Source organism: Podarcis pityusensis, assembly GCF_964106645.2.
Source record: "Podarcis pityusensis genome assembly, chromosome: 12".
NCBI lineage: Eukaryota > Metazoa > Chordata > Lepidosauria > Squamata > Lacertidae > Podarcis > Podarcis pityusensis.
The window spans coordinates 42,213,616-42,285,704 of record NC_138037.1 but is presented as its reverse complement, the minus strand read 5'-3'; the positions used below and the strand labels follow the sequence as shown (position 1 = coordinate 42,285,704).

General features: G+C 44.5%; 2 protein-coding genes across 2 annotated transcripts; one reads left to right on the top strand and one right to left on the bottom strand.

Moving 5' to 3' along the window:
• Nucleotides 1-32,899: 32,899 nt before the first annotated feature.
• On the bottom strand, nt 32,900-42,462 carry OXSM (3-oxoacyl-ACP synthase, mitochondrial). Its single transcript, XM_080974955.1, has 3 exons — nt 42,335-42,462; nt 37,970-38,980; nt 32,900-34,943 (listed from the first exon to the last, which is right to left on the bottom strand). Exons 2-3 carry the CDS (start codon nt 38,953-38,955, stop codon nt 34,541-34,543), a joined length of 1,389 nt encoding a protein of 462 aa, XP_080831081.1. The 5' UTR covers nt 38,956-38,980; nt 42,335-42,462; the 3' UTR covers nt 32,900-34,540.
• Nucleotides 42,056-70,471, top strand: NGLY1 (N-glycanase 1). The gene is given in 14 exon segments (XM_080974781.1): nt 42,056-42,344; nt 42,346-42,356; nt 49,622-49,733; nt 49,735-49,736; nt 51,044-51,266; nt 53,392-53,554; nt 54,894-55,113; nt 56,842-56,963; nt 57,310-57,455; nt 58,296-58,406; nt 62,602-62,766; nt 65,267-65,452; nt 66,408-66,585; nt 69,546-70,471. Coding segments are annotated over 14 exon segments (1,911 nt in total). The 5' UTR covers nt 42,056-42,245; the 3' UTR covers nt 69,719-70,471.
• Nucleotides 70,472-72,089: the final 1,618 nt, after the last annotated feature.

Genomic DNA, 72,089 nt, shown 5'->3' with positions numbered 1-72,089 from the left:
CACTAGATTTGAAAAAGCTGATAGGGCCATTCAGGGAATCCACACATTGCTTGGAAATCTCCTGACAGTTTCCACAGTGTGTGTCATAAACCACCTTGTGTTACCTGTCTTCAGATCCTTCCCATCTAAAAGGGAAATTACTGAAACTGAAATATAAAAAATCATTTGGCTTGCCTTTAGTTTGGTATGTTGGACTAATGAGATGTACTTTTTATGTATTTTTTAAAAAACAAAAAATCTTCCCTGCCTTTGCAGTGTATAGTATTCAAGGCAGCTAACATAAGATTTTTAAAAATTCAAGTCAAGAATATAAAACAGATCCAGCAAAGCTAAAATAAATACACAGATAAACAAGTAAACAGATTTTTCCCCTGGGGGTGAAATCCCAGTGCTATTTCCCATAAAAAATGTGTTGGATCTGAACAGATATAATTTGGTATAAAAAAAAGGAACAAGTGAAGCTGGCAAGCAAATAAATTGGAGGACAGGGTTCTAGACCTCGGGTGTCACTACAGAAAAGCCCCTGTTCCAGGTTGCTGCCTACTCAAACTCTAGAAGCAGAGGCACCCAGATGGTGACCTCATCAAGCAAGCAGTTTCCTGTGCAGAAAGCAGTCTTCCAGATTTCCTGATCCCAGGCCATTTCGGGATTTATAGTTCAACGCCAGGACTTGGAACCACGATCAGAAATAAATGTATTTATTATGGTTTAATAATTTTAAAACTTATACCCTGCCTTTTGATCAAAATAATCCCCAGGGAAGTTTAGAATGAATTTTGCAATTTAATACAAAGCCATTAACTCAGTGTTTCTCAACCTTGGGTCCCCAGCTGTTGCTGGACTACAATTCCCATCATCCCTAGCTAGCAATACCAGTAGTCAAGAGTGATGGGAGATGTAGGTCCAACAACAGCTGGGGACCCAAGGTTGAGAAACACTGCATTAACTCATCTCGTTGGTGGGATGCTAAAAGATGCCCGGGCGGGAGAGAGAGAGAATTTGAGTGGTATTTTAGTATTAGCAGCATTTTTGATGAATTGTTTCCCCAAAGCAATTCACAACAGCAATCTCTTTCAAAGTCAGTCTCATGCAGAGTCGTCTGGAAGTTACCAGGACATGAATCATTGTGGCATCTTTTTCCAGAAAGGGGTGGAGCCAGTACTGGTGAAAGTCAATAATTCTGGCATCCATATGCTGGGCTGGATCTCATAGCACCCCGCACTGCAGTCATGATCCTTAAGGATGTGTACAACCTCATTAAGAACAAACTGAAACCCTCTCTACCATGTGAGACTTAGGTGGAATCTACACACATATGAAAACCATTCTGAAAATGCTTTTTATTTTAAAACGACTTTTTTAAAAAATTGAATTTTCCATAAGGCTCACCAGTGCCATCTAGTGTCATATTGTATATTGCACTTAAAACAAGCTTAAAATGTTTTCTTTGTAGCTGTATAGCTGAGTCCTTAAAACATGGGAGCACAGCCTTTCTAAACAGCCAAAGTCCCCTATGAAAGTTCAAGAGTGGCCATTTCCAAGTGGTTTGCTCAAGAAGCCTCGACTCCAGTCTATTCCAAAATGGGAATAAAACTAATCCAACATCATGGGGGTTTTGTGAGGACATTGTTTGATATGACCTATATACCACAGGTAAACAGTTCACCTCATTTTGTGGAGGGAGAGGTTGGAATAATAGGAGAGTTAATTATGTTTAAAATAGGGGGTCATCTTATACATGGGTAGTGCCTAGGGAGGACGTGGGATTGGTTGATGCTGCGAGCCAGAGATGGTCTGCAGCGTGTTATTGGTGTTTACGGCAAGGGGTGGTGTTGATTGGGTGTTGCTGTGGCAATTGGGCGGGCAATAGGCTGCTTCTGCCGGCGATGGGACAGCCGTTACTGAGGAGATTTCACCCCTCCCATACCCAAGAATCTCCTGATCATCTCCTGATGGTCTCTGCTGACTCTCCAGAGAGCAGGAGGCGTGTCCTGCCTATATACTTATTCTGCCCAGCAACATATCAGTGTGTGTGTGAGAGAGAGTCAGTCAGTCAGTGTATCGGAGAGAGTGAGAGTGTTAGAGATCCTAGAGATAAGATTGCTGCTAAGAGCAGCTGCAGACTCTCAGTGTAGCATTGATTTATGCTTAGAATATTCAGCTCTGTATATAGCTTTGTATCATAGTTGTAGTTATAGAATAAAAGGAAAATATTCTACAGAGCTGCTCTCCGAGTGGTTTATACTCTGCAAGACTCTGCAAAACTCTGCTGCGCAACGACTGTATTATTGAGACAGTGAATCCGGTGCTCTCAGCTCTAAGCTGTGAGTCCACAGCACTGTGACCTGTTCCTGTGAGAAAGGAGGTCTCTGGCGGTGCTACCCAGCTCGCCTAGCCCAGTCGGGGTTGAGGTGCATGAGTCCAGTTGGTACACTGGCTCTAGGGCGATGCTGACATCGGTTATGGGCCCAGTCGTTGTTCCAGTCGTCTGACCTGACGTTGTTCCAGTCATCCCAGTCGTCCCAGTCGCCAGAGGTTTCTGTTGCTGGTTGCCGGACGGTGGAACGGATGCTGCATGCTGGACTGATTTGCGGTGCCCAGAAGCAGAGCTGTTTTGGAGCAGAGTGTTCAAGCTGCCGCTGTTGCTGCTGCTTGATTTATGGAGGTATGTTGCTGACTGCCAAAGAAAGAAGATAGCATCCCTGTTTGCCTGTTAATTGCGCTCTGAGTGGGAGAGAGAGTGGCTGAAGGAGTCAAGGCTTTATCTGTGTTGCACGAGGGAAGTGTCTTGCTCTAAGTAATAGCAGACATGGCCTGTGCACATTCTGGCCAGATGGCTCTGTCCTTTCCTCTCCTCACGCCTGAAACCTATGCAGTTTGGCAAGTAAAGATGAAAGCGCTTTTACAGAGGGAGAAGCTATTTCACACGATAGAAGATGACCCTCCAGATAAGGATGATGATGATTGGGCTGAGTGGCATGCTGCAGACATGAAAGCCCGAGGGACAATTGTTTCGAGTGTTTCAGACCACTTGCTGGTGAACTTAGAGGGTCAAGAGACTGCACAAGCTGTTTGGCATAAGTTGAGAGATATGCATCTGAGGCAGAATGCTGGTTCCAGTGTGATTTTCTTTAAGAAGCTGTGCAGGCTGCAGTTGGAGAAAGGTGGTGATTTGCCTAGCCATCTATCTCAATTAAAGCGTCTCAGACAGGACCTTGTTCAGCGAGACCTGGCTATTTCAGAGGCTGTATTTGCAATGCTAATGATCAATAGCCTAGATGAGTCTTATGATGGAGTAGCTGCCCAGATTTCCACAATGCCTTCTGACCGGCTAACAGAAGATTATGTGTCTAGCGTGCTTCTGAATGAGTGGGATCGCAGACAGGCTGTTAGAGAAAGCCGGGAAAACTGTGCTGTTAAAAATGTGCTTGAAAATGTGCCTGAGTCTTCAGCAGGGGAAAGTGAAAGTGAAACTGCTGCTGTTAAAGCTTTGAAATTGAAGCGGTGCTTTTCGTGTGGAGCACAAGGCCATTTGAGTTTCCAGTGTAAGAAGTCTTCAAAGAAGAAGGGAAACTTCAGAAGCGGAGGGGGAGGAGGACGAAATCCCCAAGCACCTGCTACTTCAAAGGCCTTGATCTCTCGCTGTTCCAGTCAACGTGGGCGGAGTTTCTTCGTGGTTGACTCTGGCTGTTCAAACCACATGGCCAAAGATAAGAATCTCTTTGTTCAGCTTGAGAAGCAAGAGAAAGAAATTCATCAAGCAGATGGGACAGTTCTCACGAGTGTGGCTCAGGGAACTGTGTTCTTAAAGAGCCTGAATGCAACTATTAAGAATGTCCTGTATGCGCCTGATATTCAGGACAATTTGTTGAGTGTTTCCCAGCTTGATCGTCAAGGGTTTAAGGTGGTGTTTGCTAAATCTCGCTGTGAAATTCTTAGAGATGGCAAGCTTATTCTGTATGCAAAATGTGTAAATGGATTGTACCAATTGCCTTTTGTTTCAGGTACAGGCACTGCAGAAGCAACTGAGAAAGAGTGTTGCAATTTGTCTGTGGATAAGAATGAAAAGTTGCATGACCAATGTATTCATTATTACCACCGTATTTATGGTCATCTGAATTTCCAGGCTGTGGCAAAAATGCCTGATATGGTTCAGGGTATGAAGTTGAAAGAATGTCCCTACCACATGAAATGTGTTTCTTGTGCTGAGAGTAAGGCAAGGCAAGCTCCCAAAGGTACAGAGTCTGGGAGAGAGGCCAAGAAGCCATATGAAGTCATTCATGCAGACTTAGTGGGGCCTCTAGCGCTCTCTAGAGGCAATTCAAGGTTTTTCATGGTTCTGATAGACTCCTATTCAAAATATGTTTGGATCTATATGCTGCAGAAAAAGTCTGAAGCCTTTACCAAGTTTCGCCAGTTTTGTAAATGGCTCAGAAATGTACATAATGAGAATGTACGTTTTCTTTTCACAGACAAGGGTGGAGAATTTTGTTCAGAAGAGTTTGAGAGTTTTCTTTCTGAACAGGGCATTGAGCATAGGACGGCCACGCCCAGATCACCCTGGCAGAATGGTTTATGTGAGAGAGTAAACCAGACCCTGCAGCAAGGAATCAGAACGCTGTTACATGATTCGGGGCTGCCCAATCCCTTTTGGGCTGAAGCTCTTTCGTTTTTCTGTCATGTGTATAACAGGAGGTACCAGTCTAGTGTAAATTGCACCCCATATGAGATGCTTCACGGAAGAAAGCCATGTGTAAAGCATTTTAAAATTTTTGGTTCGGAGGTTTGGGTGCACACCTCGCAGGGTGACAAACTGAGCAAGCGTGGAGAACATGGTGTTTTCCTAGGATATGAGAAAGGGTCTTATCGTGTTCTGATCACAGACACGAAAACCATAAGGCTGACCAGGAGTATGGATGACAATCCACAATGGGACAGAGTTGGCGTTTTTCAGTGCCATCCCATTTGTGATGATGGTGCAAAAGGGGCAAAGAAAGTTAAGAGGGAGGCAAGTGTTGTTGGTGGTGATAATCCTGATGCCAATGTAGTTCCAGATGATGGCACAGATTATCAGAGCACAAAAGCCTCAGGTGAGTCTGACGCTGACTCAGACTTAGCAGCTTCATATACTTTAGCTCCCCATTCTCCCAAAGAGGAAGAAGCACCAGAACAAGAGGATCAGAGAGTTTTGTGCAGATCCGAGAGAACAACCAAGGGTGTACCACCGAAAAGGTTTTCTGAAGAGTTTGCAAAGACTGCGGTCACGAGCAACTCTGGTGGGGTTTTCAAACCTAGCATGAAGTGTGCTGAGAGTAGTAGCACAAAACGCTTTATTTATTTCCTTACCTGATATTTGAAGGAAAGCGTGTATTTGAGTTCTAAAAAATGGTTTGTTCAAATCTGCCTAATTAGAGATGTCAATTTGCATTTGAGAGGAAGAAATGTGTGTGAAGATTTTTCCACAAGCTGCTTATTCATTTGTATTGTCACAATGTGTAGTGTGTGTAAGTTGCAGTTATGTTAAAGATTCTTGAATGGTCGGATGAAATGGGGGAGGATGAGGAGATTTCACCCCTCCCATACCCAAGAATCTCCTGATCATCTCCTGATGGTCTCTGCTGACTCTCCAGAGAGCAGGAGGCGTGTCCTGCCTATATACTTATTCTGCCCAGCAACATATCAGTGTGTGTGTGAGAGAGAGTCAGTCAGTCAGTGTATCGGAGAGAGTGAGAGTGTTAGAGATCCTAGAGATAAGATTGCTGCTAAGAGCAGCTGCAGACTCTCAGTGTAGCATTGATTTATGCTTAGAATATTCAGCTCTGTATATAGCTTTGTATCATAGTTGTAGTTATAGAATAAAAGGAAAATATTCTACAGAGCTGCTCTCCGAGTGGTTTATACTCTGCAAGACTCTGCAAAACTCTGCTGCGCAACGACTGTATTATTGAGACAGTGAATCCGGTGCTCTCAGCTCTAAGCTGTGAGTCCACAGCACTGTGACCTTTCCTGTGAGAAAGGAGGTCTCTGGCGGTGCTACCCAGCTCGCCTAGCCCAGTCGGGGTTGAGGTGCATGAGTCCAGTTGGTGCACTGGCTCTAGGGCGATGCTGACAGTTACAAGTATTAGTGTCGGCCAGGCGGATGAGTGATTTTTGGCAAGCCCCCCCCCCAAGAAAGCTCAACAACAATCTCCCCGCCTCCATTTTCTTAATTTTTAGTCCCCCAAAATAGGGGGCATCTTATACACAGGGGCATATTATACACGGCAAGGTACAGTATATGTTTTTACAATCAAATGATTGCCTAAATATAATTAGGGGTGAGTTAACAGTTGAATCTGTTGTGGTGGAAAAATGGGGGGGGTGATATTATTGGTATTACTGGAGCTGAGAGTAAGAAATACTTAATATTATTATTTACATCTTAAAATCAGGTAATAAGCAAGCACTCTGGAAGAAGTTCAAGTAAATACTTTCTTTGCTTTTCCTATAACTATAGAATTCATTTGCATTAAGATATGAATCTGGTCCCAGTTCTCAATGGCAAAAGCTCCTTGCTCAGAGCACCTTGTAGAACGATCTAGGATTCCAAGAGCTGTTTGACAGGCCCTTTCCTCCTCCTTCTACCCGAGAGCCATTTGAATACTCTTGAAAGATCGGATCATATTATTAAATGACCTCAGGGTCAAGACTACAATTGCAAAGAATTCCACATCACGTCAAGTCTAGTGCTATTGAAGGCAATTGTTAGACCTCAAAGAAGACGATAGTTTTTCATCAGTTCGATCTATGTGACGCCCATAAAAAAACAATTTGGAAGGTATAGCACAGCGAGGTCAAGAAAGCGAAGTATGACAGATCATTGCCAACTGCAGTTTTAGAAATGAAAGGGTCCTCCATGCAGCTAGCGATGTCTTTCCATGTTGACAGAAACTGCTCAACCAGTTTGCATCAACAAGTGTCATTTTCTTATTGTTGAAAGCCCATAAGATTGCTGTGGAAGATTTAGAAGACAGGAAGCTGGTCAGTAGGCAACATAGGAACCACCTGATTCCATCTGTAAATCCAATGTTGCCTAATGACTATATCAAGACTGAATTACTGCAACAAGCTGTATGTGGGACTGCCCTTGGGTCTGGTCCAGCTAGTGTCAGCTAGTACATAATGCTGCAGAGTCAGACGAATGATGGGAACAGACTACTGGGAACAGTTCCTATGTTGCCCAAACACGACACCTGTGTTAAGAGAACTGCACTAGTTCCCCATCTGCTACCACCAGAGAGCCAGTGTGGTGTAGTGGTTAAGAGCGGTGGACTCGTAATCTGGTGAACTGGGTTCGCGTCTCCGCTCCTCCACATGCAGCTGCTGGGTGACCTTGGGCTAGTTACACTTCTCTGAGGTCTCTCAGCCTCACTCACTTCACAGAGTGTTTGTTGTAGGGGAGGAAGGGAAAAGGAGATTGTTAGCCGCTTTGAGACTCCTTAGGGTAGTAATGAAGCGGGATATCAAATCCAAACTCCTCCTCCTCCAGGCCAAGTTCAACATCCTTGTACTAGTGTACGAAGCCCTGAACAACTTAGGCTCAGGATGTCCCAGGGCAATCCTATATGTCCCAGGTTTCTCACTGGGATCACCTGAGGGAGCACTATTAGCATCCCCACATGGACCAGAAACATGGCTCACGTCATCAAGCAATAGTGCCTTCAATGTTGTGGACCCTGGTGGGTATAATTTTTAAAACAAATAATTAAATAGACAATAGCTATCATGTTAGAATCTTGGCTTTCTTTCTGTGACTCTCCAGGTGTCGTTTATTGTGCATTCCTGATTGCACTCAGGATGGTATTGGGGCACAATCCCACTTTCAGTACTGTTTGTGTCTGGATGGATATACTACTTTCATATAGTTGGAAGGGACACAAAGTCATCTAGTCCCAACCCCCAGCAATGCATGAATCTCAACAAGATGGCAGATGGCCATCCAACCTCTGCTTTACAACCTCCAAGGAGGGAGAATCTAACACTACCTGAGGGTTTCTGTTCCACTGTAGAATAGCTCTTACTGCCAGAAAGTTATTCCTGATGTTGACTTGGATCTCCTTTCTTTTAACTCGAAGCCATTGGTCCTGCCCTCCAGAGCAGGAGAAAACAAGCTTGCTCCATCTTCCATGTGACAACCTTTTAGATATTTGAAGATGGCCATCATATCTCCTCTCAGTCTCCTCTTTCCAGACTGAACAAACTCAGCTCCTTCAACTGTTCCTCATAAGGCTTGCTTTCCAGACCCTTCATCATCTTGGTCACCGTCCTCTGCACACTTTCCAGCTTTTCAATATCCTTCTTAAATTGTGGTGCCCAGAACTGGACCAAGGTGTGGTCTGACCAAAGCAGAATAGAGTGGTACTATTACCTCCCTAAATCTGGACTTTATACTTCTGTTGATGCAGCCTAGAATAGTATTAGCTCTTCTTTTCCCCCTTTTCTTCTTTTTTGCTGTTGCATCACGCTGTTGACTCATGTTCAGCTTGTAGCCTATTAAGACCCCTGGATTCTCTCTCACATATACTACTAGCAAGCCAAGTGTCCCCCACCTTATATTTGTGCAACTGGTTGTTCCTGTAGAACTGTACATTTGTCCCTATTGGAATCCATATTGTTAGTTTGTGCCCAGTTCTCCAGTCTGTTAAGGTCATATCGAATCCCAATTCTGTCTTCTGCAGCATTAGCTACCCTTCCCAGTTTGGTGTCATCTGCAAATTTGATGAGCATCCCCTCAATTCCAACAACAACAACAACAGGCCCAGGACAGACCCCTGCAGCAGCTCACTTGTCACTTTCCCTCCAGAATAATGGGGAACCATTAATGAGCATTCTGTGCTCAGTCAGCCAACCAGTTTCAAATCCACCTAAGACTAACCTCATGCAGCCGACATTTGTTTCCAGTCAGTGCATGTATCATAGCTTCTTGCTGAATATCTGAAAATTTCCATGTCACAAATGTTCAGGCTGCCCCACTTTGGTTGCGCTAGTGTGGGCAATAATGCAATAACACTGAGGAAGCAGTACACCTAATAAAATGGAATAATGTGTGAATGGTCCATTATAAATATACCATTGGTACACTATTAAAAAGGGGGGAAGGTAAAGGACCCCTGGACAGCTAAGTCCAGTCAAAGGTGACTATGGGGTTGCGGCATTCATCTCACTTTCAGGCCGAGGGAGCCAGTGTTTGTCCACAGACAGCTTTCCGGGTCATGTGGCCAGGATAACTAAACCGCTTCTGGCGCAACAGGACACCGTGATGGAAGCCAGAGCACACGGAAACGCTGTTTACCTTCCCGCCACAGTGGTACCTATTTATAAACTTGCACTGGTGTGCTTTCGAACTGCTAGGTTGGCAGGAGCTGGGACACAGCAACAGGAGCTCACCCCATCGCAGGGATTTGAACCACTGACCTTCCAATTGGCAAGCCCAAGGTTTAACATTGGTCAAGAAAGTAAAATACCTGGGGGTTAATATGACTGCTAAGAACTTAAATCTATTTAAAGACAATTATGAGAAATGTTGGTCAGAAGTGAAAAAGGACCTAGAGATATGGTCAAACTTGAAGCTTTCCTTGTTAGGGCGAATTGCTGTTATAAAGATGAATGTATTGCCAAGAATGTTATTTTTGTTTCAATCATTGCAAATCTTGGACAAAGTGGACTGTTTCAAGAAGTGGCAGAGAGGCATTTCTAGATTTGTCTGGCAGGGCAAGAAGCCCAGAATAAAATTTAAAATATTAACTGATGCAAAGGATAGAGGTGGATTTGCCCTGCCAGACCTTAAACTTTATTATGAATCAGCAGCATCCTGCTGGTTGAAAGAATGGCTGCTTCTTGAGAACACAGACATTTTGGATTTAGAAGGTTTCAATAATGTTTTTGGGTGGCATGCATATTTGTGGTATGACAAGGTTAAAGCACATAAAGCATTTAAAAACCATATTGTTAGGAAAGCATTGTTAAATGTCTGGACAAGATATAAGGACTTACTTGAAAATAAAACCCCAAGGTGGTTGTCACCGATGGAAGCAAAGGCTCAGAAAAAGCTCAATATGGAGGCCAAATGGCCGAAATATTGGGAAATTTTGGAACAAGAAGGAGACAAATTGAAATTGCAGAGTTTTGAGAAATTAAAAGACAAAGTGTGAGACTGGCTTCATTATTATCAGATAATGGAGGTGTGATGGGATGATGAGCTGCTTGTGCGTAAAATCGTATCCCCTCAGAGTTTGTTCAAGTCCACAAACCTCTGTCTGTGACGGAGCCCCTCAGACATGGCTCCTCTAGTCACTAGCAGATTCCGACAGTGGTTGCTTTCGGAATCGCTTCCAACATAAAAGCTCCTTAACGGAAACACGTCTTCTGGACTCTCTGCGTGACAGTTTCCGGCGAGGAGTGGGTGTCCCTACAGGAGGTCCTGAAACCTCCCCACTGTTTTCGCTGGAAGTGTCTCTGAGCCATCCCTCCAGCTCACTTTCCCTCAGCTCAGCTCCTCTCCCCCTACTGGTTCCCTCTTCAGCTGCTGAGTCTCTCTCAACCTGTGTGAGCCCTTTCACCTCCCTTCCTTCCGATGGCAGTTCCCTGACATCCACCTCCCCTCCAGGGCCCCCTTCACCCCCTCTCGCCCCCTCCTCTACGGGCGGTGAGGAGGCAAAACCCCGGAATGAACTTCCTTCATCTTCTGATGTCTCGAACACTTCTCTCCACCTGTTGCGGTTCCTGGTCTCGAAGTACTCCTCCTCCTCAGAGTCCATCTCCCCTTCCCCTTCCGAGTCCGGGAATCCTTCCAACTCCTCCTCCTCATCGGTGGTCCCAAAGTATTCCCTCCGGAACCTCTCCACAGGCTGAGGTTTCCTTGGGAACCTTTGATGGAACGTTTCTATCAATACCTCGTCATTGATATCTTCTGCCATTACCCAAGTGTTTTCTGACTCCGGTTCTCCTTCCCACGCTACCAAATACTCCACCTGATCCCCTTTCCATCTGGCGTCGAGGATTTCTGCCACATGGCTGCTGCATTCTCTTTCTTCTATGACCGGTCCCCGAGTGGCCATCCCTTCTCGTCCCCCCTCATACGGTGACAGTAACGACCTGTGAAATACTGGGTGCAGTTTCATGTGGTTGGGTAACCGGAGCCTGAAAGCCACTGGGTTGACCTGTTGAATGACCTCAAAGGGACCCAATCTCCTGGGTCTTAATTTCTTACAACCTCCTTTGAACGGCAACCCTTGGGTTGACAGCCACACCCTATCTCCCACCCTTATGGTTTCACCTTCCCTTCGGTTCTTGTCTGCCTGCCTCTTGTATTCTTCCTTCGCCCTTTCTAAGTTGAGTTGGAGCTGACGATGGATTGCTTCCATTTCTTCTACAAAATGCTCGGCTGCCGGGACGCTCCATCTCTCCCCTTCTCCCCCTGGGAAAGCCCTGGGATGACACCCGTAATTAGCCAAGAAGGGGCTCATCCCTGTGGACACATTCTCGGCATTGTTGTAGGCAAATTCCGCCAGCGCCAACTTTTCTACCCCGTCATTCTCTTTGTCATTGACATAACACCTCAGGTATTGCTGGAGGACACCGTTTGCTCTTTCCGCCTGCCCGTTGGTTTCAGGGTGCCGGGCAGTCGAAAAGTTGACCTCCACCTGCAGTAAGCTCATGAGCTTCCTCCAGAACCTGGAAGTAAATTGTTTTCCTCGGTCTGAGACCACCCTCAATGGCACCCCGTGCAACCTAAAAATGTGTTCTACAAATAACTTCGCTGTCTCTTCCGCCGTGACTGCATGCGAGCAGGCTACAAAGTGGCACATCTTTGTTAGTAGGTCTACCACCACCATGATGGCTGTTTTCCCCTTGGACTTCGGCAGATCAGTCATAAAATCTATCGACACTGCCTCCCAAGGTCGTTCTGGGGTTGGTAAGGGTTCTAATAGCCCCGCCGGCGCCCGCCTCTCCCCTTTGGCTCGCTGGCATTGCTCGCACCCTCTTACATACTCCCGTACATCTTCCCTCACCTTAGGCCACCAAAATTCCCTGGTGACCAACCACATGGTTTTGTGTTGTCCAAAATGCCCCGCCGTGGGGCTGTCGTGCAACTGCTTGAGTACCCTCCCCCTTAAGTCTCCTTCAGGGATATACAGTGCCCCTTTGTAATACAAAGCTCCATTTCTTTCCTCGAAACCCCCTGGTTCCTCTCCCTCACCCCTAAGACCTCTGAGCTTATTCTGGGCGTATTCATCATTCTCTGTTTCCTCTACCAGTTCTCTTTGTCCCACCAATGCCGCCCCACACACCCAGCGGTCCTCTGGAATGACATGTCTCTCTTCGGGTGCTCCCTCCCCCTCCAAATATTCAGGTTTGCGTGAGAGAGCGTCCGCCCTAATGTTCTCTGGGCCTGGCACGTAACAAATCTCAAAGTTAAATTTGGAGAACTCCTGGGCCCATCTCACTTGCCGTTGGTTGAGCACTCGTGCCGTCCTCCAATACTCTAGGTTCTTGTGGTCAGTGCACACTTGCACCTTATGTTGTGCGCCAATTAGCAGGTGCCTCCATCTCCGGAACGCCTCATGAATGGCTAGTAGTTCTCGGTCATACACCGTGTAGTTCCTCTCGGATTTGTTCAGCTTTCGCGAAAAAAAGGCACACGGTCTCCACTCTGACTCCTCCTTCCCTGGCTGCAGAAGCACCGCCCCAATCGCTCTGTCTGATGCGTCAGTTTCCACTCTCATCGGTTTTTGTAAATCCACATGCAGGAGTTGTTGTTCCGAGGCGAAGGCCCTTTTTAGTTCCTCAAATGCTCGCTCCGCCTCCTCAGTCCAAACGAACTTCTTCTTACTGCTGAGACAGTCCGTAATGGGCGCCGTCAGGTGGGCAAAGTTTCGGATGAACTTACGATAGAAGTTCCCAAATCCTAGGAACCTCTGCACATCCTTCCTTGTTTTGGGTGTTTTCCATTCCAGCACCGCCTGGACCTTGCCGGGATCCATGGCCAATCCCTTGTCTGACAGGCGATACCCCAGGAATTCCACCTCCTTGGTATGAAACTGACACTTCTCCAGTTTCACCCACAGCTGGTTGGCTTGCAGCCTGCTCAACACTTCTCTGACGTCTCTCACATGCTGCTCCTCATTCTCAGAATACACCAACACGTCGTCTAAGAAGGCCACACAATTCTTGTAAAGCAAAGGCCCCAGGACGTGGTTCATAAACGATTGAAAGCACGCGGAGCCTCCTTGTAGGCCGAAGGGCATAACTAAATATTCAAATGCCCCCAAAGGGGTGAACATGGTGGTTTTCCATTCATCCCCCTTCCTTATTCGTATCAGGTTGTACGCCCCCCTTAGGTCCAGTTTAGTAAAAATCTTTCCCTTCCTGACCCTTGTCAAAATGTCGTCAATCCTGGGCATAGGGAAGGCCACTGGTTCTGACACTGCGTTCAAGGCCCTGAAGTCACACACCAGCCTCGGCTTGTCCATGTTTTTTTTATCCACAAAAAAACACTGGGCTGCCCCCCACCGCCCTGGACTCTCTGATGAACCCTCTCTTCAGGTTCTTGTCAATGAACTCCCTTAGCTCCTGCATCTCTCTGTCTGACATGGCGTACAGCTTGCCTACAGGGAGCTGTGCCCCAGGGAGTAAATTGATTTGACAGTCAAAGGGTCTATGCGGGGGTAGTTGGTCAGCTTGCCTTTCGCTGAAGACGTCGCGGAGATCTGCGTATTGTCGTGGTACCTTCACGTTCTCCGTTACTTCAGTCCCTGCTAGGGTGGCTTGGGCCCCTGCCAAACCCTTTCCCACTTTGCAGTGTTCTAAGCAATGTGCTGAACCAAAAGAAACCACTCTCTGATGCCAGCCCACCAGCGGATCATGTAACGCTAGCCAGCTCATCCCCAATATAATGGGAGCTCCTCCCAAGGTGGCCACATTAAACGCTATCAGTTCGGTGTGCCTTGCCACCTTCATTATCATTGGGACGGTCTGCAAGCTGACTTCTCCTCCCAACAGCTCCCTGCCATCGATCGTGGTCACCTGCAGGGGGTTGCTTAAAGGGATCGTCTGTATCTGGTGTTCAGCTGCAAACTCTTTGCTCATGAAATTGCAGGAGCTGCCTGAGTCCAACAGCGCCTTTATCTTTAGAGGGTGTCCGTTTGGCAGCTCTAGCGCCACTTCTATCACTAGGGCGGGTTTAGGAGGTTCTGGCGTGGGCACTTTCACTGCTCTTTGGCCTGGCTGCTGTGCCCCGACGGTGGCAGCCAGGCGTTGGCTTTTACTTGCTCCGGTATTTCTTCCTCTCTTCCCTCCACAGCTCCTACCATCCCTTGCCATTCCTTCCTCTGGGGGCAGACTCTGGCAAAGTGACCTGGCTGTTGGCAGAGATAGCATTTCCGGGCGCCTTTTCCCTCCTTCTTTCCCCCCTCACTGGGCTTTGAAACTGCACGCGCGCGCGCTGTTCCGATTTCCATCGGCTCTGCCGGCGGGAAAGTTGGCTCTGGGATGTCTGGAATGCGGAACTCCTTCCAACGTTCCCCCTTCCCTTCCCGCCTCTCCAATGCTCTCGCCTCCTGGCGCGCTCCTATGGTCAGCGCTGATTTGGTCAGCTGGTCCATAGACTCCGCCCTGGGCGCCCGGGAAAGTTCGTCTTTCACAGCCGAAGAAAGCCCTTCTTCAAAGAGCATTTGAATGGGTTCCGCCGATAGATCCCACCCCAATTTATGGATCAACATGGTGAACTCAGTCCAGTACTCACGGACAGATCGGCTCCCCTGTTTGCAAGCCATTAACTGTCTGCGCACCACTCCCTGTTCAATATCGCTGGAAAACATCAGATCCATGGCGCGAAAGAACTTCATCGTGTCCTTTAGGACGTCACTATTCGCTGCCATCAGGGGTCTAACCCAGTCTCTCGCCCCCTTTTCAAGATGCCCAATCACGAAAGCCACTCGTGATTCCTCGTCAGGGAATTCATCAAACTGCAGATTGAGGGCATATTGCATCTCTGTCCGAAAGCCATGATAGTCTTTGGGCTCCCCCCCAAACTTCTGCACCAATCCTGGTACCTTTCTGGCGAGCTGGGTGGCTTTCCCCTTTTTGTCTGCATCCTGAGCCCTCCTCTCCTCAAGCCTCGCCGTCTGCAGCGCTAGCTGAACCTCCAACACCCGGTACCTTTCTTCCAGGCTTGGACCCGCTCCAGCTCCTGCTTCTCCGGTTCCGGCTGGGTTGCTCATGATGCCTTCTCCTGCACAAGCTGCTTTCAAAGACTGTCGGAATGCTGTGATGGGATGATGAGCTGCTTGTGCGTAAAATCGTATGCCCTCAGAGTTTGTTCAAGTCCACAAACCTCTGTCTGTGACGGAGCCCCTCAGACATGGCTCCTCTAGTCACTAGCAGATTCCGACAGTGGTTGCTTTCGGAATCGCTTCCAACATAAAAGCTCCTTAACGGAAACACGTCTTCTGGACTCTCTGCGTGACAGTTTCCGGCGAGGAGTGGGTGTCCCTACAGGAGGTCCTGAAACCTCCCCACTGTTTTCGCTGGAAGTGTCTCTGAGCCATCCCTCCAGCTCACTTTCCCTCAGCTCAGCTCCTCTCCCCCTACTGGTTCCCTCTTCAGCTGCTGAGTCTCTCTCAACCTGTGTGAGCCCTTTCACCTCCCTTCCTTCCGATGGCAGTTCCCTGACAGGAGGCATACAATTTGGACAAGAAAATTGGCTTCCAGGTGGAAAAATCAAAATTAGAAACAGAACTGTTAGAACCCAAAACTTCCGAGACCAGGGAGAAGAGTCGGTGAAAGAAGACTGGAAGAAATTTAAGGACTATTTACAGAAATATTGCAAAATTAAGGAACTTTAGGAAGATGTTGGATAGAAACTAAGAGGTTTTTAGCTGTAATGCTTTAAGAGACATGGGAAAAAAAGGTTAACAATTGGGTAAAAGATTAATGGTAAAGATTTGCTGAACCAACAAATTGAATTGGAATACAAAGAAGGGAGGTATGAGGAGGTCCGGGGAAATAAGAGTAAGGAAGATAGGTTATGGAACATTATTGTGTTTTTAACTGTTTTATTTTGTACGTTTTTTCTTATTTTCTACTTTTTTGCTGTATTTTAAAACTTTATACTTTTTTCTTTGTTTTGTATTTTCATGTATTTTTGTGAAACTTTAATAAATATCATTATAAAAATAAAAAAAAATAGAACCCAAAACTAAGATTCTGTCAAAGATGTATAACTTGCTGTTGAAATGGAATACTCAGGATGAAACGGTGAAATCTGCTATGATTAAATGGGCACAAGATGTTGGACATAACATTATGTTTGCTGACTGGGAACAGTTGTGGACCACAGGTATGAAATTTACGGCATGTAATGCCCTAAGAGAGAATATTATGAAAATGATATACAGGTGGTACATGACACCAGTCAAGCTTGCAAAAATCTATCATTTGCCCGATAATAAATGTTGGAAATGTAAGGAAAACAAAGGTACATTCTTTCACCTTTGGTGGACGTGCCCAAAGATCAAGGCTTTCTGGGAGATGATCTATAATGAACTGAAAAAAGTATTTAAATATACCTTTCTAAAGAAACCAGAGGCCTTCCTGTTGGGCATAGTCAGCCAATTGGTGCCAAAGAAGGATAGGACTTTCTTTATGTATGCCACAACAGCAGCAAGAAAACTTATTGCAAAGTATTGGAAGACACAAGATCTACCCACCTTGGAAGAATGTCAGATGAAGATGATGGACTATATGGAACTGGCAGAAATGACTGGCAGAATCCGAGACCAGGGAGAAGAGTCGGTGGAAGAAGATTGGAAAAAGTTTAAAGACTATTTACAGAAATACTGTAAAATTAATGAATATTAGAATGATGTTGGATAGAAACTAAGTGGTTTCTAGCTGTAATGTTATAAGGGAATATGAAAAAATGGACTATTAATAGGTAAAAATCTAATGTTACAATACTTTAAGATTGAAGATTAGGATAAACAAAGAGGGGAGGGATTTGCTGAACTAACAAACTGAATTGGAATACAGAAAAGGGAGGTGTGAGGAGGTCCGGGAAATAAGCAAATGAAACATAAGTGATTGAAAAACTGAATTGTTTTTAACTATTTTTATTTTGTATTTTTCTTTTTTCTTTTTTTCCTTTTGTAATATTTTGAAAATCTTAATAAATATTTTTTTTAAAAAAAACAAACAATTGGCAAGCCCAAGAAGCTCAGTGGTTTAGACCACAGTGTCACCCATGTCCCTGCTGATACACTGTTATTGCATTTATGACATGCTGCAGACTATACCCTCAAAAAACAAACCAGTCTGGTAGGACCCCATATCAGTTTCCACCACCATTGCTTTTCCCACAACAACAGATTTAAATTTTCTTCCGTTGGCTCCTGTGGTCAGATGTCTGAGTCTGAAGAGCACACACTCAAGTCTTTGAAAAGTACCCAAAGCAACTATGAGTCACATAGTAGAGACCATTTGATAATCACATTATGAACATTTGCATAGACAATTTGTATCAACAGTGCTGAGAGTTGCACTTTTCTAGGGAACTTATACATCACTCAGAAGACAGCTTTCACACAAGAAATATTTCTGATGCAATTGCAGTCACCTTGAATAATCTGAAGGTGAAGGTCCAAAACCACACCTTGTTCACAGATGTACATAAATCTTTTAACATGATTCTCAGTGGGAACATGAATATGAAAAGAAAGTCAGTAGCTGGTCCATGTCTGAGCTGCCATATCTATCCAAAAGAGTCTGACGCTCATTCACTAGCTACAGTTTGGAGTGCCTTGGAACATTTTGATTATTATTATTATGACGATCAGAAGTATTTGAAGAAATACACTGAAAATTAAGGGCCAATCTAGCTATGTCATTCGATGTGTATTTTCACTGAGTATGCACATAAAAAAAAATCAAATAGCAGCTGGGTAGGGAGTAGCTGGCAATAATCAGGATCACAACAGGAAGAGGGTTAACCCTCTCCTCCCCTGCTGTGGTCCTAACAGAAATTGCTTCTCTGAAGCTGCTGCTTCGATTGGGAGAAAAGCTCCCATGGGCGCCAATAGACATTTTCCTCCCAATGTACACAAGCAACTTCAAGGGAACAGTTTTTATCAGGGCCACAGCACATTAGCAATCCCAATAAATATCCCCCAAGCAGGTGCTATTTGCATTTTACAAAGCAGGCCTGTTAAACTTAAGGACACATTCACCATCATGTCTAGGTTGGCATGAAGTCATATTTATTTATTGGATGTATTTTTTACTCTGCTCTTCAGCCAAAACAGCCTCCCAGAGCAGCTGACAAGGGTCAAGAATAAGACTTACGATATAAAAGAGGCAACACAAAAAGAAAAGGGGTTGGAAGGGAGGAAGAAAAAAACGACTCAGACACTAGTTCTTAGTTACAGTGGTACCTCGGGTTAAGTACAGTGGTACCTCAGGTTACATATGCTTCAGGTTACATACACTTCAGGTTACAGACTCCGCTAACCCAGACTCTGCTTAACCCTCGGGTTAAGAACTTTGCTTCAGGATGAGAACAGAAATCGTGCTCCGGCGGCGTGGCAGCAGCGGAAGGCCCCATTAGCTAAAGTGGTGCTTCAGGTTAAGAACAGTTTCAGGTTAAGAACGGACCTCCGGAACGAATTACGTACTTAACCCGAGGTACCACTGTACTTAATTCATTCTGGAGGCCCGTTCTTAACCTGAAACTGGCCGCTTCAGAAGTCAATTCCGCACCAGGAGATCCGGCTGCAGAATAGCCCTTGAGGTAGTTGTGAAAATCCTTTGAGATACGGGATATGGAACACAAATTTCTATTTGTGGCTTTCTGTGGCAGCGCTCATCTAGTATCAAAGCGCAGATTTTTAAAATATATTTTTATTCTAGAAATGCATAGGAACAGGTTTAATAAGCACCCTGAAGCATATTACATCTGCATAATTGGTACACTTCCCAGGAAACAGGTTTGATCCAGAGCTTTTGAATAAATCCACACCGTGTTTAATGTATGTATGTTTCCACCAAGCTGGTGGGATTACCTGCTCTCCCGAAGCAATTTGGAAGCAAGATACGCCATGATTTACACATAATTTCACCCCAAATGGTCCCTCATCTTCTAGGACTATGTGAGGAATTACAGACAGCAAGCAACAAAATGTTGAAATTTGAGGTGCTCCTTTTCAGGGTTCCACCCTCTTTCAGGATATTCCCACACACACACTTTTTTGGGGTACTTCTGTAAATCTTGATTTCGCCTGAGCATAGCTGATACCACCCTCAAGTGCATGGATTGCAATATACGGAATGGCACTTGGAGAACCAGTTCACTCATAGTATATAAAAGGGCGGAGACAGTTTTCTGCTTGAGGAACACATTCCTTTCTGGGCAACCTTCCAAAGGTCACATGTCAGTGGTGGGCATGTTAAGTATAATTCTTTAATGTACACTGAAATGGAAAATTTAATAATGTGCCTGTATTGTACTGTGAAGCAGGGCTAGAAATTTCCACTGGAAGCTGAAGAAGAAGCTAACAGGTTAATCATTGAGTGAGGCTGTATCTCTGTAGCTCAGTCACAAGGTGTTCAACTCAGTCTTATGAAAAGAATTGGATTACAGCCCTGAGAATATGCTAATCTGGAGGCATCCGTCTTGGGTAGGGGTCTCTCTTTGTTCTAAGCTACTGAAGAGAATGGACGTGTGAATCTCTCTCTCCAACAAACATCCTGGGGCTAATGGAGAAGAGACGGAGCTTTGATTTTAGCTCAGGGTGCAAGATATTTATAATCTATGATATTATGCCTTATTATGGGACTAGTATAAGAAACTATGCATCTAACTGAATGAAACTTATTGTTTTAAGTTGTTTTGAAGTTAAGTTCTGTAAGTAAAGCTTTTGAATCATATTTTTGGACTGGACATTTTTATTTCAATACCGTTTTTATTCATCCAACAGCTTCCAATGGGGCAAGGCCTGAGGCAAAACTGGGCGGAACATCCAAGCAAACAAAAGGCATTATGAGAGTTCAAGGACATATTCCAGTTAGGCTAAAACTCTCAAAGAGGACATGAAGCATGGCAGGTGAGGGATGTGGCCTGGGCAGATTCACAAGGTTCAGACAGAGAGGTCTGGGGGCTGCACACTGCTCCCTGTCCTAAGGCTTTCCACTCTGCGTATATAAGATAGAATGTATAAGCTGGGTCATGTATATAACACATAATAGGAAAGGAATTAACTCCTCTGTCTGAAGAGGAGTTCATAAATGAAGAGTTAGACTCTGAATATGTTGTTCAAGTATTCCAGCTCCAAACTAATTCCCTTCCGATAATGCAGCGGGGAATCTCCATTAATGATAATGAATAGTGATTCTTATAACTGATGAATAATTTCATCTTGAGATGGGATCTAATAATAAATCCTTTTAATAGTGCATATAAAAGAAAATGGGAAGCCTCTGTTCCTCAACCAATTTTATCTCAAATAATTTTTGGGGAGGATGTATCAGGATGATAAAACTTTTTGTACACTGGAAAGCAATGCAGAAAGTAGTAGTAATGACCATTGCAACAAAAGTGACACATAGAATTGTGGAGTTGGAATGCAGGAATCTCAACTAAAGCATCCATGACAGATGGCCACCCAACCTCTGCTTAAAAACCTCCAATGAAGTCACATGGGCTACTTGAGTAGAAAAGTAATAAAGGAGTATATATAAATATATGAACTTCAAGATGACTAAACAAGCAAGTTTTGATGATGTTTTCCCCCACTCCTTTCATTTCCTAGCACACAATTTCTGTTTCCTTAAGCGGCCAGTTATTAGTATTAGCCTGACAAGTAAGAAGATACAAGTGCCTTTAAAAAAAAAAGTCATCTCCTCTGAGCAAAACACACTGAATTGGAAATGTATTTCATAATACAGTGGTGCCCCGCAAGACGAATGCCTCGCAAGACGGAAAACCCGCTAGACGAAAGGGTTTTCCGTTTTGGAGGTGCTTCGCAAAACGAATTTTCTATGTGCTTGCTTCGCAAGACGAAAATGTTCCTGCGGGGTTTTTTTCCTTTCCCCCCCCTTTTTCCCAAGCCGCTAAACCGCTTATCAGCTGATGGCTAAGCCGCTTAACAGCTGATGCTAAGCCGCTTATCAGCTGATCGTTAAGCCGCTTATCAGCTTATCGTTAAGCCGCTTATCAGCTGATCGTTAAGCCGCTTATCAGCTTATCGTTAAGCCGCTTATCAGCTGATCCACTAAGCCCGCTAAGCCGCTAATACAGTACTGTAGCACTAATCCGCTAATGGGCTTGCTTCGCAAGACGAAAAAACCCGCAAGACGAAGAGACTCGCGGAACGGATTCTTTTCATCTTGCGAGGCACCACTGTATATAAATTCATACCATGTATGATATGCAGTTGCACAGAATGAATATTACATTAATAGTACAGTGGTACCTCTGGTTACGTACTTAATTCGTTCCGGAGGTCCATTCTTAACCTGAAACTGTTCTTAACCTGAAGTACCACTTCAGCTAATGGGGCCTCCTGCTGGCGCCACGCCACTGGAGCACGATTTCTGTTCTCATCCTGAAGCAAAGTTCTTAACTCGAGGTACTATTTCTGGGTTAGCGGAGTCTGTAATCTGAAGCGTCTGTAACCTGAAGCGTATGTAACCCGAGGTACCACTGTATACGAAAAGGAAGACCATTCAGGATGCTTCCTGTTGACCACTGACAGCCCAGCCTTGAACTTCCAGCCATTTATGTACAATAAACCAATCAGCATTGTCCTACCATGAGAATGGAGATCTTCCTTGGAGAGTCTTCTCCAGGGTCCCTCACTTGACGAAGTGTGGTGGGCAGGCAGGCAGAAAAGCATTTTTGGTGGTAGTAATCCATTTATGGAATGCTGTCCTCAGAGAAGCTCAGCTGGGACTTATATTGCGTTATATTGAGTTACCGGTTCTCCCAGATGTTTTAATCACATTGTGTCAGGTGCTTCAATTTTCAAACTAAGTTCCCCCTTGCTTTGTTTAATGCTAGTTTCATGGTGGTTTGTTTTATTTGTTTTTGCTGCTGTGTCTTATGCTGACTTCTTTGTGGGGTTGTTGTTGTTGTTGGGGCGTATTGAGTGTTTCTAGTGTGAATTATATTTTGTGCTTTGTCCCCCATTGCTCTGATTAGAAATCATTCTCGGGTTCAGTTTTTTGCAAGAGATTGTTCCACGGATTAAAAAAACGCCCCATTATCTCACACCAGAGGCTTTAAATTTTATTTCAGCAGAACCAATGCTTCTCACGTTCTTGTGAGCTTTCCCCCCTATGTTATAGAAGTCAAGCTCTTTTTAAAAACAACAACCCAGAAAAAACAGAAAAAGCGCCTTCTAACAACTTTAGACGGAGGAAACATGGGATGTTGGGAAATCAGAGGCTTATTAAGAGAAAGAATCTGGCACTGCTGATAACGAAAGGCTACAATCAAACTGCAGGAAGGGAGGAGGACAGAACAAAGAGGAAAATAATCAGTGAAGAAGGAGAAAGTGAAAGCTGTGAACACATCATTTCTCCACAGCCTGATCTTTAGATTAGCATTTTTTTTTAAAGTGCATGAACCAGAGAAGAGATAAAATAAGAAGTCTAGAATCTGTGATAGGACTAGAGTATATGCCGGCCTTTGCCAATGTTGTGCCGCCCAGAAGTTTGGGGCTACTACTCGCATCAAGATTAGACTTAGACGCATAAAGCATTGGTTTGTTTGTTTTTTAAAAAACAAGACACCTTGTGCTCCACTCTGTTCTCCTTTGTTCCCACCTAGGGCAGCTCTGCCTTCTGCCTGCCCCTCAGAACTAGTGCCGGATTTACGTATAAGCTAAACAGGCTATAGCCTAGGGCCCCACTCTCTTGAGGGCCCCCAAAAAATTTAAAGGGAAAGAAACGGGATGTACATTTCCAAAATACAGTGGTACCCCGCAAGACGAATGCCTCGCAAGACGGAAAACCCGCAAGACGAAAGGGTTTTCTGTTTTGGAGGCGCTTCGCAAGACGAATTTCCCTATGGGCTTGCTTCGCAAGACAAAAGCCCATAGGGAAATCTCCGGGGACCTCTTTTAAATGCTGGTGGTGGGGAGCAAAGCCTTTCCCCCCCTCCGGCCTTCAGAAGAGGTCCAGGAAGGCCGGCGGGGGCCGAAAGGCTTTGCTCCCCACCGCCAGCATTTTAAAAGCAGTCCGGGATAGCAGGGAAGAGCTTCCCGCTATCGCGGACGGCTTTTGAAGGCAGGTGGGGGGGGGAGCAAAGACTTTCGCCCCCCGCCCGCCTTCAGAAGAGGTCCAGGACCTCTTCTGAAGGCGGGCGGGGGGCGAAAGTCTTTGCTCCCCCCTGCCTGCCTTCCCGGGAGAGCGGAGAAAGGCAGCGCCTTTCTCCGCTGTCCCGGACGGCTTTTGAAGACAGGCGGGGGTGGGCAAAGACTTTCGCCCCCCGCCCGCCTTCAGAAGAGGTCCAGGACCTCTTCTGAAGGCGGGCGGGGGGCAAAAGTCTTTGCTCCCCCCTGCCTACCTTCCCGGACGGCTTTTGAAGGCAGGCGGGGGGGCAAAGACTTTCGCCCCCCGCCCGCCTTCAGAAGAGGTCCAGGACCTCTTCTGAAGGCGGGCGGGGGGCAAAAGTCTTTGTCCCCCCCCTGCCTGCCTTCCCAGGGGCTTTTACATCGCCCCGGACAGCGGAGAAGTCCTCCGCTGTCCGGGGCGATTTTAAAATGCCGCCCGCCAGCATTTTAAGATCGCCCGGACAGCGGAGAAGTCCTCCGCTGTCCCGGGGTTTTTTAAAATGCTGGGGGTGGGAAGAAAAGCCCTTGTCCCCCCCCCCCAGCCTTCAGAAGAGGTCGGGGGACAGACTGTCCCCGGACCTGGTCTGAAGGTGGTTTCCTTAGGAACGCATTAATTGATTTTCAATGCATTCCTATGGGAAACCGTGCATCGCAAGACGAAAAACTCGCAAGAAGAAAAAACTTGCGGAACGAATTAATTTCGTCTTGCGAGGCACCACTGTATAAGATAAAAAACAAATAGAATAAAACCTACATACAGCAACTGTGTTTTGTGTTGTGTAGGCTCCTATGGTGTAAGTCATGGGCCCTGCCTGCTAGCTTGCTCCCTAAAATATCACTGGTTTGCTCATTTCTATATATAGGGTGCCTACATTCTGCACGGACTGGTTGCATGGTGTCAGGGTTCTGCCATCAGAACAAGGTCGGGAAGCAGAGGGGCAGTTGGGTTACAGGGAGCCTCCGAAAATCTTGCGAAGCAGTTCCTCTTCCGGTGGTGAGGAAAGCCCCACCTCCAGTGGGGAAGAGGGAAAAGGACCAGAGGATGCTGCTGGGAGCCTCAGCACCGTTCCTGGCCAAGCTGGCCAGGAGGGAAGCACGCCCCTTCCATCGCCCACCCTGCGCAGAGGTGTAAAACGCAAAGAAGGAAGGAAAAGGCTGGGGGTGATGAAACTCTTATGTTGGGGGAAGTCCAGGAAACAACCACTCCCGGATTCTGCTAGTGATTGAGGCAGACATGAACTTGTGGCACTGCACTATAAATAGTGGAAAAATCAAAATCAAAACCAGTAAAAGACAGGTCTGAGTCCTGACTGGTTCCTCACAAGCAACCACCACCGACATCTGACACATGGCAACATGTGCAAATGGCTTTAGATACCTATGAGGTCCATAAATTACCATACAGCATATATTCAACACAAAAAAGAGTGACAATTTGTTGTTGACAAAGGATAGCTGGATATATAAAGGGCCCCATTACCTTCAGTAGCTTAGGGCCTCATCAAACCTAAATCCGGCCCTGCTCAGAGCCAGGACATCATGTGGGGCTAGGTGACAGGGACTGGACTGAAGAGGAGTAGTGGTGGATCTCACCCCCCGCTTCTCCTGTATCTTCCAGAGGAGAGGAAGGCAGTCTCGAATTACAGCAAGGCTTTGAGGAAGATAACAGCTCAGAGAGAGGCAAACAGCAGAGTTATGAGGTGTTAGGAGAAAAGAGGAGGGGAGGCAGAACAGCTAGCTGACACATCACTGGACAGCATAACCGACTTCCCTTCTCCCAAAATGCGACTTTCATTAAGGGCGCAAACAAAGGACACAGCAACAGTTTTTTGTTTCTAAACATATTTTTATTAAAGATTTCTTGGTTTACGAAAGTATGTGCAATGTCTCTTTTTTCAAGTTACATTTTCTACAGATCAGTTTCATTTGTTGAGACATTAGTGTTACATTAGGAAGAAAAAGGGGGAAAGAGGTTGATGGGGGAATGGTGAGTGGGGTGGGGTCGGGTGGCAATGCTTCTATTCTGCTTAGTGTATGTGTGGGGTTTTGTGTCAGCGCCGCTTGTGAGGGTTCTCTTTACTATTCACTTGTATCCCTTTGGTGGTGAGAGAGGTTGGGGTTGGCCTAGGCGCAGGGGTCAGCAAACTTTTTCAGCAGGGGGCCGGTCCACTGTCCCTCAAACCTTGTGGGGGGTCAGACTATATTTTTTGGGGGGGAATGAATGAATTCCTATGACCCACAAATAACCCAGAGATGCATTTTAAATAAAAGCACACATTCTACGGATGTAAAAACACGCTGATTCCCAGACCATCCGCGGGCCGGATTTAGAAGGTGATTGGGCCGGATCCAGCCCCCAGGCCTTAGTTTGCCTACCCATGGCCTAGGGTGTGGTTGTTTATTTGTTTGTGACTGGCTGTGGTGAACTTTGTTTTCATGTGTGACCAGGGGGTGGGTGGGTGTTTTTGAATCAGGTTAGCCAGATTGATTCATATGCTGTTGGCAGATTCTTGTCATTGTCTTGTTGGGCTGTGTATGTGATAAAGAGGAACCAAACTGGGGTGAAGGCGTCTTCTTCCATTTGTCCCCGTGTCAGTCTCACTTTATTGGTTAGTTTTTCTAATAAGGCTGTTTCCCATACTGTTTGGTACCATTGGTCCATGCTTACTCCTGACAGGTCTCTCCAGTGTCGGCACAACGACAATTGACCACGGGCGGAGGCCGTAGAAGCAGGTGTTGTTGCTAGAAGGGAAGGCGGTGAGGAGTTCAGTGCGAGCAACACCGTCATTGAGGAATGACCGGATTTATTTGTCTTTCACCATGATGGCTGAATAAATCATAAGTAAGAACTTTCCTGTTTCCTCCCTGCTTCTTGGTGCCATTGGGAGAAGGGAAGGGATTCCTCAAGCCTGAATCTGGGCCTCGGCAGTTGCAGCCTCTCTTCCTCCTCCTCTCTCCAGCAGTCACTATGAGCTGCCCAAGAGAGGAGGCAGGCAGTGGGCATGGAGAAGCAACAGGGTGCTCCCTTGCTGCTGTAGCCACAGCTGTTGACGCTGCTTGGGACAAGCACCTGTTCATCCTCCTCCCTGAGCTTAGCTAGGGCTGCACTGGCTGGGGAAATAGGGACATTCCAGGTGATCAAATCAGAAGCCAGGATGGTGTTCATAATTTCAGGACTGTCCCTGGAAAATTGGGACAGTTGGAGGGTGTGGAAGCACCAACCTGCCAACAATTTTATGGTCAGATATTTATGGTTTTGAAGATTCTGTTAATAGTTTTAGGGGAGGATGCATGTGCTGTCAGAGTGAATTATTTACCTGATATCCACTGTACTGTAAGAAAGATCAAGATTTTGTAGCACATTAACCATATTTGCTTCTATACAGCAACACACACACCCTAATATGCACAGTATAAGAAGATACTCAAATGCAGTGCTTCCCCCCCCCCCTAAAAAAAGGTTTAGGGGTACTCTCATTTTCCTACTCACATTGAAATACTGCCCCTCCATGAGGCCAAACTTAGATTCACAAAATGTTTAGGGGTATGCGTCCCCCTGCATCCCCTCAGAAAAAAAGCACTGTGCAAATGTATGGTGCTATTTGATCCCTGAAAGTAATATAAAAATAGGCAAATCTGTCATTCTCTCTGCATTTTAGCCATGAATGTGGATCAAAGGAAGGGATTTTCTGGAAGTGCTCTTCTTGCAAGGAAATTAAAAGAGTGAATCACAGTATGATGAACACTTCAGACAATCAGGCTATTGTGTGATAATTCTAGTCACATGAGAATGCCATGAACACTCCACTTTTGGGGCCAAACTGCATTCATTTGTTGCCATGGCAGCATGGTCTCCATTTCCATGTGGTCGGGTACCACAATACCAGTTCTATCTTCACACAGGAACTGCACTGTTACTTCCTGGTCCCATCACTGCTCATCCCAGGCACCTACCTAACCGTGCCAAAGCACCCTGGAATACAGCAGGAATATATGCATGGTCCCATACTGATCCCATGTAAAGGTAAAGGTAAAGGTACCCCTGCCCGTACGGGCCAGTCGTGTCCGACTCTAGGGTTGTGCGCCCATCTCACTTAAGAGGCCGGGGGCCAGCGCTGTCCGAAGACACTTCCAGGTCACGTGGCCAGCGTGACGAAGCTGCTCTGGCGAGCCAGCACCAGCGCAGCACACGGAAACGCCGTTTACCTTCCCGCTATAAAGCGGTACCTATTTATCTACTTGCACTTGGGGGTGCTTTTGAACTGCTAGGTGGGCAGGAGCTGGGACCGAAAGACGGGAGCTCACCCCGCCGCGGGGATTCGAACCGCCGACCATACGATCGGCAAGTCCTAGGCACTGAGGTTTTACCCACAGCGCCACCCGCGTCCCTTTCCCATGTACGGGGTGTTTATTAATACTTTGGGGTGTTTTATTGCTGCTCCTGTTCCTTGCTTTGCATCCTCAAACAAATAAGCTGTGAGCAATATATATTGCACCTTGTTTTTCTGAGTTTAGTGTTAATGAGAATTTTCACTCTGGATTTTCCCTCTGAAGTTCTCTTTCTGCAAGAACAGCCACCTTTAGTTCACAACTGAGTACCCTGGAACTGGAGTTTGTAGTGTTATCATGTTAGTTTCTAAATTGTTGTTAGTGCTGATGTCAGATTTCTAATACTCTGACAATACTGTCTGAGTTTCATATGATATTCTGATGCAGATCAGCAGTAGATTTGTAAAGCTTCTCCCAAAATTGGGTATCTAATGCTTGCCTAAACCTACGAAGGTGGTATGTTGGAAACTATGTGTGCATATAGCCAATTAAAAATTCCTTCCATCCTGCCCTCCTTCTTTCTCTACAACCAGTTTCATAATTATTTTTTTCTGCTAGTGAAAAGAAACGTGTTTTAATTTAGTTCGGAAGATTTTTATTATTATTATTTTTTAGTGCTTCTCCATCATACTAAACCACCACACTGGTATGCTTTTGGTGCCCTCGTGTGGTCATTTTTATTTTGTCTGATAAGGGTCTGGCTTTTCAATATCTATCTTTTAAAAAATTATGTGCAACCCAAACATGATTAAGACTGGTCCTCAATTAGCAAGATGCATGTTCCAAAATGAGTGGGTTCCACTGGGCTACAGAGATAGTGCTGTGCTAGAAACTGGTTTAGAATATCTCACCACCTTAAAAAAAAAGTTGTTTTTAAAAATCCAAATTTCCAACAGCGTCCAATAAAAATGTCCTTTTGCAGCTATGAGCATAATAAATTCAAGGCAAGTTTGCAGTGATCAGGCAGAGAGACTAGGCAAATGAGACCAAACTAGACTCTGTCCTTCTAATGCACAGGAAGAGCACAGGCAACCAAGACTAGGTCAAGAATCTCAAACCTGCAAGAGGTTCTCAACCTGTGGGCCACCAGATGTTGTTGGACTACAACTCCCATCGCCCCTGAGCTCTGGCCTTGCTAGCTAGGGGCAATGGGAGTTGTAGTTCAACAACATCTGGGGACCCACAGGTTGAGAAAGGCTGGTAGACTGAGATTAAAGCCAGCAGCCTGGGTACCCAGAGCATATCTCCTCTCAGTCTCATCTTTTCCAGGCTAAACATACAGAGTTCCTTCAACCGTTCATCATAAGGCTTAGTTTCCAGACCCTTGATCATCTTGGTTGCCCTCCTCTGCACACATTCCAGCTTGTCAACATCCTTCTTAAATTGTGGTGCCCAGAACTGGGCACAGTATTCCAGGTGTGCTCTGACCAAGGAAGAATAGAGTAGTACTATTACTTCCCTTGATCTGGACACTATGCATCTCCACAGGATCCATGATGGTACCGGAATGCAAATGGGGTTACAGTTCCAAAAAGAATTGCAGTGCTGAAAAGCAGAAAGCAAAATAGAACAAAAACTTTCCCTGCCTACAATTATTAATAGTAGGTAATATCCCTTACAATTAGAGCTTTCCCCTAGATTGGCAATTTGAGATCAGTGATTTTCCACTTCAAAAATAAAAAAAGCCTGTGACAGCACTGAATTTCTGAATGATCAGCTGTTTAACATCAAATTATCTTTATAGAGCTCTAAAACGCTCATAAACTGTGCATTAAATGTGCATATTCTCAGCTACTTTTTCCTTGTTGTGTCTTCCTATCGTTTTTGCAAACAGCTGTCAATTTGATGCCTCTTTCTTAGTATTTTATTGCAGGCAGGTCCCAAAAGCACATATGTCTAGAAAGCTGGCTCTTTTGAAAGCTGTTGATAGAAACTGCAAACCAGAACTGGCAAGGCATGAAGATTTGGTGTCCTTCCTACTGCAGTCCCTGACTCTTTTCCAAAGTTGCTCCTAAAGGTTAGCCGACACCACATTCCAAGTGGGTTAGTATGTGATTTAATTGACCCATCCATATACATCCTTTCTTGGGTCTTTACCTTAGACTTCTTTAACAAGCTGAGCTGTTGAAACAGATTAAATCCTTCTATAACAGAAATGGTTTTCTCATCCATTCCCTTTGGTATGCAGGCAGCATGAAGGAGTTGCTCAGTTATGCAATTAAAGCGACTCAAAAAAAGAAGATGAGAAATCAAGGTAATGTTAATCCCTGTAGCATTCCATATATAATCAATTCCAGTCTTTAATATAAAAATTAAAGAAAAACTCAATTATTGCTGTGTCTGCTTTTGAAATCCAGTATACCTGAGTTCCTTCAGGAGTGTGTGTGTGTTTGTGTATTTGTTGGAAACTTACAGCCCAGTCGTAACCATTGTCTACTCAGAAGCAATTCCTAATACATTCAGTGGGTCTTACTCCCTGGTAAGTGGGGTTAGCCTTAGTCATCATTTCCAGTAGCAACAAAATTAATTCTTAGCTTTAACACACACACCCAATGACTTCTGGAATATCACATCCCACATTTAAAGGAATCCTGGGAGGCGATTATTGCTCATCTTGTCACATCTCAGAAAAACACCAATCATTTGGCTTCATCATCTTAGCTCTTCTTCTGAATCCACCCAATGCCTGCCTTTTCCAGGGGTAACCAACATCCAGATGTTGTACTACAAACAATGTTTGGGGACAATTGGAGTTGCAGTCCCAACATTTGTAGGGTATCATGTTGACTAGACCAAAAGGCCATACGTCACATTCAGGAGGGGAATAATAATAATTTATTACTTATACCCCGCCCATCTGGCTGGGTTGCCCCAGCCACTCTAGGCGGCTCCCAGCAAAATATTAAAAACACAATAAAACATCAACCATTTAAAACTTCCCTGTACAGGGTTGCCTTCAGATGTCTCCTAAAAGTCAGATAGTTGTTTGTTTCCTTGACATCTGATGGGAGAGCTTTCCACAGGTCAGGCGCCACTATCGAGAAGGCCTTTTGCCGGGTTCCCTGTAACTTCACTTCTTGTAGTGAAGGCCCTCAGAGCTGGACCTCAATGTCAGGCTGGATAATGTGGGGGGGGGGGGTGGAGACACGCCTTCAAGTAAATCACCCCGTCCACCTAGAATACCACGCCTGGTCTTGCTCTGGAAGTAATATTTCCAGCCTAAGATCAGCAGATAGGAGACCTACAGTATCCGTAACTCATGTTCAACACTTGGAATTTGAGGAATTTTTTTTGCATAGATTAAGGTTGGCATTGAGAGAAAACAGGGCTCTCATGGCTGTAAAGCTATGCAGCAGGCAGATATCAAACAAAGTAAGTCCCAGTATGGAACTACAGTAATAATAATAATAATTTATTATTTATACACCACCCATCTGCATAGCTGTCAACTTTTCCCCTTTTTTTAAGGGAAATTCCCTTATTCCGAATAGGATTCCTCGCAAGAAAAGGGAAAAGTTGACAGCTATGCCCATCTGGGTGGCTCCAAACAGAATATTAAAAACATTAAACATTAAAAACTTCCCTGGACAGGGTTGCCTTCAGATGTCTTCTAAAAGTCAGATAGTTGTTTGTTTCCTTGATATCTGATGGGAGGGCATTCCACAGGGTGGGCACCACTACCAAGAAGGCCCCCTGCCTGGTTCCCTGTAACATCACTTCTCGCAGAAGGCCCTCGGCACTGGACCTCAGGGAATAAGTCTGAAAAAGCATCACAAGAGATCAAAAGAAGAGAAGCTCCATCTTGTAAGTAGCCCAGGGTCAGACCTTCTAGACTGCTTGTGTGGAGTCACTGTGGGGTTGGGTGGGAACCAGGAGTTCTAAAGCCTTTGTAAAAAGTCCCTAAGCATTACTACCATTGGCAGATCTCAATGGTGACACTGATGCATGCTTGCACCTAGAACAAAATTGCCCAGGAAGCCCTCCAGGTAGTTGGGATTGACTTCTCCAAACCAGGAAGAACTACCTGCAGGCTTTGACATGGTCACGTCCAAATCTATAATAATGTTCAAATCTTCTTTCCACTCCATAAGACAGCAGTTTTTCTTTATGCATTGAGTGCTGTGGCATGCAGTTGTCCTTTACCTTCTGGAGAAGCACTCAACTCACCTTGTTGTTGTTGTTTAGTCATTTAGTCGTGTCCGACTCTTTGTGACCCCATGGACCAGAGCACGCTAGGCACTCCTGTCTTCCACTGCCTCCCGCAGTTTGGTCAAACTCATGCTGGTAGCTTCAAGAACACTGTCCAACCATCTCGTCCTCTGTCGTCCCCTTCTCCTTGTGCCCTCCATCTTTCCCAGCATCAGGGTCTTTTCCAGGGAGTCTTCTCTTCTCATGAGCTGGCCAAAGTATTGGAGTCTCAGCTTCAGGATCTGTCCTTCCAGTGAGCACTCAGGGCTGATTTCCTTAAGAATGGATACGTTAGAGCACCTTAGAGCACAGGAAATAGTGGTTTTGGTGTGTGCTTTGAATTTGCTTCCCACACTTTCATGCATCTAATTCGACAGAAGAGAGTATTTTAATAATTGGATTTCTGGCGGCGATCTATTCGCCTCAGATCTGACCACCATCTCCACCTCTAAATATTAATGCATTACTTGAAAGCAAATTCCAATGAGCTACATTTGAGCTGCAAGTAAGTCCTATTCAGGCCTTACCTTTTAGCGTTCTGCAGACAGCTCCAGGGACCAGCATGCTAGGTCTGTCCCCTCTCGTGGTCCCCATTGCTCCCCAACTCAAGGGAGGGCACTCTTGTGAAAAAGGAAGCCTTCTGTAGTTGTGAATGCTCCTTGGACATTTTATGACCCCCGTTTTACACAGTGGCCCTCCACGGGTTGTAGGGTGAGGGCCTAGAGCTAGCATGTTCATCCCTGCTCCAAATAGGGTTACAAAGATGGAGAACTGTAAAAACTCTTTACATAACTTTGAGTAGGACATAAACAGCATACAGCCTAAAAGAAATCGTCTGCTTTCAGTGTGAAGGTAGGTTTTTGGGAGAAAGCATATGACCTACATATATTTCTTTGATGTTATGAAAGACACAGCTTTTTGGGTAAATATTGTCTATGCTTTAGATGCACTAACTCCAAAGAGTTGAAACAAATATTTTTTTCCCCCATTTTCACTGAGACATGCTTCCACTGTAATGTTTTTCAATATGAAATTTATTGAGGATTTCTTTATTATTCTTTTACTGTCGCTGTCAAAATGAGAGCGGCGAATGCATTTTGAACTGTGCTGTGTAATCATCTGCCGAATTATGTAGACAGTATATGGTGAGGAGCTCCCAACTTCAATACTTTGCAAAAGGAAACATTTTAATGATTCAAAGGACCCTTGCTTGTTTGAAGGAGGAGGAGGAGGAAGAGTTTGGATTTGATATCCCGCTTTATCACTTTCAAAGTTTCAAAGTGGCTAACTTTCGCCTTTCCCTTCCTCCCCCACAACAAACACTCTGTGAGGTGAGTGCGGCTGAGAGACTTCAAAGAAGTGTGACTAGCCCAAGGTCACCCAGCAGCTGCATGTGGAGGAGAGGGAAGCGAACCCGGTTCACCAGATTACGAGTCCACCACTCTTAACCACTACACCACACTGGCTCTCTCTCTTTGGAGAAACTATCCTTCCAGCCAGGGCTTTTGGTAGCAGCACTCCACTCAACTTGAAGCAATGTTTGCGACCAAGAGGTTTTACGCTGGTGCAAGGAGCTGGAGGACAAGTCGGGGGGTGTGTGCTCATGAATAGTCTTGTGTTCCACGTTTACTCACCTTCATATAGTGAAGTACAGGAATGACTGGACTTTCTAGGTCACTTTGGAAGAGAAGGCTTATACCTTCTCACTAAGAGCTCCTCAAGACTGATAAGATTCTAAGAGTCTTGCTGCCATTTGGCTCCTCATCTCCCTAAGCTGCCATCTATTAGGAGCTATTCCACCTTGTTACAGCACAACCCGCTCCATTAATTTGGCTGAGAAACCAGTTGCCATTTGGACCCCCACCTCCCAGAGCTGTCACCATTTACCCCAGTCATCATAATGACAATTATGTAAGGTTCTTGCTTTCTTTCCACTTCCTCCCCCCCCTTTTTTCCCTTTTGTGTTGCCTCTGCTTAAACTGTAATCCCACAGAGAAGGGCTTTATTATTCTGGAGTGTTTGTATAGTGCCTAGGAAACTTTGGGTATTTTATAAATGAATAATAACAACAAAAAATACCAATAATAACAGCAAAACATAGCTTGGCATTTCTATGAGTAAGTCCCAAGAAGCCTTGGGCTTTGTTCCAAACCAGGGTTTGGGTCTGGTTTGTGATCCTAGTTCACAGGCGAGTGCAAAGCATAACTTGCCTCTTTGAACAGCAAGCTATGGTTTGCTACAAAGAAAGCTCTGGAGGGAATATCGGCCTAGAAAGGGAGGGAAGGCGAGTCTGGGGTCAATATAATTCTAAATTATGGTTTGGCACTATAACTGAGCAACAAACCCATACTGCTTCCCATTTGATAAATGTGGGTGCCCCCATAACAGGAAGCCGTTACGAATTGTGATTTCCTTCTGCTTGCAGATATGGAGCAAAACTCTTAAATACTTATGGAAAGATGCCCTCAGCCTAAACATTATAAATACACATTACTGTTTGTTTGAGTATAAACTTTAAAAGGAATAAAAGTGAAAAAAGGAATGAATTGGGGCAGGGACAAGTGGGGAGAGACACAGAGGTTTGCATTGCTACACATTTTTCAGGCCATTAACAGATCATCTTTTTTAAAAAAATAATGCATACATGGACAGTAAAGCTAAACATTAGCAAAACACAGTGTTGCATTAGTTCCACCAAAGCCAAAAGAATTACTGAGAGCAATACGCCGCTTTTCACTTCTCCATTCTTGGGGTACTAGCGGAACATAATTGAGGTCAAACGGTGCTTCTGTCTTATCTAGATTTAGAGTAGGTGGTAAAATTCCATGGTAACAACTCAAAGCAGTGAAAGCTGCCTCAATAGCTCCTGCAGCACCCAAAAGATGGCCTGTTGCTCCCTTTGTTGAGGAAACTGCAAGAGAATATGCGTGTTCTTTGAAGAGTCCTTTAATAGCCTGATTCTCTGCGGCGTCTCCTAGTGGAGTGGAGGTGGCGTGAGCGTTGATGTATGTTACATCTTCAGGGCAAATTCCAGCATCTTTCATTGCTGCTGACATGCATCTAGGGGAGGAGAATGAAAAAGAAAGAGATTTTTGTTACTTAAGTTCATACTTAAGTTCATAGCCTGATGGAATACTAAGCCATGGTGTAGCAGCACGCATAAGGGTCTCCACAAACCTAACCAAGCATCGAGTTTTGCCTTCTCTCTTATTCCAGTGTGGCTGGAAGTAGCATTTCTGTCAAGTTTAGCTTTGCTTTCATAAAACCTTACCTATGAACCAGGGATCCCAGTTTACAGCAAACTGGTCTGTTTCTAAATAAGCCACTGTCTAACTATTATTATTATTATTATTATTATTAAATTAATTTATACCTTGCCCATCTTGCTGGGTTGCCCCAGCCACTCTGGGCGGCTTCCAACACACACAAAAATAATAACAAAACATCAAACATTAATAGTAACAATCAGATCCTATTTAAAAAGTCACAATACCTTTAAATTAAACAACTTATACCAAATAAAGCAGTGTTCAATAATACATTAGAATCCAATAGTACACACTAAAATTAAACATCAGCAAGTAAACAGTTTACACTTATAAATTACAATAAAGAATTACTCATTCATAATCGATAAAATTAGCAGCAAATCACAATACAGTGGTACCTCTGGTTACGTACTTAATTCGTTCTGGAGGTCTGTTCTTAACTTGAAACTGTTCTTAACCTGAAGCACCACTTTAGCTAATGGGGCCTCCCACTGCCGCCGCGCCGCTGGAGCACGATTTCTGTTCTCATCCTGAAGCAAAGTTCTTTACCCGAGGTACTATTTCTGGGTTAGTGGAGTCGTATGTAACCTGAAGCGTATATAACCCGAGGTACCACTGTACATAAAAACACCACAAATCATATGAAATGATGCAAAAGGATTAAATTAAGAAACAAGGACACACAACCTAAAATTATTTTTAAAAAACAACAAAAGCCTATCCCTGAACTCCTCTCCTCCCAGCTGCTTCTGCTGTTCTCAAAGTCATGGTCTGGGAAAGGCTCCCAGGGCTGGAGGTTGGGGCAAGGAAGGTGGCTCACAGATTTAATCAGTTCCCACACAATACTCAGCCAAGATTCTTTGAAAGTAAACTAAACTTGGCGCAAGCCTTCCTCCCAACTGTGTAGGAGGAGGAGTGCGTGACCTCAGCCCTCTGCTCAGCTTCATGGAGACTCATCCATGTGCCGCTAAACCACGGTTTAGTGTTGCATGCGAATGCAACCACTGTGCACGAAAGCGATTAAACCCTAAAACTACAATCATGCATTCATCCATCGTGCAACTTCACAAGATCACCATTCTGTATTCAACATGCAGCCTCAGCAGATGAAAATGAGTAAGAATCAATTCCATAGGATACATTCTTAAGGCAGGGATAAATGCATTTGTCTTGCATGTTAGGTCGTGTTAATTGAAATATTCCATAGAATCTATGGCCAAGCTAATGCCGAAGTGGAAAATTCAGTCCTAATGAGCCGAAGGCATTAATTATCTTGAATGTTCTGCTGTGTTACTTGCCATCTTTAAAAGGAAATAATATTTCCACAAACACTAGTAGCAGCCATGTCTCTTTGAAACTGAACAAGCATATCTAATTAATGTAGGTAAACATTGTCCTATGTCCTTTGCCATTCAAAATGGGTAAGGGGGATTAATTTTACTTCTGCAATATTATTAATCATTTCTAGAAGACTACTGAACAGATACAAAGTGCTTCACAATTCTTTTCTAACTTAATTCTCACAATTGGCTTCAAGGCAGTATTGAATGAGAGATCATGGTTTGGCCAGGTGCGCCAACAAGATTTTCTGGGTCCGGTATATTGTATATGGATTGAGGCCCTTGCTGCACTCAAAAGAGAAGGCAGAAATTTGCATAAAATTTGCATACACTTTATGCCACATACAATTTTGTACACTCTTTTGCAGGTGGGGCAGAGGAGTGCCCAAAAATAAATTGAGGGTCCCCAACAAGTAATAATATCTATCACAGACAAAATATAACTGGTGGTTCCCTCGCTGCGAGAAGTGATGTTACAGGGAACCAGGCAGAGGGCCTTCTCGGTAGTGGCACCCGCCCTGTGGAACGCCCTCCCACCAGGTGTCAAGGAAATAAACAACTATCTGACTTTTAGAAGACATCTGGAGGCAGAGTGCTGCATGCTCTAGTTATCTCCCGCTTGGACTACTGCAATGCGCTCTACATGGGGCTACCTTTGAAGGTGACCCGGAAACTACAACTAATCCAGAATGTGGCAGCTAGATTGGTGACTGGGAGTGGCCGCCCTCCAAGACCATATAACACCAGTCCTAAAAGACCTACATTGGCTCCCAGTACGTTTCCAAGCACAATTCAAAGTGTTGGTGCAGACCTTTAAAGCCCAAATGGCCTCAGCCCTGTATACCTGAAAGAGCGTCTCCACCCTCATCATTCAGTCAAGACAATGAGGTCCAGCTTTGAGGGCCTTCACTGCGAGAATTGAGGTTACAAGGAACCAGGTAGAGGGCCTGCTCGGTAGTGGCGCCCGCCCTGTGAAACACCCTCTCATCAGATGTCAAGGAAATAAGCAACTATCTGACTTCTAGAAGACATGGGAAGTTTTGAATCTTTGATCTTTTATTGTATTTTTAATATTCTGTTTGGAGCCGCCCAGAGTGGCTGGGGAAACCCAGCCAGATGGGCGGGGTATAAATAATGAATTGTTGTTGTTGTTGTTTACATGTCACAGAATTCAGAGTACACTGCAGAGCCATGGCTGAGTGCTAGAGCACAAGCTTTGTGTACAAATGGTCCTATGTTCAATTTCCAACATTTCAATGTAGGGCTAGGAGAGACTGCTGCCTGAAACCCTGGACAGCAGTCAATACCAGTGAATATGGAGCTATCGAAGGCAGTCTGACTCAATATATATGACAGCTTCCAGACTGGGCTGGGAAGTTCAAAAATAAGTATTAAACATTAGGGAATTTCTAATGCATGGATTGATTCCCAATATAGAAAACAACTTTACAATTATTTAAATGTTCGTGGTTTTTACCTGAGGGCACCATCCCCATTTGGATTAGGGGCTGTTATGTGGCAAGCGTCACCTGAGAGTCCGTAGCCCAAAATTTCCGCGTACAGTTTAGCTCCTCTCCGTGCAGCGTGCTCATATTCTTCCAAAACCAAAACTGCGGCACCTTCTCCCATGACAAATCCCTCCCTCAGCGGGTGGAATGGCCGGCAAGCCAGCTGGGGGCTTGAGTTAAAGCTAGTGGCCAGAGCCCGAGCTCTGGCAAACCCGGCTAGAGACAAGGGGCTAATGCAAGCCTCCGTCCCCCCAGCCAACATCACATCAGCATCACCGTAGGCTACAAATCGAAAGGCGTCTCCGACAGCATGTGTTCCTGTAGTACAGGCCGTGGATACGGCATGGTTGGGTCCTTTCAGCTGGTATCTGATGCTAATATGACCTGCCGCCATATTGACCAAGATCTTTGGAACAAAGAACGGGCTGACTTTGTTGTAACCCTTTGTTGTGAACATGGAGGCCGTGTCAGAAATGTCTTCCAGGGGAACCATTCCCATCCCTATTGCCACACCAGCATTCAAATGGTCCAGTTCAGATTGAGGATGCCACCCAGAGTCTTTTATTGCTAAGTCGGCAGCAGCTATGGCCATGATGGTGGCAGATGACATGGCCTTGCTCTCTGATTTCGACACAAAGTTTTCTCTGTGGAACTGGCCCTCGCCAACCCCCTTCGGCACACAGGCGGCTATTTTACATGGGACGGCCGAATATTCCTCCCCTTCAAGAGCAACGACCCCACAATTTCCCTGGAGAAGGTTGTTCCACACAAGTTGCGTTCCGACACCTAGGGGCGACACCAACCCAATGCCTGTGACAACCACTCTCCTTCGGCTGCGAGGAGTTGCGCCTGTGCTCAAAGGCTTTCTCATGGTTCTCAAACACCGATGTACTTGGGAACCTTGAAGATTGAGGCATGCTGTTTTTAAGACATCTCTTGAGAAGTGGAGAAGCATGGCGGCAGTTTTCAGAAATGAATTCCTGTAGGACAAAAAGGCAACTCTATTATTCTTAACTGTTACGGAATCAGTTGTGGAGAAAAACTGTGGGTGCACTACATTTAAAAGAAACAAAGATGTTCTTTCTAATCCATGCCTGTTTTTCATTTAAAGAATTTTTTGGTTGCAATTTGATACCAGCAGTGCTATTTTTCTAGAAAAAGAGGTGCTGGAACTCACCATGAATGCCTCCCTTGTTCTCTTATAATAGTAATGGCACCCAACGGAGTGGTGCTGGAACGGAGTTCTGGTGAGTTCCGGCTAAAAAAAGCCTTGGATACCAGGGATATGGGACTTTTTAAGGCCTGGTGACCATACAGTGGTACCTCAGGTTAAGTACTTAATTCGTTCCGGAGGTCCGTTCTTAACATGAAACTGTTCTTATCCTGAAGCACCACTTTAGCTAATGTGGCCTCCTGCTGCTGCCGCGCCGCCAGAGCACAATTTCTATTCTCATCCTGAAGCAAAGTTCTTAAGCTGAAGCACTATTTCTGGGTTAGCGGAGTCTGTAACCTGAAGCGTATGTAACCTGAGGTACCACTGTACTTCCAAATTATTCTAACACAGAACAATGCTGAAATTGTCCTTTGGGCTACATGCCAAAATAATGAATGGGTCAATACACAAGAATTAAAATGTACATGGCAGCTTCCAAGTCAATATTTTTTAGAAAGGCCCATCTGCTCTTATGCTACCTGCTCAAGAAACTCTCTGAAATTGGAACTCGACCTTGCTCAGCTCTCTTGTGAAGATGGGAATCAATTAAGAGGTAAAGCAATTTCACTTGGAACCCTGCAAAGGCTGTATATTTCAGTCCCAATATACAGCCTTTGCAGGGTTTGAACTGAAATTGCTTACAATAACTTACTAGGTCACAGTTTGCTAGGAGACATCGCTATGATATAGATGGCAGATGAGACAAATAATCAAAATAATTGGTACAATAACTAGCTTATATCACAAGCAACTCAGTTTGCACTGTATTCTAAAGCTTGGACAAATTAGTTCATATACTTGTTTCCCTTCCTGTTTTTTCTCTGGCAAGGACCTGGGAGACTAGGGTTTAGATCCCTGCTCAGTCATGAAACTCACTGGATTACCTTGGGCCAATCACAGACACTCAGCCTAACCCTACCTCACAGGGTTGTTGCGAGGATCAAATGGTGAGGAAGGGGGGTCATGAATGCCAACTTGAGTTCGTTGGAGGAAAGATGGGAAATAAATGTGATAAATAAATAAATATAAATAAACAACCGGTTTAGGGGCACCCAAGGGATTTGACATTCCCTTTAGGATTGTTGCTCCCCCCCCCCCCACATGCTTTTGAGCAGCAGAATTCAAAAACTGAATGTCGCAAACTGCTTTTCAAGGTCTCCTCATCTTCAGTGGCAGTTTATTATACCTCATGCAGTGCTGCTGCATGAGAAACAGCAGCTCCCTCTGGCAAATAGAACTAGCTGTGTGGTTGTTCAGATTTTTCTGCATTTAGACAACAGGTTTTCCATAAACATGTGAGGTGACAAAGAGAAAAGAGGCTGGAAAGGTTTCGAATGGAAAATCAGATGGGCCTTCTGACTTATTGGGAGATGGGAGAGAGAGACAGATAAAAGAATAAAATTAATCCATGGATTAAAAAAACCGAAGGATTTCCCCAAAATACTTGCTATTTTGTGTGAATAACAAATGCACACCATATATCAGATTATACCCTCCGGCTGTAATTGTATCATGCAGAATAAATACCCCCTTTCTTGCTTCAATAACACATCTAGCAAGATTTTGCCCCCTATCCAGCAAAAGTTAATTGTGAACTAGGGTTGCAATCCTAAATGCATCTGCTAAGGAGCAAGCCCCATTGACTACAGTGGGACTTACTTCTGAGAAAACATGCATAGGAGTGTACTGCATGTTCTTCCAAAAGGAACAAGACTTTTCAGTGGGACATGGAGCCAGATCCTAAGCATGTTTATTGTAAGGAAAATCTCACAGGGTTAACTGTAATTGGACTTAACTCTGTGCCAAGTGTGGCTAGGATTGCAGCCTCCGTCATTATGATTACATTTGTGCTGGGCTTTAAAACCATCTGCAGAATTTCGAAATAAATATCTGCAGTGCTTTTTTTCTTGGACGATGCAGGGGTACACATACCCCTAAACATTTTGTGAATCTTTGTACTTTTGTCCATTTACTATATTTATTTTTCCCGATTTGAACTATAAAATGGTGATTTTCTTGAGTCAAAGAAAAAAAAGCACTGCCCTTACCCTTAGCTTGCCCGTTAATGAGGAAACAGGCACCTACACCAGCCATTTCAGTGGCTGAAAACCGCTGAATATCTGAATTGCGGAATTAGATTTGGACAATACAGAAGACACAGATCCGTTCATCTGAACGTGCAGAAGATGTAACGTGGTGCAGTTTTCAGCTGGGATGAAAGCGTGCGTGATGCCAAAATTGAAGAGTGTGCATTTTCTACGATGATGGATGAAGAATGTGCTTGACCACATGACACAATAAATGCATCTGCTTCATTCTGCTATGAGGATTGACTCCCTCCAAGCAGCATAGATCACTTAACAAATATAGGTGAGTCCGATTTCTCTCTCTCTCTCTCTCTCTCTCCATATATATATATATAAAACTTTGTTTCAGAATTGCAAACACACACAAATGACAAATCCTGACACGACTGACCAAAAAAAAATGGGCCACCTTTGGGGGGGGGCGGAGCTAAAATACTAAACATGTTATTTTGCAAAAAACATAACCATGCGATCACAGCATAAACCAGCTCAATGAATCCTTCAACAAATCAACCTGGGAAATGCAGAAAACAATAGGGAGCCTGATTTCTTTCTAACCCAAAGGGAGTGCCTACAGTTTGGCCACTCGCATTTCTAGTGAAAATAACAACCAGAAAGAAGCTGGTTCTTGAGCTTTAATAAGGTCTAGACTAGAGTTTCGAATGTGATGGCAGTGGCGTCATTCTCGCTACTGCGCATGCTCAACAACCCTAAAAAAATAAATAAATAAACCAACGCGCAAGGGCGGAGCGAAAACGTCGCTGCGTTCACAGAAGTTTCTGAAAGGGGAGGGAGGATTCCGCCCGCTCGCCTCAGTTTCTGGAGTCGCCGCCGCCGCTTGAGGCAGCTTTATCCCGAATTGAGTGCGGGCGGGCGCACAGCAAAGTCCAACTTCCTTGCTCGCTGGCAAAGACACCCGGGGTGGTCAAGTGCCGCTGTGGGAGGATGGCGGCCGCCCTGGGACCCTCCGCAGCGACGCGCTGGTCCCTGAATCCCACAGAGACGTTTTTAGAGGCCTCCCGTTTGCTGCTTACCTATGCGGCTAAATAGCATCAGGTGAGGGGGTGCGGACGGGCCCGGCAAACAACAGTGCCGAGGGTGGTGAGACGGTTTGCGCCTGTGTCGTCTCCTCGCGGAGGCCGCTGGGACACGGCGGCGCGTCTTGGTAAATAAAAGCTTTTGGACCATGGATGGAGAGCAGCGTGTAGTGCCGCGGGCGGGCGAGGCAGTGATTGCCTTGACGTTGCCCTGTTTACCATGTTGCGTTGGGTCAGCTGCAACCAGATCTCTCCCTCCTGTGGGGCCAGTTGCTTAAAAATAGCAGTCGCGAAGCCCCCTGTCTTGCAATTGCTTCTGCTGTGTGGCCTTACCATTGTGCCCATTCGTTGCATCAGGGTATATGAAACTGCGTCTCAGTGCTCCTATTGAACTGTGAGACACATGCTTCTGGCCTGCTGTGATTCCTGGTAGATCTTAATTTTGAAGAACCTGTTTGTGGTAGCAGGCACCACATGCAGATTAGAGAGCCTGGGACTGATAAATTACAAGAACCTCTGTGGATATACAGAGTGCATTTCCTTCTCCACTGAATTTGTTATGGTGCTTTCAGGCCAGAGAGTTAAGATCTCTGGGTACAGATGTCAGAATGAATAATAATAATATATTTTTTTTATTTATATCCCACCCTCCCCGGCCATAGGCAGGCTCAGGGCGGCTAACACCAGTAAAATTACAGTAAAAACATAATGGGGGGGGGGACCAATTTAATATACAGGTTAAAATGCAGCCTCATTTTAAAAGTAGCCCATAGATCAAAACCATAAGGGGAGGGAAACATAAGGGTCAGACTGAGTTCAAACCAAAGCCAGGCGGAACAGCTCTGTCTTGCAGGCCCTGCGGAAAGACATCAAGTCCCGCAGGGCCCTAGTCTCTTGTGACAGAGCGTTCCAAAAGTCGGGGCCAGTACTGAAAAGGCCCTGGCCCTAGTTGAGACCAATCTAACCACTTTTCAACTTGGGACCTCCAAAGTGTTGTCATTTGTGGACCTTAAGGTCCCCCGTGGGGCATACCAGGAGAGGCAACAGAAAGGCCCAGAGCAGCCATTTTAGAAATAAAGTTTTAGAAACAAGCAAAAAATAAAATAAATCAAAATACTGGGGTGTGTTAAAGAAGCCCGAGGAAACAATCTGGAACACTACCAAGGTACCCCAAACCAGAACGTTTATATGAGGTATAGAATGGAATGGTGTGGAAATCCTCCAGAAATCTTAAGAATCCACCTTTTAAAGTAATGGAGCAGGTTATTATTTATGACTGGGGGAAGGGAGGGGAGGAGGGGAAAACCACTGCTTTTGAAAAATGCTAAATACTGTAACTAAATTCACACCAAGAGAAATTCAGCCTTGAAGAGTGCTTGTTTTACAATAGACAGCTGTTTGAAAACACTGCCCAGAAATTTAATTGAGTAGCTGCATATCAAACTGCATAATTGAAATGCCCTCACAGGACCAAATGGGAATCATGTTGATCTACACACTGAATCTACCTTCTAAGTACCGTAGTTAAAATGACTTTTCAAAGATCCCAGGATATCTGGTTCTGAGGTATTCTAAAGAATCAGACCGGCACACTCTACAGAATAAAATGAAATTGGAACTTAATGCAAGAAATGTCACTTCTTTTTTAAGATTGTGGCTTACTGCGCCACTCCTATTTAGTTCCTGTTTATTAGGATTCCTTCTGTAAACTTTTGCCTAAGCAATCACTGGAATAGGAAGTGTTTTTAGACTTCCGGGGTTGCTACATCAGACTAATTCTAGTTCAATCTGGTGTGCAGATCTGATTATTTTGGATGCCTTATAACATGGTGTTTCAGGTTGTCTTAATAGTAAAAATGGGTTCTGGTTAGGAAGGGTTAATAAAATGTTAATTTTACAAGGGTATCGGGTCTCATTACTAAATAAGGTTCTTATGTGTCTGAATGGGAAAGGTTTTGGCATTAAAGACATGTGTGATAGCTAGTGATGCTCCTTTTGTACAACCTACCGGTATATCAATTTTTTCTTCTTATGTTTACCAGCTTCTGAGTAGACATATACAGGATTGTGCTGTCAATTCCATATATTTCAGTTAGATTTCTGTGAAGAAAGATTAAAGACTTGTATAATGAAAGGGCAATGGGGTTGCTGCATTTAATACAACAGATTGCTGTTACCAGTTTGATGCCCAAAACTTCCCTAAGCTGGGAAAATAGCTCTTCAAGCCTCTTTATGTGGCAATGACAGCTGGTTCAGCAACTGGTTGTCATTTTTTTTCTGAGCCCAGGGACAGACACTTCAAAGAGGAAGAGAGAATGATCACATGGAGTCTGTCCCTAGAAGTGAGGATTCACAGAAGTAAGAATCCTTTCCTGCTAGTTGGAACAATCAATACAGATCAATAAAACCCATGCATCTTGATCAGTTTAGATTATGTGCTGGGAAATCTAGGCTAACTGGCTTGGGCTGATGGGAGTTGTAGTCCACAACATCTGGAGGGCACCATATTGTTAAAGGCTATTCTAGGCACCAAAAATAAAGACAGAAGCTTTGCTTGATGCTGACAGGACATAACATTTGGCATTAAGCAGTGTTAGAAACTGGGAGAGAAAAGCTAGGAGCCAAATGGCTTCTGGGACCTGGGTAAGGTAAAGGTAAAGGGACCCCTGACCATTAGGTCCAGTCGTGGCTGACTCGGGTTGCAGCGCTCATCTCGCTTTATTGGCTGAGGGAGCCGGCGTACAGCTTCCGGGTCATGTGGCCAGCATGACTAAGCCGCTTCTGGCGAACCACAGCAGCGCATGGAAACACCGTTCACCTTCCCGCCAGAGCGGTACCTATTTATCTACTTGCACTTGACGTGCTTTCGAAATGCTAGGTTGGTAGGAGCAGGGACTGAGCAATGGGAGCTCACCCCGTCGCGGGGATTCGAACCGCCGACCTTCTGATCGGCAAGTCCTAGGCACTGTGGGTAAACCCACAGCGCCACCCGCGTCCCATGGGACTTGAGTAGTGGGTGCCAAAACAGAATGTCTAGTCGCCACGGGGTGTGTGTGTGTGAGGAACACTTTTTATTTATTATTTTGATAAGCATGAATTAATATGCAGTTCACATAACTGACACATTGTTAATATCTTATTTTTAGCAGAAATGGTTAATACGTATTTAATTTGGTGTTTACAATAAAAAAATATTGGTACCACACTCCAATTTTCAAAACACTCTACTCTTTATTGTTAAACTCCTTAACATATTGTCTATCCTTAACATATACTTTGAAGCTTCAAAGCACGTGCATTTCAGTAATCCTTGAGTGTCAGCCAGGCACACAAAAAATGGCGCCCATACTTTTTGAGGTGCTCGCAGATGAAGAATCTTTAGGTGCAAAATGCGCCTGGCGCCCTGCTAATTTCGAACCCTGGCACACTAGGGATGCATCCCTAGAGCAGGCATTTCACATATATCTAACTGAGAGCATTTTCTTAATATGTGAAGTTTAGGAATGCAGAAGAAGGTCTCTTAAGGATGACAGCATCCTTTGGGCAAGAGCATCTGGGAGAAGTCAGTCCCAAGCCATTTTTTACTTTTAACTAAACACAAGAACTTTGAATCGCATCCAGAAATGGCTCACCAGCCAGTATGTTGCTGTTGTTTAGTCGTTTAGTCGTTTAGTCATGTCCGACTCTTCGTGACCCCATGGACCAGAGCACGCCAGGCACTCCTGTCTTCCACTGCCTCCTGCAGTTTGGTCAAACTCATGCTGGTAGCTTCTAGAACACTGTCCAACCATCTCGTCCTCTGTCGTCCCCTTCTCCTTGTGCCCTCCATCTTTCCCAGCATCAGGGTCTTTTCCAGGGAGTCTTCTCATGAGGTGACCAAAGTATTGGAGCCTCAGCTTCAGGATCTGTCCCTCCAGTGAGCACTCAGGGCTGATTTCCTTCAGAATGGATAGGTTTGATCTTCTTACAGTCCATGGGACTCTCAAGAGTCTCCTCCAGCACCATAATTCAAAAGCCAGTATAGTGACTAGCTATATACCCTACAGCTGGTCCTAGTTAGCATCTTGGCAGCTGTATTTTGAACAGACTGAAGTTTCTGAGAGACAAACCCAGAACAATATGTTGTGGTAATCTAAGTGTGGCGGGGTGAGTTACCATGGTGTGGAGAACAGCCAGGTTTTATCTCTGCTTGCTTTTCTATATATATAAGATTGGACTCCATGGATGAAATCTTAAGCATAGTTATGGAACATCTGAGAAAATGTTGTTAAGGCTTCAATGTTTAATGTGCATTTAAGAGAGCAACTGCAGCTTCGTAAGCTGAAAACATTCAACTCCGAGTATGCTTTTACTTGGAAATAAGTTCCACTGAGATCATTATAAGTATACTTAGGATTGGGGTGTGACTGATAGAATCGACATCTGTGATGATAATACCAACTTCCAGCTGTACACAGATGAGGAAGAATCTTGTATTAAGAACATGAGGCAAGAACAAAGGTCTGCTTAGTTCCAAATCCAGTTTTTCCCATAGTGGCCATTCCAATGCCTATGGGATGCCTACAAGCAGGACAGCAGCCACCAAATTGCCCTCTCCTGTTGCTCCACAGTAACTGGTTTAAAGGTAAAGGGACCCCTGACGGTTAGATCCAGTCGTGGCCGACTCTGGGGTTGCGGCGCTCATCTCGCTTTATTGGCTGAGGGAGCCGGCGTACAGCTTCCGGGTCATGTGGCCAGCATGACAAAGCCGCTTCTGGCGAACCAGAGCAGCGCACGGAAACGCCGTTTACCTTCCTGCAGGAGCGGTACCTATTTATCTACTTGCACTTTGATGTGCTTTTGAGCTGCTAGGTTGGCAGGAGCAGGGACCGAGCAACGGGAGCTCACCCCAGTGTGGGGATTCGAACAGCCGACCTTCTGATCGGCAAGTCCTAGTCTCTGTGGTTTAACCTAATAACCTCTGATCCTGCAAGTAGTATAGAGCTATCATGCTTTTAGCCATTGGTAGCCTCTTCCCTGAATTAGTCTAATCCTCTTTTACAGCTGTTAAAGTTGGTGACCATCATCATCACATAGAACCGCCCCCCCCCCCCATTATTCATCTTTTGCCAGTGGAAAATAGAGACTGGAAGGGATTTTAAGGCCACGTAGTTGAGTCCACGACATGGCTTCATGACTTCTCTCAGCTTCATGGCACTAGGTCCTAGGCATCTTTCTCTGATGCTTTTCTAACAGCAGTCTTTGCAAGGTTGCAATGTTGAATGAAAAACTGGAAAGTATAACGGGGAACTGAGGTGTGTTACTCAGTTGTTTTTTCCTCCAGTTGTTTAAGATCTCTTTCTTTATCTACTTCCTCCCCTGGAGAAAATATATATTCATTATTCGTTTCTTGAATTTCTATCCCAAGAAGGTCTTTCTCGGTCTTTTCTATCCCAAAAAAGGTCTTTTTCGGTCTTTTCTTGTGCTGGGGGAAGAGAGAATTTTGAGTGGTGCAACAGCCAGAGAAGAGAGTTTTAGCAGCAGTACTAGTCCTCCACTCAAGATTGCAGCTTCCTGAAGCTGATTTAAAAACAGTGGTGGCAGTGATGATAATAATTGTGGTGATTATGATAATGATAGCATGAATACACACAGGTGTGTGTCACACCTGGCTTTCAGCCTGAGACTCGAAGTGACATTGGTTCATGTTCTAACCATAGGAACATAGAAACCTTGTACCAGCCTGGACACAAAAGTTGTTGAGCTGCTCTCCTTTTTTTGCCAAAGTTGTTGAGCTGCTTTGGAGGGAAATCGGCAAAAACCACACTGCCGACATGGGTTGCCATAGGTCCAGATTTTCCCAGACATTTTGACAATTTCTGCCTGGACATTGCTCCCGGCTGCTGTATTCCGGGTATGTGCAGGAAATTCTGGGTACAGTGGTATCTCGGTTTACGAACTTAATCCATTCTGGAAGTCTGTTCTTAAACCGAAACCGTTCTTAAACTGAGGCGTGCTTTCCCTAATGAGGCCTCCCGCCGTCGGTGCCCTTCCACCGTTTGGCTTCCATTCTTAGACTGATGTAAAGTTCTCAAACCAAGAAACTATTTCCATTTGTGTGGAGTTTGTAAACCAAATCGTTCTTAAACCGATTGTTCTTAAACTGTGGTACCACTGTAGGTGACACCCCTAGGACAGCTCAGTTGGTTAGAGCATGGTGCTGATAACGCCAAGGTTGCAGGTTTGATCCCCATATGGGATAGCTGCATTGCAGGGGGCTGGACTAGATCAGGCATAGGCAAACTTGGCCCTCCAGATGTTTTGAGACTACAGTTCCCATCACCCCTGACCACTGGTTCTGTTAGCTAGGGATGATGGGAGTTGTAGTCCCAAAACATCCGGAGGGCTGAGTTTGCCTATGCCTGGACTAGATCATCAGGATCCCTTCCAACTCTACAATTCTATGATTCTAAGTCAGACCATTTGTTCCTCTGGCCCGGTATGGCCTACACTGATTGCCAGCAGGACCTCAGGTTTTCAGGCTTTGACCCTCCGTTTCCATTGTGCAAAATCGTAACAGTGGCTTGTCGTACAGAGTTACTGAGAGCATAAGCAATAAAAGACCTGAAAAGATATTTTGAAACTTTTTTATTTTTATTTTTAAATAGTAAATTTTATTAGTATTTTCCACACAACAACAACAAAACGAAAAATAACAATACACAAAACCCAAAGACGAGCATATGAAAAACAAATCCAAATCTTACAAATTAATAATATAAACACTCAAAAGGAAAACATTGACTTCCACCAATCCCACAGCACCTCCTTTACCTCTCATTGTATCTCCCTGTTTTCCTTATCATCTCATTCCTAGCATCTAGATATAAATCCGTTTCTTATCCTTTCACTTCACAAGGTTATTCCAGACTCAGCCAGATTTCTGTCCTCGAACCTTTGCTTTTAAGGAATTCGTTTAGGCACTCCCATTCCTTTTTCACTTCACTTTTTGGTTTTTATCTTATATCTGTCAATTTGGCTAATTCTAAATATTCCGAAAGCTTACATAACCATTCTTTTGAAACTTAATTTGCTACGTAAACAATTGACGGTAGCACATGTGAATTGTGAATCTGCCCAACACCACTGTAGACACCAAAAAGTCCTTTTGGGCTAAGACCAGTGTGCTGCAGGAAGCCATAGCTGAAATGCGAGAGCAGTGTTCCAGGTTGCTTAATCGGATTAAAACACTGTTTTGTAAGTAACTTGAAAGCAATCCTTACATTTTTCTTTTAAATCTATCAGACACCCAAATGAGGAAAAATATCAGTCTATTCGGATTGAAAACCAAGCCTTTTTCACTAGATTGTTGCCTGTCAGAGGAGTTGTTGAATGTCCTTTTGAAATGGGGTTTGAAGTGGTGAGTACCTTCAGATGGGACATTTTCATATAAAACCGCCTTTCCCAACCTGGTGCCCTCCAGATGTTTTGAATCCTTCTGGCAGGTCCCTTACTGTGAGAAATGCAATTACAGGGAACCAGGCAGAGGGCCTTTTCAACAGCGGCGCCGGCCCTGTGGAATGCCCTCCCATCAGATATCGAGGAAACAAAGAACTACTGTTAGCAACTTTTAGAAGACATTTGATGTTTTGTTATGTTTTTGTATGTGTTGGAAGCTGCCCTGAGTGGCTGCAACCCAGCCAGATGGGTGAGGTGGTATTATTATTAATATTATCATGATCATGATCATTACACATTTAGCACTCTTTCCCCCTTCAGACTTTACCCTGATGTATGAACAGTGTGTGAGCAGGGCCAGAGCAGGATATTACAGTGTACCCTCTGGTTACGCATTTAATTCATTCCGGGGGTCCGTGCGCACCCCTAAAAATCCGTAACCAGAGGCGTTGCTTCTGTGCGCACACACGGCACAATAGAGTGCTTCTGTGCATGTGCGAACGGCGAAACCCAGAAGAATACACTTCTGGGTTTGCCACGTTCGTAACTTGAAAGTTACGTATCCAGAGCAGTACGTAACCAGAGGGTCCACTGTGTATCTGAATCATATGGTCACTAACTCAAACAGGGCCGTGGGTTGTTTCTTCAGGGATGAGAAAGCACTAAGGACTGCAATCCCATATCCTTCGCCCCAGCGGCGTAGCGTGGGTTGTCAGCACCCGGGGCAAGGCAAGTAATTTGCGCCCCCTAACCCCTAACCTGCCGCCGCTGCCAGCTTCTTCTTGCTGCTGCCTGGGCTGGTCTGGTCTGGTTCTCTCCTGCGCTCAGCACTGCGCTGGGCCGCCGCTGCACTGTCCCTCCCCCAGATAGTCCCTCGCTCTCTCTCCGCACCGCACGCCTGGCACCCACCCCCTCCACAGTGGGCGGCGACCCAGCGGCTTGGATCGGATTCGCACAGCCAGCACTGCAGTGAGAGAGAGTGAGTGAGCCAGGTAGGGGCAGAGAGCTGCGAGTGCGAGCGCGTGCCCCCCCCAGATGTTGCGCCCGGTGCGGCCGGCCCCCCCTGCACCCCCCACGCTACGCCACTGCTTTGCCCTAGGAGTAATCCCCACTAAAGTCCGTGGAACTTGTATGAGTAGATATGCCTAGGATTGTGCTGTAAATAATTCAGTCCAGGTGCAAAGCCAAGTGGAGGTGCTAGTGCTGATTTTTGTTTTGTTTTGTTGCATCTCAATACAGAAGACTTGACTTTTGTAACTACCATTTCAGGGGGGAAACCTGTCTCGTTTTTCCTAAGGACGACACATCGATTAAGCAGCTGCACAAAATCCAAGACCTAGTTACTGGGGAGAGAAATATTCGATTGAATGGATCGAATACAACCGAAATGTCAGGATCCTCTAGAAGAGTAACAGACATGCAGCCTGTTGCACACCGGCCGTCGAGAACTCTTGATTCCAATCAGGACCCAACGGCTCAGCCTGCTGTCATGGTAACCACTTCCGAACTCTGTTATGTTGAACAAGGAAATAGTATGTGTAAATTTAAGTTTCACCCTCGAGCTGAGTTCTTTAATTCATGTAGCAACTCTTGGGAACCAGTGTGGTGTAGTGGTTAGGAGCGATAGACTCGTAATCTGGGGAGCCGGGTTCGCGTCTCCGCTCCTCCACATGCAGCTGCTGGGTGACCTTGGGCTAGTCACACTTCTCTGAAGTCTCTCAGCCCCACTCACCTCAGAGAGTGTTTGTTGTGGGGGAGGAAGGGAAAGGAGATTGTTAGCCGCTTTGAGACTCCTTCAGATAGTGATAAAGCAGGATATCAAATCCAAACTCCTCTTCTTCTTCTTCTTCTTGGGAACAGTTTTTGCCTCTCCGTCTGTGAAATGCCAATAGTTATATATTGCGTCAGACATTGAGATTGGGGGGAAACCACCTTGTGAGCCAAATTGTGACCCCTTAATTTGGCCTGTTGCCCAGAGGTTCTTCATTCCTGATGTAGACACACACTGAAATCACTCATTTTGTTGCATGATTGTACCTTGGTGCGTGTTGCTGAGTGTACATACGCAGATGCTACTTACCTCTCGATCAGGTGTGAGGAACCTTTGGCACGCTGGATGTCACACAACTACAATTCCCATCATTCCTGGCCATTGGTCATACTCACTGGGGCTCACGAGAACTGTCGTTCAGCAGCATCTGGTGGGCCAAAAGTTACCCATATCTACTCTAGATAAATGGGGAGTCTCCAGCTTTCTGACCTCACATGGAAGGAAACTAAGACAAGGGTCGCTGAGTTTTATTAGGTTTCACCAGGAGGGAAAAGAGAGAGAAATACAACAAGTTTTGATTTAATATGTAACGAAATAAAGTCACACTCAGGCTGGAGAACATGGGGCATTTTGTGATTCTTCCCATGTGTTGTAAAGTCCAGATTCAGAAAGTCTGTCGCTGAAACCAAAGCATACCTGGTTTGGAGTTACAAATGCTTTGTTTTGCTTTCTCTTCCAACTGAAAGAGGCCCCAACTCATACCATGGGGTGATTCACTTCCAGATGTTGAGGGGCCAGGCACGGTCTTTGATGATTTCCCACTCTTGAGTACTCTTAATGAGAGCCCTGACTGGCATCAAGTTGTGCTTCCCAAAGGGACAGACATCAAGAAGGCTGTGTCTTGTTTGCCTTATATTTGACCATGATTGACGGTTCCAGTAATCCAGTAAATGTCCCTGCGTTTCACTTGGCTCAGATCTGGGCCTGCTGCTTGGACTATATTAGAACCACACTTCGAGCAGTAATATTTGTCACTGCCTGTACGTGGGTCGGCTTTTGTGCACATTCAACCTTTAATCCAGGGATGGGGAACCTGAGGCCCACCCAATGTTGGTCTGCAGTTCCTCTCTTCCATGACCATGGGCCATCCTGACTGGGACTGGTGAGAATTGGGAGTCCAACAGCAGGTGGAAGCTTTCCCCATTCCTGATTTTAAGCTCTCATTCTCCATACCAATCTTCTTCATACACATATAGACTGTGATCAAGGAGACCCAGCAGAACCACTTGGCATTTCTCCTGCCTTAACAGAAGGCCCATTTCAGGACTAAAGGAAGCAATTACATGGTTTGTCTCCATTTTTTTAAAAAAAGTTATGCTTTTGCAGAAGCCAGAGGAAAGGGGTGGCAGGTCTTTCCTGCCCCCACCCTGCTTCCCAGAGTGCTCAATAAGCCTCTCCCAAGTGTTGGAACTCCTGAATGGGATGGGCTGTGGGGTAGTAGGAATGTGGATTGCTAAAAATTGGGCAAAAACTGCTTTACTGCTTTTGGCTATCAGCTCTCTCCCTCAGACCCCCCCCAAAACTCAGCACATCCTATTCAGGGGACACCCTGAATGTCAAGAATGGTGTTTGGGGGTGCTGCCAGCAGAGGAGAAGTTAGGAAAGTCATGTTCTACTTACCTCCTTTTGGTGCTTCTCTAGATTCCAGTTCTCAGTAGATTGTGCTCCTCACTCCCATGTGAATATACTTCTTTATACCATTTAGAAGAACAAATGACCAAAACTTGTTAGAAAATCTGTTTGAGGCAACTGAAACGAGACATTTCCACCCCCACCCCCATTTCAGACATTTGAATCAATCTTCTTGAAGACACTTCAATCAAACTTTCTGCATGTAATGGTATATGAGAACCCTAGTTTACAAAAGAAAGCCTTGGCTTGCATCCCAATCCAAGAACTGAGCAGGAATGCTCATGAAAAGCTGATCCAAGCAAGGAAAATGGACAGAGGTAATAAGTTAGATATGATTTGGAAACATGACGCTATTAACTAGAGCATTTGTGTACAAGTAGGCGTATTTCTATCAATGTACAAAATTAGACAGAAGGGGAAGCATTTCAGAATTAGCAGCTGCCAAGTATGGGGCATTGATGAGGTTTTTCTCTAAGAATATTACAGTGGTACCTCTGGTTACGTACGTAATTCGTTGTAGAGGTCCGTTCTTAACCTGAAACCGTTCTTAACCTGAGGTACCACTTTAGCTAATGGGGCCTCCTGTTGCCGCCGCACGATTTCTGTTCTCATCCTGAGGTAAAGTTCGTAACCCGAGGTACTACTTCCGGGTTAGCGGAGTCTGTAACCCGAAGTGTTTGTAACCCGAGGTACCACTGTATTTTACATCTAAAATAAATACTGCCCCAATTCCTCAAATTCATATGCAGTTAAGAATTATTGTTTAGCATTTGTGTAGACCGAAAACAAAGAATTGATTTGATGTTGATTCCATCACCGTTGACTTGATCCTCTTTAAGCAGCTCCCTTTTTGTCATTGGCCTGGTTCACATGTTATGCCTAGCCAAATGTTGGCTTAGCACAAACAGTGTGGGCTCCCATAGAGCTTCTAAATAAACCCTTCGTTCTTCCCCGGTTCCTTTTGCTGCTGTGCTAGGTCAGGTTTGTCTTAGCATGTCAAAACATGGGCTCTGCTATTGAGCTACAGCCCTTTCTCTCCCCAGGTGCATCTCCCACTTCAGGTACCTAATTTGTGTCTTTAGAAAACCAGTAATACAGGTGAAACGCGAAAAATTAGAATATCGTGGTCATCACAATTACAACAAATAAAGGCTTGACATATCTCGCTTTGCATGTCATGAGTCTATCTCATATATTAGTTTCACTTTTTAAGTTGAATTGCTGAAATAAACGAACTTTTCCACGATATTATAATTTTTTGAGTTTCACCTGTACTTTCAAGTTCTATACCAGATTTGCTGTCAAATGATTTGCCATGATTATTTCCCTGTCCTCATTGGGAAATTGCTCCCGATTTCTGGTCTGCTTAGGCTGCAGTCCTGTGCGTGCTTGCCTGGGAGTAAACACCAGTGACTTTCTTCTTGGTGAACATTCCTGGGATTACACTATTATAGCAAGCCTGGATAGCTCAATTGGTTGGTGAGTGGTGCTGATAATGCCACGGCTGCAGGTTTGATCCCCGTATGGAACAACGACATGTTCCAGCATTGCAGGGGGTTGGACTAGATGAGCCACAGGTTCCCTCCCAATTCTGTGATTCTGTGCATTAGATATTCACATGCTCCGTTGTAATTGCTTTTATTTAAATTTTTACAGGACATGCATTGAACGAACAGGACATACTGTTGCTGGAGCTCCTGAACTGGTTTAAATGTGATTTTTTCCAGTGGGTAAATAACCTTCCGTGCAGCAAGTGTGGGGGCCAGACAGAATCTAAAGAAAATTTGTCGCCTAGCGAAGACGATCTGAGATGGGACGCGAGTAGGGTTGAAAATCACTTCTGTAACCATTGCCAATTCAGCAACCGATTTCCAAGGTTTGTATAGGACATAGGTGGGTTAAAAATTTGATCTGTGTTTGAAACTGTACGCTCAGTACAGTCATACCTTGGTTCCGGAACGCCTTGGTACTCGGGACGCTTTGACTCCCGAACGCCGAAAACCTGGGAGTAAGTGTTCCGGTTTTCGAACGTTTTTCAGAAGCCGAATGTCTGACGCAGCTTCCAATTGAGTATAGAAAGCTCCTGCAGCCAATAGGAAGCCGCGCCTCGGTTTTTCACACGGTTTTGGGAGTCAACCGGCCTCCCAGAACGGATTAAGTTCGAGAACCAAGGTTCCACTGTATGTTTTTGGAAGCCACTTTTTCACTTATTTATTGGCAAATCCCTTATATAGCACGTGAGAACAATAGTGACATTTGAAGCAGTACCATGAAAATACTCTTAGTCCTGCTTTCTGTTTTGCTGACAGGTAGCATAGAAGAATGGATTTGTCACACAACTCCCTTCAAGCCCAGCCAGCTTAAACAATGACCATGAGTGATGGTAGTTGTAGAACCTTTGGCCCTTCTAGATGTTGCTGTACTACAACTCCCATGATCCCCAGCAAGCCTGGCTAATGTCCAGGAATGATGGGAGCTGTAGATCAGAAACAGAGGGCTGACCGGAGGTTCAACCACCCATTACAAAATAGGTTCAGAAGCACTGTCGCCATTCAGATATCCCATGTTTCAGAAATTTGCAGGCGGCAGTTGGGATTAAACCGCCTGTAGTCTGAATAAATGCAAAATATCAACATACCAAAGTGAATTCTGTTGGCTGTGCTTTCAGCAGAGGTTGTAAGATGGGATGTCCTTGTTCAGCAGTTACAGTACTTTTCCATGTATAAGACTAGGGTTTTTTACTAAAATATAATGTTTAAAAGGGACGCGGGTGGCGCTGTGGGTAAAACCTCAGCACCTAGCACTTGCCGATCGCATGGTCGGCGGTTCAAATCCCCACGGCGGGGTGCACTCCCGTCATTTGGTCCCAGCGCCTGCCAACCTAGCAGTTCGAAAGCACCTCCGGGTGCAAGTAGATAAATAGGGACCGCTTACCAGCGGGAAGGTAAACGGCGTTCCGTGTGCTGCGCTGGCTCGCCAGATGCAGCGGGTCACGCTGGCCACGTGACCCGGAAGTGTCTGCGGACAGCGCTGGCTCCCGGCCTCTAGAGTGAGATGAGCGCACAACCCTAGAGTCTGGCAAGACTGGCCCGTACGGGCAGGGGTACCTTTACCTTTACCTAATGTTTAATAGGGGGCTAGTCTTATACACGGGGGCAATCTCCCCCCATTTTCTTAATTTTGAGTCCCCCAAAATAGGAGGTGTCTTATACACGGGGGAGGGGGTGTTATACACAGAAAAATACAGTACTTAGTTTGATAGCAGGTAGGGATTGGGGGATTTAAAGCAGGGGCTAGATCATGGAAGAAGCCTATATATTACCTCTTTATTTATTACATTTGTATATTGCTTCAATGTCACTGCACTCTAGGTGGTTCCACAAATTAAAATGATGGTTTACATTTTTGATGCAAAAATGATGGGGGGGGGGGCAAATTCAAGACCCACGACCACTGTGTGAGGGAGTTCTTGGGAGGGAATTATTTAACTGGCGTATTTTAATAATGTAGCATTTCAAAATGTTGGTAGCTTATGATAATGATTTTAGGTATTCGTGGCAATGACAGCAACCCCCCGTTTTTTTAAAATAAAAAATGTGCACAGGTACAACAATCCCGAGAAACTTCTGGAAACTAGGCGTGGCCGTTGCGGAGAATGGTCCAACTGCTTCACCCTCTTCTGCAGAGCTGTGGGCTTTGAAGCAAGATATATTTGGGACGCAACAGGTATCGTTACAACTCTCTCTCTCTCTCTCTCTCTCTCTCTCTCTGTAGTGAGCCAGTGTGGTGTAGTGATTAAGAGCGATAGACTCGTAATCTGGTGAACCGGGTTCGCTTCCCCGCTCCTCAGGGTGACCTTGGGCTAGTCACACTTCTCTGAAGTCTCTCAGCCTCACTCACCTCACAGAGTGTTTGCTGTGGGGGAGGAAGGGAATGGAGAATGTTAGCCGCTTTGAGACTCCTTAGGGTAGTGATAAAGAGGGATATCAAATCCAAACTCTTATAGTTTCCTGAGATGGAAGAGGTGCCTTTACAATGTTGGTTTCTTTCCTCTGGCTTTCCTCTCCTGCAGATCATGTGTGGACCGAAGTTTATTCCTCATCCCAGCAGAGGTGGCTTCACTGTGACCCTTGTGAAAACGTCTGCGACAAACCCCTCCTCTATGAGATGGGCTGGGGGAAAAAGCTCTCCTACATTATTGCATTTTCTAAAGATGAGGTAGGGGAGGCAATGTGGGTTTGAAATAAAGGCAATGCTCACAAGGGAAAGTTTTACTTTTAAGCATTTTTAAAGCAGTTCGATCATTCCTTGACAAAGGAAAGAGGAACTCTTTCCTGGAGTAGTTCTGATATTGCAGTGAGTGAAACTTTGAGCTACTTCATAGCCAGTGTGGTGTGCTGGTTGGAAGGTCAGACTAAAAGATAAAGGGACCTCTGGACAGTTCAGTCCAGTCAAAGGCAACTATGGGGTTGCGACGCTCATCTCGCTTTCAGGCTGAGGGACCCGGCATTTGTCCACAGGCAGCTTTCTGGGTCATGTGGCCAGCATGACTAAACCGCTTCTGGTGCAACTGTGACGGAAACCAGAGCGCACGAAAACGCTGTTTACCTTCCCACCACAGTGGTACCTATTTATCTACTTGCAATGGCATGCTTTCGAACTGCTAGGTTGGAAGGAGCTGAGGAAGAGCAACAGCAGCTCACCGCATCGTGGGGATTCAAACTGTCGACCTTCCAATCAGCAAGCCCAAGAGGCTCAGTAGTTTAGACCACAGCACCACCCGTGTCTGTACCTAGAAGGTCAAACTAAGCCCTGGAAGACTAGGGTTGAAATCTCCATTCAGCCATGAAGCTCGCTTGCGGCCCTCACCAGCTCTCAGGAAGCTACTTCGCAGTTTTTTTTATAATATGCAGATGCAGAGAGCCCTGTATGCCTCCATCTTGACATCTTTGGAGCAGGGAGAGGGGAGATGGGATATGCATATAATAAAAAAATCAAATCCTGTATGTAATACTTCGTAATTTACCCCCCTCTTCTTTTTCAACACATGCTTTTCAGGTTGTTGATGTCACCTGGCGCTACTCTTGTAAGCATGAGGACCTGCTCCCACGGAGGACCCAGGTCAAAGAAGCAGTTCTACGAGAAACCATCAATAACCTTAATAAAGTGGTAGGTCGCTTTATCTTAGCAGGCTGGTTAAAATTGCACAAGTATTGCAACGTAAGCTGCCCTTGAATCGGGGACTCAGTCAATCAATAGATTTTTGTTGTTTATAGCCAACGGCCATCACAATACAATATAAGCACAAATCACACAACTACAGAACGAAACATGTTACATGCACTAGGCCAAGACAAATCTACAATGTCCGGAATGTCTCCCATGTTGCAGTTCAAAGTTGTTGGGTTTTTTTTAAGAATAATTTTTTATTAACCGACCAATCACATCAAATCAAACCAAATTACATAAATTCCAAATTACACAGCCGAATTTTAAATTTTTGTTGAGGGTACCCATATTTCAAGTTCCGAAGGGATCCAATCAACTTCTTGCTTCTTACTGCTGTTTTAATGTCCACAAATCTAACCTTATGATGTTCACAGTACTATCCAGTCCTTTCTTAATATTTTTCCACATCTCTTGTTGTTATTTTCATATATTTTTCCTTTCTCTTTGTGACCTCTGATAGTCTCTGCAAGCTGGTTAGAACAGTTTGTAATCCTGCGTGGATATTTTTTTTTTTATCCAGTAGCCATATCCAGACGTTTTCCATATACCATCACTTCCATACATCAAAACAGTCTTAGCGTCATTAATATTCACCAATCTGCCTCCTTTCTCAAAACCTCTGAGGAGATTCACTAGGAATGCAGTCTGAAAACAAGTCCATTCTTCCTCCCGGCTATAAATCCTTTGGCAAGATGGTGACTCCGAATTAATTGCTGCGCCATTCCCAAAAGCTCTTATTGCTTCTCGGTCTCCATAAAGCATACTTTTGGTTAAAGTTTATCTCCACACAGACCTTAATCATCCTGCTTGGGTCAGTTCAACCGACGATTCTAATGAGGAGGGGTTCTTGTAAATCACATAGAAGGAAAGTAAAAAAGGTTTCCGCCCCCCCCCCCATTCAGCCCTGTTGTCAACATACCCCGCCTTTGGTGTATCTTCATCGTAAAATATTCCTGTTTCTCCAGCCCGTCGTCGTCTTTCGCAGAGGTCACTTAAATTAGCAGACTTCACTCCCCTTCTTCACTTGAAATATGTGCATTTGCTTCTTTTGTAATTAATTATTCCAAATTGCTGCAACTAGTGCGCGATCAGAGACAGCATCCAGGAGAGCCGAGGTCCACACGGGGGCATTCTGCCTAGGGCCCTCACCCCCTTCTTTCGAATTAGGGGGTGATTTATGGGCACAGCAGGCAAGGGCAGTGTTCCCCATTTCCTTGGGGCAACAAGGGAGGCTGCCTACTCCCATAACAGCCTCTTAATTACCCCGTGTGGGTCGGAGAGATGGTATTGTCAGCCATCTTCCAATGCGCCCCCTAGTGGCCCCCGCAGTTCAAAGTTGTTAATAGAGGGCAACGTGTTGTGAAATTTTGTTTCTGTTTTTTTATTATTGTTTTGGGGGGAAATGACTTTTTATGTGGTTGGAATGACCAGTAAAGGTAAAGGGACCCCTGACCATTAGGTCCAGTCGTGACCGACTCTGGGGTTGCGGCGCTCATCTCGCTTTATTGGCTGAGGGAGCTGGCGTACAGCTTCCGGGTCATGTGGCCAGCATGACTAAGCCGCTTCTGGCGAACCAGAGCAGCACACGGAAATGCCGTTGGCCTTCCCGCCAGAGCGGTACCTATTTATCTACTTGCACTTTGACATGCTTTCGAACTGCTAGATTGGCAGGAGCAGGGACAGAGCAACGGGAGCTCACCCCGTCGTGGGGATTTGAACTGCCAACCTTCTGATCGGCAAGACCTAGGCTCTGTTACAAGACAATAAAATCATGGCGTTGGACCTTTGCCATATCAGTATCAGCTTGTGACTAGAACTGGGTGATACATTGATAAATTGTCTGAAACTGGTATGGTGTTCAGCTGGCAATGCATTGCGCCAGTTCAAATGGCCTGCAGGCGGGAAAGGCGCAGGCAGGCAGAGCCTGAGAAGGCTGCAAGCACGCACCTTCTCGGGCTCCATCTACCTGCTGCTTGCACCTTTGAGGATGTCCCCTGCCCCTCTGGCTCGCGTGAGCTGGAGCAGGATCAGGGCTTCGTAGGGCTGGACGAACTGTCTTGGCTGCTGCTTCTTCCCCTAAGGTGGAGAGGAAGAAGCAGCCAAAATACATTCCAGAGTCAGATGTCGTGATATATCAGCATATCATAGTATCTAGCTGCTGATACATAATGATGTTGAAAAACATATATTGCCCAGCAATGCTTGTGACACCAGGAAAGCAGGCAGCAAGAGTTGTTGGCAGAACAGCACCTGCAACTAGTCAGGCCTGCAATCTTCCAGGCTTTCTTCTGCCACCCTAAGCACATCCATTTGAAGGATCTGCATATGTACAGTTGAGCATGCTGGAATAATGCTCTCTGAAATTTTGGTTTTGGCTAGTGGCATATTTTCTACCAAAAAAAAGTCCATCGCTGTTTTAAAACAGTTACAGTTTTTATTATTATTACACTGAAAGTGCTTGGTTCAAAACTGCCACGTTGAGTCTCGTTTTACAGTTCTCTTTCCAAGGCCTGTGCCAGTTGTGAGGTGGTTTCAGGTGGCTTACTAGCCAGTTGGGATGCAGGTGGCGCTGTGGTCTAAACCACTGAACCTCTTGGGCTTGCTGAGCAGAAGGTCAGCGGTTCGAATCCCCGCGATGGGGTGAGCTCCCGCTGCTCTGTCCCAGCTTCTGCCAACCTAGCAGTTCAAAAGCACGGCAGTGCAAGTAGATAAATAGGTACCGCTGTGGCGGGAAGGTAAACTGCATTTCCGTGCGCTCTGGTTTCCGTCACGGTGTCCCGTTGTGTCAGAAGTGGTTTAGTCATGCTGGTCACATGACCCAGAAAGCTGTCTGTGGACAAACGCCGGCTCCCTCAGCCTGAAAGTGAGATGAGCGCCGCAACCCCATAGTCGCCTTTGACTGGACTTAACTGTCCAGGGGTCCTTTACCTTACCTTACTAGCTGTGCCTGCCTCACCACTGCAATCTGTGGCAGGTGCCTATGAACCACTTGGTATTTTAACATTCTCACAGTGCCCCACAATGTAGTGTCACTCTGGGAAATTGCAACAATTTGAAAACGGCATTTCCTAACTTCCTGATGCTGCTCAGGAAACCTTACGAGGGGCAGAGGTGAATGGGAGCAACCAACATCGGGCAAGAGTCAACGTAGGTGCAACGTGTTGGGACCCTGTATCCTGGCAGCTGTCTTAGGTTGTAACAATAATAATATTTTTTTTAATTATAGCCCAGCCATCTGGCTGGGTTGCCATTCTGGGCAGCTTCCAACACATATAAAACATAATGAAACGTCAAACATTAAAAACTTCTGGATACAGGGCTGCTTTCAGATGTCTTCTAAAAGTTGTCTAGTTCTTTATCTCCTTGACTTCTGATGGGAGGGCGTTCCACAGGGAGGTTGCAGACCCTGGCTCTGCCCATAAAAGAAATGGATGTTTTGTTTTGTAGGATTATCAGCAACAACAGCAAAAGCAAACACACCTTCCAAATATTTTGTTGTTTCTATACTATTGCTTTCAACTCTTTCTGAATTATACATTGAAGGGGCTATCTCTGCCATATATGAGTAGAATTGTTCGAGGCTTACATGAATTGTGACTGAATTAGGCCTTTCAGTTTAATGTGTGAGGCTCTGCAGGGAAAAAGTGTCCTTCATTTGGGCATCTATCACCTTTCCACTTATGCATTAGGTTAATCACCGTATCAAGACCAGTGCTACCAGGACAGTAAATTATGTGGAACAAAATAATTGATCCAGGCATTCTCCTTCCTTGAATTTTCTCTCGTATGTAATAAAATGTTAGAGCTCAGCAAAACGCAGTGAGTTTGAAAAAGATATACAAACCCTGTAAATCCAAAAGTTAATTTCCAAGTAAATTATAAAGATTTGATACTGGTCCAAAGCAGTGTGGAAAAGGTTTCAACCTACTTTCCTGTTGCCTTTATGTTCAAACAATGCAATAATACAATTTTACATGTACCATGGTTATCTGGCCCATCTGCAGTGGTTTCTGACATTCAGAGAGATTGTATTGAAATAAATGATTTGCATTTTTAAAAAATTGTTACACCAGGGAGAGTGGTAATACAGTTGAAATTAATTTTATTTTTTTATCATTGCTTTCTGAAATCACAGAGACAGCAGTCTTTGACAGAAGGAAGGAGAAGGGAGCTCTTAGAAAGAATAATTGTGGAGCTTGTTGAGTTCATTTCTCCTAAAACCCCTAAGCCGGGAGAACTTGGCGGAAGGGTATCGGGATCAGTGGCTTGGAGAGTCGCCAGAGGTGAAATTGCTTTGGAGGTATTTAATGCATCGATTGGTGATCATTTTAGAATTCTTAGTTTATGGTCCAGTTGCAGCTTATTGACTTTAGGGCCCCAGTCCAGAGAAATTTAATCATGCTGTAATTAGCCATGAGTTACTTGTCCTATTGATTTCAATGTAGTGATAGTAATATTTGTTTTAGCCATTATTGAGAACAAGAAGAACCCGAACGCCCACTGATCTATATATAGATGGAAGCAATCGAAAGTAAAGCAGGTAACTTGTTAGGATAAAAGTAATAATTCACTCCAAAATTTGTTGTCAGCTGTCCCAATTACATCTGTTCCGGGCAATCAAAATAGATTTGTTTTGTGGACATCAAAGCAAAAGTGCTAGGTTTTTGGTTTTAATCCGTTGACTGAAGGATTAATGATGGCATTTTATCATTGTATAGCAGGGTATTGTCCTACTACTACTACTACTACTACTACTACTACTACTTTATTATTTTTACCCCATCCATCTGGCTGGGTTTCCCAGCCACTCTGGGTAACTCCCAACAGAATATTAAAAACACGATAAAACATCAAACATTAAAAACTTCCCTAAACAGGGTTGCCTTCAGATGTCTTCTAAAAGTCAGATAGTTGTTTATTTCCTTGACATCTGATGGAAGGGCGTTCCACAGGGTAGGTGCCACTACTGAGAAGGCCCTCTGCCTGGTTCCCTGTTCCCTCACTTCTCACAGTGAGGGAACCGCCAGAAGGCCCTCAGAGCTGGACCTTCTACAAGAGCTCAATCCCGCTTTTTGATTGAATTGTCCCCAAGGCAACTAAAAATAGATAGTAATTGCACACATATAGCCCAAACGCATAGAGCCCACAGCTGTTAGTCACTTGCCTGAGGGATGGGACCAGAGTAATCTGCCCTTCAACTCTGCAGTCCTAGGACAACTTGTCTGTCCATCCTGGCTGATGGATGGGGGCAGATCCATCTCCTCCTTGCCATCATGCCATTTCTGAGAGGCAGAGGCGCAGTCTCCCAATGGCCCTTGGCATGTTTCTCTTGCACCTTAATGTCATTGACTTTCTGAAGATTAGATACCAATGTATATGTATGTCTCTGATTCCTTCGTATGCCCCCTGGTATCTCCAGAGCCCCCCTTTCACAATTTAGGCATAGCAAAACTATCCTAGACAAGACAATTTACCCTGCTAATGTTGCATTCTACCTCCTCCTATTCAACGTCTAGTGTTGACTGCTGCATAGGATATAGAAGTGATACAGTTACAGTCATACTTTGGTTCTTGAATGCCTTGGTATTCGAACGTTTTGGCTCCCGAACACCAAAAACCTGGAAGGAAATGTTCCTGTTTTCGAACGTTTTTTGGAAGCCGAATGTCTGATGTGGCTTCCGCTTGAGTGCAGGAAGCTCCTGCAGCCAATCGGAAGCCGCGCCTTGATTTTTGAACCATTTCAGGAGTCGGACGGACTCCTGGAACGGATTAAGTTCTAGAACCAAGGTTCCACTGTATTACTCAGAGGGTTTTGGGTCTGTTCATTTATTTTCACTACATACACTTTGTATAGTTTTACTGACCAAACCCTCTTGCAGTTTAAAACAGTGGTGTACCATCTAAGGTATACGATTCAAGAGAAAGAAAGGAATGGGGAGGAAAGAGGGGTGTAATGGAAAATGGTATCAATTTTGTCATGTTGTTACATAATGATCTCATGTACGGAGGGGACAGTTCTGGAAAGAAGTCCAATACCCTGCTGAAGCAATGGAGGAGTCATTGCTTCCTCTTCTCCCTCACTTGAGGTGGCCCACGAGAACAGCTGCTAACATGTGACAGTTCTGGGAGAAGATAAACTAGGTTTGCTCCATTACTAAGCCAAACCGCCTTGTTGGTTTCTGAAGATGGTAAATCAGGCAAGAAGATTGCTTCCACAACCTTCTTATTTTTCCCTGGGCAAGAACTCAAATTGTGTCGGGAATTCGCCTGGCAACAAGTCATTTCTCGTGTGGTTGTTTCTTTGACCCTGGCATCATTTTGCTGGTTATTTTGGCCTTCCCCGTTAGATTGATCAGGATGAGGTTAAGGGGAAAGTACACTGAATAATAGGAAATATGATAATGGGTGGACTCTGGTGATCAGTCTTCAGAGATACAGTCATACCTCATGTTACGTCCGCTTCAGGTTGTGTGTTTTCGTCTTGTGTCCCACGGCAACCCAGAAGTACCGGAATGGGTTACTTCTGAGTTTCATTGCTTGCGCATGCGCGAAGCACCAAATCACCCTGCGCATCTGTACAGACACGGCACTTCGAGTTGCGGGCTTTTCACATTATGGATGGGCTTCCGGAATGGATCCTGTCCATAACACGAGGTACCACTGTATCTCTGAAGTCGCCCTAGAATATACTTGTATAAATGTGTGTGTGTGCATGTGTCTGTGGCATATATTTATTATAAGTAATTTGGTGACTAATAAATATCTAATGAAAACCTAATTTGTACCTTTGGTCATAATAGAGCAAAGAAATAATTTTTATTCCAACTGAAAAAGAGAAGGCCTCTAAGCTTCTCCACCTTAGGTACAATATAGTAGAAGATTGTTACACACGGATATCCAATAATAATGAAAAGATTAGTGGATGGGAAAAAGGAGTATGGAGGATGGACTCTATGTGGAGAAAGGTTGAATCAGACTGGAAAATGGTGAGTATTGTACCAAGGAAAGTTATTTTATAAAACTTATTCGTTCTAAGTGTAATCATCTTGAAGCTGCAAGGTTTTTTGTTTTGTTTTTTGCTTTGTGGATTTTTGGGTGTTCAGCTTGAGTTGGTAAATATTAATGTCCAGCTTCAGATAAGATTGCCAGATGACCAGAGTAGCTGGGAATAAAAAGCAGTGTGTCTTTCAAGGCAGGATGGTAGAGTTGGCTGAAGATAACAAATATCTGTTCAGATATTAAACCTTAAGTCTGACATTTCCCATTCAAAGGTGGACTGATACAAGAGCTGCCTGTAAAAAAAGAAATCCTGCCTTTCCAGAAAATTAATTTTTCAGCTTCACAAAAGGGTCTTTACAGTATATCTTTTTTCTTCATTGCACATGAGTAGGTAGAATTTCCTAATCCAAAGTGTTACTTCCCCATCTGCAAAGCACCAAAGTATGTCAGTCACCTTGCATTAATGAAGGTCCTGCCAAGCTCATTTTCATTTCTAAAGAATCTAAATAACAGTTGGAACATATAAGCTCACATACCCAAGGAAAGGAGACTGGCAGATTACAATATGAAGAAGACAACATTTTTAGCATTGGGCATAAACAGCAAATCAGTTCCACAATAAAATCAACATGATGTATGAGAATTCTGCAAAGTAGTATTATTATGTATGTTTCAGTAATAAATTGAGCTATTCATAATTGCTGTTACAAATTCAGTCCAGTAATGTATGTTTGCTCCAAAATAAGTCCCGTTTTGCCTAAACACACTTGCTAGCTAGGGAGTAACTCTCATTGAGCTCAGTGGGGTGTACATTGAATTAACATACATAGAATTGTCATCAGCTGCATACTTACAGTTCTTAGGTTTTGCTTTACAAGATTGTAGCTTTAACAAATATAAGTTTTTTTTAGTGTTTCATGTATGCATTTTGTTTCTAAATAGGTTTATTTAGCTCGAAAAGAAGGATCATTATCTGGTTACATCTGCTGGAAGTTTGAGTGTGGCTCAGTTGGGCTAAAAATTGACAGCATTTCAGTCAAAACGAGCAGCCAGACATTTCAGAGTGGAAAAGTAAGGTGGATGCTGCGATCTGGCAACACTGTAGTTGATGTAAACGGAGGCAAGTGTGAAATTCCTCATTTTTTGAAAGTGCACTTGCAAACAAAGCAAGAGCAATTAAGATTAATTTACGTCTATTCTTTTAACTATGTATTATCTTATACTGTTAATAATGCTTATTCATTACAGCCATGCAAAGTAAGCCATCGGTTCCATTTTACAGACGGGAGACTGAGTGATAATAGCTGGCCCAAGGTCACCAGTAAAGTAACTGGCTGAAATTGAACTTCAGGTGTTTCTTACAGTACAATCCTGCCCATCTTTCCTCAGAAGTAAACCCTGCTGTTCTCAGTGGGGCTTACTCTTAAGGCAGGTGGGGGTAATATTGCATCCCAAAGCTTTAATCCTAAAGCCACTTACTTGGGAGTGAGCACCATTGAATGCAGTGGGAGCCAAGTTCAATCAAGCATCTATAGGATGCTACTGTTTTTTCTAGATTTTGTGGATTGAAAAAAGGAACGTATACAATTCTGAGCTGCTCTTTGTTGCATATTGGGGAGTGAACCTCCCTTGCTCCACTCTCCCATCAAGGGCTGCATTCCCTCAAATGTGCTCATGGCCATATCCCAGCAGATCCATCTCCCCACACACTTCTGTCATTTGCATAGTATTTGCTTTAATTTTCCCCTCAATGCAAGTTGCAGGTGCACGAGCACAATCAGGATCTGGACCCCACAGCAAGGGCCAAACCATTTAAAGCCCCTTTTCCATCTCCTGGGTTCCCAATCTAGACTGGGTCCCTGCCAGCCAATTTGCTGTACTTCTGTTCTGGTTGTGAAGAAGAGACAACCCTCTCGTCGCAGCTAGCTCAGAAGCCAAGAAAAAGGCCTCATGGGCCAAACGGAAAACCTGAGATCCACATCCACTGGCCAGAGGTTCCCCTTCCTTGCTTATATAGATGACAGACCTGACAAACAATATAATCTGCTACCCGTTCCATAGAAGCTATTAAGCTGATTTCATCTCGTTACCTGCAAACGGGACTTAGATAAGGCACCCATTATAGACTGCCTTGTTCATCTCTCCTGTGGTTTTGGCCCATAGGTTTGCTTGTTTTGGGTCTTTATTAGACGTGAATCTTGAATTTGGCTGCATACATTGGATTATTCTGAGGCAGGAGAACTTTTGGTCTCCTGCCATTGGCGAAGCATCATTGAAAGCTGTGGTTGGAACCAATGCTGTGTGATATATCAATAAACGGTTTGAAACCGGTGTGAAGAGCACATTGCAATAACATCTTTGAGCCTGTAATGTATAGCCAGGGAAGCCTGCCTTGCTTCCTTCGCAAACGGGCTGCATCCTTCCTTCTTCCTCCCTTCCTCCTGGTCACTTCTCCTGCCCATCCCCATCCTCCACAGCCCAGCCACTGCAAGGGGCGACAACTCGGAAGGAGCATGCAATGCCAGGATCCCACGCTCAGAGAAACATCTGTTCAGGGTTTGTTTTCTTTGCAAGTGAAAACTACAAAGGAGGCTGAAGGAGGAACCCAGGAAGAGATACGATAGCAACCTAGGGAGGGAGGGAAGGAGCGAGAGGGAGAAAGAGGGGGGGGGCAAAGTGCCCAGGCCACTTAGAAATATACTTTTTTGTGTTATGACCAGCTGACCTAAGTAATAGTCTGGGAACAGCTCCTCTTATCTTGCCCAGCTCAAATCGCTAGGTCTGCTGCTTCCCAAAACTACTTCCTTTCAGTGGGAGTGGGGAGAGAAGGGCATATTGCAAAATAACAATGAAATAATAACAGCAGAGGCAATCAGTCCTTCTAGCAGCTGCCTACACGACACAAACACCACACCCAACACTCTTTCACCTCGTCACTCTCCAATGAAGCATGTCTATGAAACCTGGTGGAGTCCCATAGGCTCAGATTCCTGACTTGCTCCTGCAGCATCCTTCTCCAGCATTTGTTGGGGGGGAAATATTTTTCTTCTCGCCTGAAAATTTCTCTGGGTCCTTGCAGGGGCAGGGGGTGGTGTTATTGAGGTTTGTGTGTGCGGTATTCAATGAGAAAGAGGCAAGGAAGGGGCCTGATGGTGGTGGAAGTGGCAGGGATGATGATGTGAGGGTGAGGACCAGAAGACATGCACTGATTGCTCTGGGTATTTTTCGCCTAGTATTATTGTCCCTGGCAGTGGCTAGGCAGGCAGATCCTCCCCAGCGATTTTAAAGCACCGCCTTCTCAGCGATCGCCCCTCGCAGTGGCTGGGCCTTGTAGAGGGAGGAGTGGGCATGAGTGGGACTGGGCAATTTCAGGCATCATGATGTATCAGTACATCACAATATGTAGCTGCTGATAAATCACAATGTTAAAACAGCCCTAGCTGGAACTGCAGCAACTGAATGAACAAATGAGATTTCCCCTTCAGAACCCTTTTTGACCCTCTTCTGCTCTCTGCTTAACCCCCTCCCCTCCAAGGATATATGGGCATTGTTTGGTTTCATATTTCTCTTCACCCCCCTTAAATCCTTTGCATGATTGCACATTAAAGCGGCATGACCGTATTCCTTTAAATGTGCTTGTTTTGCATTTTCTGAATTGCTTTCTGTCCTGGAGACAGTGTAGGCCCATCTAACCCATCTCCACCAATCTGGAATAATTTTTGGCATGATTAAAACAACAACAGAGACACCAATTTCCAGATGTTTACAGTGCAGATCAGATGTACATTACATATGACTGTGACCTGGGGGGGAGGGGGCAAAGAAGAGAAGTCCTAAGTCAGTTTAAATACTAACATTCAATAAGCTTGTGTCTTGGGATTTTTCCTGAAGCAGATAAAGCTTAAAAAAACCTATGAATAATAAATTAATTTTGACAATGGTCCATACAATTGTCATTAAACGAAAACTAATTTGCAGTGTTTCTTTAACACTATCCTTCTAAAATTAATGTTTTTTTATTGGTATTTAATGCATATTACTTTTTTAACAAAAACTTTTTTGTCTTTCCCTTCTTTGTAGATAAAAGTCTTCATTCTTATCCTGGTATTTCCAACGTAACAGATGTTATCTTGGAAGCTGAACTAAGTGGAGGGGATGGTGATATTGCATGGCAACACACACAGCTGTTTAGGCAAAGTTTAAATGAGGCTGAGGATTGTTTTGAGATCATTTTAAAATTCAGTGATCTTTGAATATCTAGATAGATATTTACAGAAGACATCTGTATCAAGCAAGGACTTCTGGCACAAAATATAAAAGAAATATATGAACTACGTGAAGACGTCTTGTCTAAAACATTGTATCTTTCTTATGACTGTTGAGAAGAAACAAATTTTGTTAATGTAAAAAATAAATCCTTGAAAATTAGCACCAAATAGTTACATATCAAAGGGAAAAGATGCATCACTTTGCATTTAAAAGGCAAGAGAAATTAAGTCTGCAATTCTGTGCACATTTACTTGAAAGTAAACTCCATTGAACAAAGTAGGAGTTACCTCTGAATAAACATGCATACTCTTAGGTTGCATATAATTGAAAATTAATATTTTCTTATGTTCAATCTATACTGAAAGGTGATTGGTTTTTTTTATTACAACTGAATGAAGATTTTCGCTTCTTTCAACTTTGGATTTTGGAATTTGTTAAAAATGCCTCATGTTGTTTTATGTCATCTGTTTGCTCATAATTTTATAATAGACAATTTATTGCATTCCTAATATTGAAGTAAGATTATGGAACTGCAGAATGATTACTAGCTCCTGATATAATTTTTGCTTGAATTTATTAGGCTTTCAGAATTGAAACTTTGTAGACAAAAGAGCTAATTTTGATGGCTGTTAAGTCCTCCTTAAATCTCCCCAGATGAAATTTTATATATATAGATATACTAGAACTAAATCTTTTGGAGCTTGGTTGGAAAAAATAAAGGTATTGTGTCCCTGAAATCCTGTTCTGGCCTCCGATTTTAAAAGATACATTAGGTTACCTCAAAGGATGGAGTTTTGATAAATAAAAAACATCTTTTTGCATACCTTGTACTGTATAAATTTGGATTTACCCAGTTTTTGTAAAGCTGCTACTTCTGTTACGTTGCTTGTAGTCACTCAAGAAATGCTGTCTTGGGTCAGCTTGAGACATGACAATCTAGGCCCCCATGTATGTATGTACCAAAATGCCTATAAAATTAATTGAGTGCAGAAGCACTTCATGTCAATAGATGAAGATGTTCCAAGCAAATCTAGGAATTCACATATGTATGGCTCTCCACTGAAGTTATTGCAAAAACTTTGGGGAGGGCTCCATGCCTGCCACAAATCACTTCAGGCTTATACTGGCTTTAAAAAAAGTGTTATGCCACAATATTAACTGGCTGTTGTTTTAATGCCAATCCAACAGAAATGAATGGGGGTTGCATCAGAGCAGGGTTTGGTGCAAGGTGCACTAAGATTGCTGAATTCACTGTTTTACTATTAGCTTCCTTAAGTTGCTGCAGAAAGCTTTGTTCTTGCACACTTGCTGCTGTAGATGATATGGCCCTGGTCCAAGTCTCATTGGACTCGTGACTCATTTATCTGTTGATTTCAAAGAGACTTAAGCGCATAGCTAAATTCTGAGTCTCTGCTTTTTAAGATGCTATCTAGGCAGAGACATCACCTTGCCGACAAAGGTCCGTATAGTTAAAGCTATGGTTTTCCCAGTAGTGATGTATGGAAGTGAGAGCTGGACCATTAAGAAGGCTGATCGCTGAAGAATTGATGCTTTTGTATTATGGTGCTGGAGGAGACTCTTGAGAGTCCCGTGGACTGCAAGAAGATCCAACCTATCCATTCTGAAGGAAATCAGCCCCGAGTGCTCACTGGAAGGACAGATTCTGAAGCTGAGGCTCCAATACTTTGGCCACCTCATGAGAAGAGAAGACTCCCTGGAAAAGACCCTGATGTTGGGAAAGATTGAGGGCACAAGGAGAAGGGGACGACAGGACAAGATGGTTGGACAGTGTTCTCGAAGCCACCAGCATGAGTTTGGCCAAGCTGCGGGAGGCAGTGGAAGACAGGAGTGCCTGGCGTGCTCTGGTCCATGGGGTCACGAAGAGTTGGACATGACTAAACAACTAAACAACAAAAAATTCAGAGTCATGGGTTCGAGTCCCACATTGGAGGGATTCCTACATTGCAGGGAGTTGGATTAGTTGATGCTTGTGATTCCTTTCAGCTCTACTATGATTCTATAAAACCAATGTGAAACTAAAGTTGATTATAGACATGTATATAGGGATGTAGCCAACTAAGTTCTACTCCAAGTAGACCCATTGAAATTAATAGATCTAAGTCATGTCCATTTGTTTTGATGGGTCTACTCTGAGTATTACTAACGTTGGATACAACCCAGTGTCTTGGCATTCAAAAGGATGGACAGAAAGTTAAATATGATCCTCCATATTGCATAAGTGATCATAAGGGTCTAAACATGTTTTGCTTATTATATTGACTTTCTTAAGGCACACTGAAGCTCTGCAAATGCAATCATGCTTAAATCACTAAAAACCTTTTAATAAAAATATTA

Coding starts and splice junctions, on each gene's coding strand:
- OXSM (XM_080974955.1), bottom strand. CDS start 38,955: ATGCTTCTCCACTTCTCAAGAGATGTCTTAAAAACAGCATGCCTCAAT. Junction 34,944..37,969: donor AATGGGGATGGTGCCCTCAG/GTAAAAACCACG, acceptor CTCCTCCCCTAG/ATGCATGTCAGCAGCAATGA.